The 69,913-nt window shown below is 37.5% G+C and overlaps 1 protein-coding gene across 1 annotated transcript; it reads left to right on the forward strand.

Annotated features, from left to right (window-relative positions):
• Positions 1-31,253: 31,253 nt before the first annotated feature.
• Positions 31,254-59,013, forward strand: RXYLT1 (ribitol xylosyltransferase 1). Its single transcript, XM_082634562.1, has 6 exons — positions 31,254-31,554; positions 33,839-33,982; positions 37,722-37,824; positions 47,128-47,442; positions 49,511-49,681; positions 58,577-59,013. Exons 1-6 carry the CDS (start codon positions 31,386-31,388, stop codon positions 58,998-59,000), a joined length of 1,326 nt encoding a protein of 441 aa, XP_082490688.1. The 5' UTR covers positions 31,254-31,385; the 3' UTR covers positions 59,001-59,013.
• Positions 59,014-69,913: the final 10,900 nt, after the last annotated feature.

A 69,913-nucleotide genomic window follows, 5' to 3' on the forward strand; every position in this document is an offset into this window, starting at 1 on the left:
AAGACACCCCCAGCAATAATCATAAGGAAATTTTGAAAGAGACGTGGTTTATTACCTACAAGTCCTAGAAATTACACAGCACACCTGGGGCCACACAGTGAGGTCGGGGGGAGGGAGGGACGGAGAGAGAGAGAGAAAGAGAGGATGAGAGAGAGAGAGAGAGAGAGAGCAAGGGGGGCTGGGCATGAGCATAAGAGCCTAGGGTTCTGCTTTTATTGGAATCAAGGGTTGGGGAGCCAAGGCGTTTGCAGGATCCTTTTTATTGGTGAATTTAAATATAAGAGTGGGAATTTAATGTGCAGGAAGAGAAAAAACAAGCAGCCCACCGGTCAGTTATCTGGAAACAAGCCAAGATCTTTAAAACATACGAGGGAGGGGCAGGGTCCTGTCTCTTTAACCATAGTCCTGTGGTTGGCGATGCATTTATTCAGTATAGCCATCTTTGTGGAAGATGCCTCTTTGAAGTGGATGCCTCGGCAATCAAAGCTTAAGTCAGCACTTGCAAAAAAAGAAAACCCAACTGTCAGGGCTTACATTACATTCATTCTTCCATTAATCCATTTACTCTTTCTTCCAAGAAACACACAATAAGTGTCATCATATACCTGATCGTAGAGGTTTGAAAATTAATAAACTCTAATACGTGTCCTGGAGAATCTTAGTGAGCTGGAAAGATAAACTAATACTTTTAAGGATGTGTGGTGGCAGCAGAGAGAAGGGAGATATTAGAACAACTTAGCAAAGGAGAGGCAAGGGAGAATAGCAGGGGCAAAGGAATGTGGGAACAAATTCATTACCTTTTCAGGGGTAACAAGGGGTCTACTTTGAATAGTGGCGAGGTCTCTCTTATTCGTGAGGTCGAGCTATGTGAAGTTGGACTTGTCATCTCTAAACTTAGTATCTCTGAACTCCAATTTCTTTACTTGTCAGGTGATGAAAAGATTCAGGATTGAGCTAGCAATGAAAGATAATATGATTATAGTAGCTGTAGCTACTATTTATTGAGTACTTACTATGACAACTGTTGTTCTTTGTATAGATTCTCTCATTCAGTTATCAGACAAAAATATTATACTTTAGATATTATGATTATCCATATTTTATTTGGGATTTTTTTTTTTTTTTTTTTTTTTTTTTTTTGCAGTACACGGGCCTCTCACCATTGTGGCCTCTCCCGTTGCAGAGCACAGGCTCCGGGCACGCAGGCTCAGCGGCCATGGCTCACGGGCCCAGTCGCTCCATGGCATGTGGGATCTTCCCGGACCAGGGCACGAACCCACGTCCCCTGCATCGGCAGACGGACTCTCAACCACTGCACCACCAGGGAAGCCCTATTTGGGAATTTTTTGATAGTAGGACATTCAGTTGGCTCTGGCCAGTGAATAGTAGACCCTGGGCCAACAGGCTCTGAATAAATATAATACACAGTCTTCCTATGGGGGTAAATAAGAGCACCCAGGGAATGTCAGGTGAGGAAAGAAGGGGGCACAGGACCAAACCCTGAGGAGGTTCATCCTTTGTGACCTGTAGAAGAGTTCACAAAGGAGACCAAGGAAGGAAGAGCAGAAAGGTAAACTGCAGAAGGTGAGGACAGATTTTACCCCCTTCCGGGTTTGTAGGAATTGACACTAAACCCATGTGTGCACCAAAATTTCTCTTGCTATTGATGTCTGCTCTCACATACCCCCTTGCAGATTATAATCCCTATATAACTGCCCACAAGTAGAAGCTGAATTTTTACACTTATTTAATTTTTGCTAATGTAAATTTAAATTTAAGTAGCCCCATTTTTCTAGTAGCTGTGATATTGGACAGTGCAGCTTTAGAGTGACCAGTAAAAAAGTAATGCAAAGAGCTATAGCTAAAAAGATAATGGAGAAAATGAAATGGAGTGAGAAAAAAATGTTGATTATTTCAAAACAAGGAGGGAAAAAGAAATAAAAGAATAAAGGACAGGGGCTTCCCTCATGGTGCAGTGGTTAAGAATCCGCCTGCCAATTCAGGGGACATGGGTTCAAGCGATCCGGGAAGAGCCCACACACTGCAGAGCAACTAAGCCCATACACCACAGCTACTTAGCCCGCATGCCACAACTACTGAAGCCCACGCACCTAGAGCCTGTGCTCCACAACAAGAGAAGCCACCACAAGGAGAAGCCCACGCACTACAACAAAGATTAGCCCCTGTTCGCCACAACTAGAGAAAGCCCGCATGCAGCAACAAAGATCCAACACAGCCAAAAATAAATAAATATTTATTTATTTTTTAAAAAAGAATAAAGGACAGATGGGGCAAATATAAACATATAGAAAATTAGGTAACTTAAATCCATATCCAAAAAAACCCAGAAAAACAAAAAAATCCATATCAGTAATTACTTAAAATCTATATAAATAGATTAAATGCTCTAATTAAAAGATGGATATTGTCAGATGGGACTTAAGAAAAGACCCAGTTATTTGCCATTTCAAGAGACATATTTTAAACATAAAGACACAAATAGTTGAAAGTAAAAGATTCAGAAAAACTACATCATGTAAACGCTAACCATAAGAAAACTAGTGTGAATGGTGATTGAAACATTAAAAAAAATTTTTTTTTAAAGAAAGCTGGTATGGAACTATTTATACCAATCAAATGAGATATGAGATCAAATGATTGTATAAGAGACAAAGAGGGGCATTTCATATAGATAAATGGTCCAATTGACCAGAAAGAGATAAAAATCCCATGTATATTTATTTAAATATGAATTTAAATATATGAAACAAAATTAACAGAACCAAAAGGTAAAACAGACAATCTACTATGATAGCTGGAGATTTTAATACAGGTCATTTTGCAATTTATAGAGGAAGCCAACAAAAATCAGAAGGCATATTGACAGTTGAACAACACTCTTTACCAACTTGGCCTAAGTGATGATTATACACCATCATATCCAACAACCACAGAATATATATTATTTTCAAGTGAACATGAGACATTAACAAAAATAGGCTGTATGCTATATATAGAATGCTATATAAAGCTATATAAATCATTTTCAATAAATTTCAAAGGACTAACATCATACAAATATGTTCTCTGATCACAATGAAATTAATTAGAAATTAATAACAAAAAGATAACTAGAAAATGCCAAAATATTTTAAAACTAAGTAATACATTCTAAATAATCCATGAGTCAAATTGAAAACACAATGACAGTGAGAAAATATTTTGAACTAAAGTACAATAAAAATACAGAATATCAAAACTTGTGAGATATAGCTAACACAGTGATTTAGAGGAAATTTTCTATTTCTAAATGCATGTATGAGAGAAGAAGAAATGTGTGTAATCAGTGATAAAATTTGACCTCAAGAAGCTAAAAAAAGAGGAGCAAATTAAACACAAGGAAGGCGGAAGGAAGAAAATAATAAAGATAAGAACAGAAATTAATGAAGTAGAAAAATGTCCATCAAGAGAAGAAGGAATAAGTAAATTGTGGTATATTCATGCAATTGGATACTACACCACATTAAGAAAGAACTGTTGATAACTCTCAGAAATACTGTTTGATTGAAATACATCTAGCACAGAGAGTCCATATATTGTTCTATGTATATGACATTCAAGGCTAGGCTAAAGTATCATAGTAGAAGTGACAGTGGAGGTTATTACCTGTGGCAGTATAGACAAGAAGAGAGGCCTGAAGGAACTTTCTGGGTTGATGACACTGTTCTGCAGCTTGTACAGGAAGGAGGTTACAAAGGTCTATGTGTAGGTAAATATCAAACTATACAATTAATATATGTAAGTTTTACTGTCTATAAAGCATGTCTCAATTTTAAATGAAAATTCAAAGCAGCATCTAAGGAACATGTTTTCCATGGGGCAAATAGAGATGTATATGGATGTGTTAACTTTGAGATACCTGTTGGAGGAACAAGTGGGAATGTTGAACTGGTAGTGGAATGGTAAGGATGAAATCCACATAAGACGGGGTCAAGAAGAAAATAGGAAGTCACCAGAAAGACAACAAATGCAGACCACATTTTGAGAAGTATTGCTGTATAGGAGAGTAGAGATATGGGGAAAGATGAAAATGAGAGAAGGAGAGGGAGAATTTTATGAAGGAAGAGATAGCATTTATTTCATGTAGGTAAGATGAGATGGATCTAAGTGGAGGGTGAGAGCTTAGATAAGAGGGGGGACGACTTTCCACTGTAACAGGAGAGCAGTTACAGTAAGCAACTCCAAGTGCCAGTAGGTTGATATATTTATCATTGGAAACATGATGTAATTTCTCATCTGAATATGTCTTCCTCAGTAAAGCATAAGATGAATTCAGCTGAGAGAGAGAAGAATGTGTGAGATTTGAGGATAGAGGAGAAAATGTAAAATAATCATGTGAGAATATAAAAGTAAATTTATTAGAAGAATATCAGCCTTTTAGACCCATTTGAGATTAGTGCTCATAAATTTTAGTGATGCACATTTGTGTAGTTTTTTCCAACAACGTTTAGCTGCCCTAGATCACATGTTGTTTTAGGTATAAATTGGGCATTCTCACATAGAATAATTTTATCTTAATGGATTACTCAATTACATGGTAAGCCAATTTTACTGTCTACCTTTATATTAAATGGACTAACTTAACTAGTTGTCATCCCCATTCCATTTTTTTTCAATTGCTGTTTCTGTTTTTAATGAAGAAATATTAAACTCAGGTATCCTAAAACTGTGAGTGCCTCTGTGACATCAATGGAAGCTTTACATTTGATTTTAACTTTTGAGTAAAAACAAAGACTAAAAAGGAATTTTAAAGGATAGCTATATTCATAAGTGCTTCTTAATTTTATATATAGTTACCTAGTTTATGTTAAACGTTGATATTTTCAAATCTTCAATCTGTTGGAAGAGTGTGTCTGTAAACTGAATTCAAGCCATGATTATCAGAGGTATAAAATGAAAACAAAATCATCTCAAAGAAAACCCTAAGGTGTTTGTGAAATAAAGCTAATTTTTCAGCCTTAATTTCATACAGGTGCTATGAAGAAAAAATGAATTTTACTGATAATTTAATTTAAATGACTCTTACTTCAAATAAACAACCCTATACCAAAAATATATATGAGATTCCATTCTCCAGAAGCAGGAGGAAATTCTCAAAAAGCAGTATAAAATGAAACAAAGCCACTTGAGAAAAACAACATAAGATGTTCATGAAATAAGGCAAATTTTTCAGCCTCAATTTCATATGGATGCTTTGAACAAAAAAATGAATTTTAGTTATGATTTAACTTAAATGACTGTTACCTCAAACCTTCCTAAACCAAGGGAAAATATGTGATTCAATTCTCAAAAAGCAGGAGAAAAGGGGGAAAGGGAAAGCACTCACATTTAGCAAGCGGCTACTTCGTTCCAGGCACTAGTCAAGCATTTTTAACAGGACTCTCCGAAGGCTATTACTCAAAGTGCATCTCACCAGGTACGAAAACTGGATTTGCTCCTGAAAAGTGTTAACATTTAGACTAAAGTATAGTCTGGTGTGCATTTTTCTTTATTATGGAAATGTGTAAATCAACTCACTCGATTAACTATTGTGAAAAGACTACAGATATTTATACCCAAAGAAGCATATAGAGAGATCAAAAATGTCTAACTATTTGAACCATTATTCCCCACATAAAAATTTTAGCTTAATCTGCTTTGTTATAGAAGGGACTTGAGTTGTTTGGGATAATTCATGCATAAGTTCCTCTACATTGCATGGCATATTACATGTTTCACTTTAATATCTCTGCAGCTATTACAATTTTAAATGGCAACAAAATGGAGAAATGAGGATTCTATGTGTCTTCGTTGCTCTGGATAAAACACTTTGCTCCTTTTACAAGAAATCATAGTGGTAAACATGTCTTTCATAAAGCAGCAGTGTGTATTTATTGTGAGAAATACTTTGCTTCAAAATCATTTAAATGAGGCCAAGAGGAGTTTAGATATAAACTTCATGCTGAGGTCAAAGATTTATAAAACCAGTCAGGAATTTTTAGTCATGGTGTTTTTCTCAGCTGAAGCTTGATTTTATGCGTGTGGATAAAATGGATGAATCAATGGATTTGTGCTATAGAAAACCTCTGTATTTGACATAAAGATTCACTCCATCAATTTCACTAAGGCAAATTAGAGTCAATATGTAAACCCACCTGTTCTTCATAAAAGTTCTAAATTTTGAAAATGATCAGCATCTCTTTCAATCAATTTAACACACATATTAATGACAAGATAACATGATTCATGGATTCAGCAAGGTGAAATGGTTTAACAATGAAATCTCAGAATATATTTCAGGTACCATATTATGATCAGTGGCCTTTGACCACCATATTTTATAAACTAAAAATCATCCCCCCTCTAGCTTGTGGGAATGCCTTTGGTAAGTGTAAATGCTAACAATCCCCAATTTTTGGAAATAGTTAAAGAAAATATCACCTGGCCCATTGTAGTTATTAATTGTAGGAGCTAAATTTAAAAACATTCAGGTCAATTGCTTCCTTTGCAAATATTTTCTCCCATTCTGAGGGTTGTCTTTTCGTCTTGTTTATGGTTTCCTTTGCTGTGCAAAAGCTTTTAAGTTTAATTAGGTCCCATTTGTTTATTTCTGTTTTTATTCTCATTACTCTAGGAGGTGGGTCAAAAAAGATCTTGCTGTGATTTATGTCAAAGGGTGTTCTGCCTATGTTTTCCTCTAAGAGTTTTATAGTGTCTGACCTTACATTTAGGTCTTTAATCCATTTTGAGTTTATTTTTGTGTATGGTGTTAGGGAGTGTTCTAACTTCATTCTTTTACATGCAGCTGTCCAGTTTTCCCAGCATCACTTATTGAAGAGGCTATCTTTGCTCCATTGTATATTCTGGCCTCTTCTGTCATAGATTAGGTGACCATAGGTGCAAAAGATTAATCTCCAAAATATACAAACAGCTCATGCAGCTCAATATCAAAAAAACAAACAACCCAATCAAACAATGGGCAGAAGACCTAAATAGACATTTCTCCAAAGAAGACATACAGATGGCCAACAAACACATGAAAAGATGCTCAACATCACTAATTACTAGACAAATGCAAATCAAAACTACAATGAAGTATCACCTCACACCAGTCAGAGTGGCCATCATCAAAAAATCTACAAACAGTGAATGCTGGAGAGGTTGTGGAGAAAAAGGAACCCCTGTGCATTGTTGGTGGGAATGTAAATTGATACAGCCTCTATGGAGAACAGTATGGAGATTCCTTAAAAAACTAAAAATAGAACTACTATATGGCCAAGCAATCCCACTACTGGGCATATACCCAGAGAAAACCATAATTCAAAAAGACACATGCACCCCAATGTTCATTGCAGCACTATTTACAATGGCCAGGTCATGGAAGCAACCTAAATGCCCATTGACAGACAAATGGATAAGGAAGATATGGCACATATATACAATGGAATATTACTCAGCCATAAAAAGGAACGAAATTGGGTCATTTGTAGAGACATGGATGGACCTAGAGACTGTCATACAGAGTGGAGTAAGTCAGAAGGGAAAAACAAATATATATTATCGCGTATATGTGGAATCAGAAAAAAATGGTATAGACGATCTTATTTACAAAGCAGAAATAGAGACACAGACATAGGGAACCAACATATGGATACCAAGGGGGAAAGGGGACTGGTGGGATGAATTGGGAGATTGGGATTGACATATATACACTATTAACACTATGTATAAAATAGATAACTAACGAGAACGTACTGTATAGCACAGGGAACTGTACTCAGTGCTCTGTGGTGACCTAAAAGAGAAGGAAATCCAAAAAAGAGGGGATATATATATATATGTATAGCTGATTCACTTTGCTGTATGGTATAAACTAACACAATATTGTAAAGCAACTCTACTCCAAGTTTAAAAAAAGAAAAAATAATAAAAAATAAAAACGTTCAGGTCAAAATTGGGATTGACATATATACACTACTATGTATAAAATAGGTAACTAATGAGAACCTACTGTATAGCACAGGGAAGTCTACTCAGTGCTCTGTGGTGATCTAAATGGGGAGGAAGTCTAAAAAAGAGGGTGTATATGCATATGTATAGCTGATTCACTCTGCTGTACAGCAGAAACTAACGCAACATTGTAAAGCAACTATACTACAATAAAAATTAATTTTAACAAATTAAAAATTAAATAAAATAGAAAAAAAAATAAACATTCAGGTCAGCCAGAATGCATGGCAGTGGACATTTCTAGCAGTGGTTACGAACAACTTTAATGTTTGATGCAACATCTTCTACATGTATTTTGTAAAGTATACATAGATACTGACATTATTAATATTTATGTAATGCTGTCCAGTTTACAGTGCATTTTTTCATAATTTATTTGCACCTCACAACAACTCCATGGAATAGAGTTATCATCCCAGTTTTTCAGGTTAATAGCCTAATTAGGAAGATGTAAAATTGGGACTCAAACACAAATCCTCCCTTTTCTGACTCCCCAAGCCAAACTTTTTTCCACTGAATCATTCTGAATCTCTATTGATATGGTATGCTCTGTCTGTACTCATATAAAAATATACCTGCATACAACTTGGATTCCCAGATCATTGGGAAACCTTCAACAGTGAAAACAGAAAACCACAAGGTATTATAACATTGTGTGATATGGAGAACCCACCATAATGTGGTAAGGGGCAAATTTCAGTTGAAGACGTTCTTTGTAGAAAATGAACTTGTGAGTTTTATAAACCACCTAGAGATACTAGCATATAAAGACTTTTAATCTCTACCTTACAGAGATAGTGACAGAAAATAACCTGTCAGAGAACTGCTTAAAATAAGAGATTTTAACCAGATGAACAGCATCAAACATGCTGCAGTAATAATCAGATCTTTAAATTTAAAGATCTGATTATTGTTTGTTTCTTTATTTAACAAATATGTATTGAGTGCCTACTCTTTGGCAAGTATTGTACTTGATGCAGGGGTAGAGTGGCAAATAAAAAGGACATGGTCTCACCTTTGTGAATTACAGTCTAGTGAGGGTGATAAATATTATTTTAAAAATAAAAATCAATCATATAATTACCATATGGACAAGGTATAAAGGAAAAGCACTGTTTTCTATGTGAGAGGATTGAAGAGGCACCTAATATAAATTGAAGGATCAGGGAAGGCCCCTTTGAAGAAGTGATATTTAAGCTGAAATTTAAAGAATGAGTTATCAACCACTTTTCTCCTCTATTATCTTCTAATGTTACATCTTTTATCTTGTTAATGCTTATGCAATATTAATAATAAATTGGAATGGAGTTTAAAATACTGAAAAGAAGCTACTAGATGTTAGGGACATATTATATATGGTAATTAATGGTAATAATAGAATTGGAAGGTAAATTACCATGACTGCTTTATCAGTCTACTATTGCTACATTCAATTTGTATAAAAACAACCCCAGGGCTTCCCTGGTGGTGCAGTGGTTGAGAGTCCGCCTGCCGATGCAGGGGACACGGGTTCGTGCCCCGGTCTGGGAAGATCCCACATGCCGCAGAGCGGCTGGGCCCATGAGCCATGGCCGCTGAGCCTGCGTGTCTGGAGCCTGTGCTCCGCAATGGGAGAGGCCACAACAGTGAGAGGCCTGCATACCGCAAAAAAAAAAGAAAAAAGAAAAAGAAAACCCAAATTCTCAGTAATATATAATGGCAAGGATTTATTTTCACAGATGAGGGTTGGCATTTCTCTCATCCTTGGACCAGTGGGAGCTTTTTCTTCTCATGGCAATGATAAATGTACAAGAGGGAAATAAGAAACATGGGAGGCCTCTTAAGTCCTGGCACAGTTGGTACACTATAACTTCTGCCCCATTCCATTGCCCAAAGCAAGTCATGTGGCCAAACTCAAAGCCAAAGGGCAAGGAAGTATATCACACCCTTTAAGAGGCCATGGCAAGGATGTGGATGCAGAGAGAGGTGAAATATTGGAGCCAGTAATTTATTCTACCTCTATTGCTATGGATTATACTAATAGATATATCCCTGGCAGAGGTATATTGTCAACAATGTATCCAATTTAAATAATTGACTTCGATAAACTAAGACCATCATACTCTAAATATGTGCCCAAATTACATTAAAAAGACCTCTGACTGGTTATAATGAATGAAGTCCAAATGATAGATTCCAAATTATGGTCAACAAACCAGCTATTTTGTATTTGATGTAACAAAACTCCTAAACATGCTATTGTTATTCTACATGCAAAAAGTACTTACTGAGCACAGTAAGAAATACCAAGCAATATGACAGATGAATAGAAAACATACAAGTTTGAGACAATTATCCTTATCTTACATCAGAAGCCTGGACAAAGTTAACACACACGAAAGATGTATTCAGTCCCCACTAGGCCATGTGATAGATGCCATGTGACAGGCATGTGATGGATGCCAGAAATGTGGAAGTCCTGATCTGTCTGCAAAGAAGTTATGAATAAGCTATGCTAAGTAGTGATTTGACTGTCTGAATCATAGTGCTACTGGAGTTCAGAGGAGGGAGAAGTTGCTCTGGAATGTGGGGTGGGCCTTATGGCACAGATAGGATCTACTCAGGCTGAGATGAAAGTGGAGGGAAATCCTAGGAGAGGGAATGGTATCAGAAAATGCTTGCAGTTAGGCATGCACACAGCATGTTTGAGAGACACCGAGACTGCATAATGTAGAGCATTTCTTGGGAATAACAATAATAATGATAGTAAAATAGCTAACCACATATAGTGCGTACTATGAGCCAGGCACTCTTCTAATATTTTATATATACCGCAATGTCAATTAGAAGATAGTGCTCAACTAAAAGATTTTGTTAATTTATTTTACTGAAGTATAGTTGTTTTACGTTGTATTAATTTCTGCTATACAGCAAGTGATTCAGTTTTATATATGTATATTTATATATACATATATATATAAAACTTAGAGTTACTGATTTAATGGCATCCCATTCCATTAAAGAGCAGAGAGGGACTTCCCTGGTGGCACAGTGGTTGAGAATCCACCTGCCAATGTGGAGAACATGGGTTCAATCCCCGGTCCGGGAAGATCCCACATGCTGCGGAGCAACTAAGCCCATGTGCCACAACAACTGAGACTGCGTGCCACAACTACTGAAGCCCACGTGCCTGAGCCCGTGCTCCGCAACAAGAGAAGCCACCGCAATGAAAAGCCCGCGCACCATGACAAAGAGTAGCCCCCTCTTGCCGCAACTAGAGAAAGCCCGCATACAGCAAGGAAGACCCAATGCAGCCGGGGGGAAGAAAAAGAAAAAAAGAAAAACAGAGAAACTCATAGAAAGTGTGAAAGAGTCATAAATTATAAATTATAATTAAAGGAGAACTCCAAGCAAGAATTGCCTTTTGCCCCTTTATCTCTGCTCTGACCACTGAATTTATAGCTACACATTACAAAAATGTATGTATCTGGGAAGAAATAAAAGATCAATTTCATAATCCTAAGTTTAAAGTAGGGACCAGATTGATTTATTCAGGGTATTAGATCTAGTATCTTTTTAGACTGTGTGGAGACAAGAAAGAGATGCAAAAAATATAAATAGCATGGGCAAGAAGGATGCCCTGTATCTACTGACTAATCCTTGTAAACCAGATTATCATGGCCATAATGTTATCTGGTGACCTGAGCCGCCTGTCACAGGGTCATATGAAGTCATATATATATTTACATATGAATGGTAATGGCAATGAAGTTATTGACTGAAAACCATGAGATTTCAGAACTAGAAGTGGCCATAGAAACCACAAGGTCTAGTAGTGCCTGCCCCCCATCTGACAGAAGATAAATTGAAATAAGAAAGATCAAATTCAAAGTCACATTGAAACAGCAGAAACTGGCACCAGAATAGTGATAAACAGGTGTCTGATTCCAAGTCCATTTCAATATTCAGAAAACATCTTCTAAAAAATCTTAAAAAGTGGAAATGTTCTAGACAGAATTGGAATCAGAAGATCTGCAGACTAGTTGTGTGACTTTGGTCAAATTACTTGATTGTGCTCAACCTCATTATCCATAATTATAAAATGACAATAATAAAAGGTACTTCATAGCACTCTTTTTAGGATCCAATGAGATAATAAATGTAAAATTGTCTCTAAACTACTTAAGGCAAGGTCTTCAACTGCTAGTCTTAAGGTGTTTATTTAGCCTGGAGAGTTTTGTAAATTTTTTAGATTAGCTTAAAATGATAAAAATCTGGATATTTCACATAAAAGTTTAGGGTTTTGGTTTCTCTTTAGAAATAAGAAAGTCTAGCAGTACAGAATTTGCATCTCCCTGTAGCCACAATTGGAGAGACATGCATAACAGTCACCACTACACATGCTTATACACTATGTCAGTCATCACTGTACATACCTGGCTCTTGATGGCATTGGGATACCTGCCCTTGACTTAAGGCTTGATTCAAATACCAGGTTTTGTTATGATTCAGACATAATGATCCGTATGTTTAATAGAAACGGATACACACTTTCTATGGAACTAAACAGAATGAAATAAGTGTGAAATAGATATAAAAACATGTGGCTTGGAGTACAGAAGAAGTTGTTATGGAAAACAAACTATTCTTGCAAAATAATTCCTGAACTTAACGGCCAACTATACATTTCTTTTATGTCTATTATAAATTAATCTATTTGGAAGGAGAATGAGACATTGCCATAAACCTCTTTTCTCCTTGCAAGTTTGTAAATTAAATGCTACTTCTAGAATAGTGGGAAGAAGCATTTGCTCAGAAACACCCAGAGAAACTGGGCGCTAGAGTGTCTTAAGCTGCCTGGCTCCATCTCCTGGTTTCAAATTTGCCTTTTAATTTAAAAAATATTTTTATGAGGAAAAATCTGTCAATATTTTACTTTTGGTTTTTCCTTACTTTTAGGCTTGGAAAATCTTTTATATTTTTATATTTAGGGATGCTTAATTTTACTTTGAACTCTTTAAGCCCACAGGAGTTCATTTTAATAAAGGAGGAGAGAAAATTCTTTTTTGTTGTTGTTCAAATAATACATTTCTCATTTTGTTCATTAAAAGATTTTGCTGTTCACATTAGTTCAATATGCCACCTTTATCTTGGTATAAATTCCTATGTATATGAGTCGATTTCTTGCCTTTCTATTCTATGTCTATAACTTATTCATTTGTCACTACTATGATTCATTAATTAGTGATGTTTTGTATGTTTTAATATTTGGTAGTGAAAGTTCCCACACAAAATTTTCTTTCTTAAAATTTCTTGGACATTCTCATCTACTTCTTTATCCAGATGATTTTTTTTTTTTTTTTTTTTTTTTTTTTTTTTTGCGGTACACGGGCCTCTCACTGTTGTGGCCTCTCACATTGCGGAGCACAGGCTCTGGACACACAGGCTCAGTGGCCATGACTCACGGGCCCAGCCGCTCCATGGCATGTGGGATCTTCCTGGACCAGGGCATGAACCCGTGTCCCCTACGTTGGCAGGTGGACTCTCAACCACTGCGCCACCAGGGAAGCCCTGTCATTATTGATAATTATAACATGCAAGCACTGAATATCTGACTCTCATGCACAGAAACTGACATTTTGCTTCTCACTCAAAAGTGACTAAAAATAGTGACAGAGTAAAGCCACACAGAACCATGTGAAAAAAAAATATCAAACTGGATACCAGAGCACTCTACTCTCTGCTGGACACCTGAACTACCCATATCTCCCTCTCTAATTGTTAGTGAAACTCTTGTGTTCAGCTAAACTAAAATGCTATTAGCCGAGGGATGGATTTAATGACTGTTAATTAAGATGAGTCATAATTTTTCAAATGCTAAGTCAATAGCCGAGAATAATGAATTTGGAATAGGCAAAATTTAAAATTTTCTCCTTGAGAAAATTGGAAGCAGTTCACAGGAAACCTGGGAAATGATGGCAATAGCAAAGTGTGAAAAGGAAGAGAACCTAGGTGATCCCTGTCACGCAGAAAATGCTCTTTCAAAGGATGAGTTTCTCAGCAATTCATGTCTCAGTGGAAATTATACTGCAATCTAACTCTGAATTAAATTTGAGTAATCTAAGTTAATGAATAATGACAGCAGAAGTGAAAGTACTATTAAAAAGTTCTTTCTTCTGCATCTTTCTTCCTGTAATCTATAAAAAAATTTATTAACGGATATAAGTGTATACCTGAATGTGGAGCCATAATGAATTTATATTTCTGGATGAGAAGAGTAACTACTGTAAACATCAAGTCTTCTCAAATTTACAGTCAATGCAACCACAATAAAAACTTGATAGGATTTTAAAATGGAATAAAAGCTGGGCTTCCCTGGTGGCGCAGTGGTTGGGAGTCTGCCTGCCGGTGCAGGGGACACGGGCTCGTGCCCCAGTCTGGGAGGATCCCACATGCCGTGGAGTGGCTGGGCCCGTGAGCCATGGCCGCTGAGCCTGCGCGTCTGGAGCCTGTGCTCCACGACGGGAGAGGCCACGGCAGTGAGAGGCCCGCGTACCGCAAAAAAAAATAAAATAAAATAAAAAATAAAATGGAATAAAAGCTAATGTTAACGGTCATCTTTAGGAGTAAGTATCCAAGGGACTTACCTGGTGGCACAGTGGTTAAGAATCTGCCTGCCAATGCAGGGGACACGGGTTCGAGCCCTGGTCCAGGAAGATCCCACATGCCACTGAGCAACTAAGCCCGTGCGCCACAACTACTGAGCCTGCACTCTAGAGCCCACTTGCCACAACTACTGAGCCCATGCACCACAACTACTGAAGCCTGTGAGCCTAGAGCCCATGCTCTGCAACAAGAGAAGCCGCCGCAGTGAGAAGCCCGCACACCACAAGAAAGAGTAAACCCCACTCGCCGCAACTAGAGAAAGCCTGTATGCAGCAACGAAGACCCAACACAGCCAAAATTAAACAAATTAAATAAATAAATTTATTAAAAAAAAATAAAAATTTTTAAAAAGTGCCTAATGGAGCAGGACTTTTAAAGCAAATTTCCTAAGAGTAGCATAATGCAGAATGGAACTGAAATCCAAGTAGATTTCTTCATTTGTAAATAAGTTTAGTGAAATTGGGTATTACTCATCCCCAAATCTTGAACTGCATTGTCTTCTGTTTAAATTGAATTTTTATAGGTTAGAAGAAGACCCAATGAAATGATACATTAAAACTGGGTATCCATTTACCAATGAATGACAAATATATGTGGTGAGATTAAGACAATTAACTTGTCCTTCAGAGCATTTTATAAATAGTATCCACTAAATCAAATATCTATTAAAAGCACATGTATATTAGTATGTGTTGAAGTATTAAGCTGCACATTGTTGGATTTGACTATGGTAGTCCCACTCAAGAGATTGAAAGAGGAATCACTGGAATTTTGTCAAGACATCTGAAAATAGAACCCTTCCTAATCTTATTCTTTTCCTCTAGCTAATGGATCAGTAAAGGTCAGGAAGAAATGGAAAATTATGAAATCCTCACTTTGAATGAAATCAGTTCCACTAAAGAGTGTAAATCTCTCTTTTCCCTTTGATTTTGGGGAAAAGACAGAAATGAACTGACTTTGAAGATATGGAAAAACAGATACCTAAATGCCTACCCAGGAGCACTTCCCTGGTGGCACAGGGGTTAAGAATCCACCTGCCAGCGCAAGGGACAACGGGTTTGAGCCCTGGTCTGGGAAGATCCCAAATGCCGCAGAGCAACTAAGCCTGTGTGCCACAACTACTGAGCCTGCGCTCTAGAGCCTGCGAGCCACAACTACTGAGCCTGTGTGCCACAACTACTGAAGCCCATGTGCCTAGAGCCCATGCTCTGCAACAAAGAGTAGGCCCCGTTCACCGCAACTAGAGAAAGCGCGCACGCAGCAACTAAGACCCAACACAGCCAAAAATAAATAAGTAAATTTATTTATCTTAATAAATAAATAAATAAATAAATAAATAAGTGCCTACCCAGGATTATTTGCTTCCCATCCTGATTTCTGATCTAAAGTGCACCAGAAAGAAGATTACTATACTTTACTGAAAGACTGTAAGACTCTCAGTGCTCCCTTTTCCCTCTGTCACTTACTAATTGTGAGCGCATAAGCCAGCAGTTTAACTAATCTGGGCCTCATTTCCTCCAGAAACAAAATGGCAATAATGACATCTGTATAGAGGCATAGAACTGGATCAAATGAGATTTTAAGAACCCTCTCAAGGTATATGATTTTCAGTTCATAGACTTATCTAATAAAGTTGGAGTTACTCAAACCTATATAAACACCCTTAAAACCATTCCACATCCAAATTACATTGTAATGTGTAATATAGTTTGCTTCAAATTATTTGGAGATTAGTCCATAGAAGTTCATACAAAATGCTCACTATGAAAAAAGACGAATCCAGATGTATTAACCTCAGGCTCTATAAATAATAGTAATATCTGGACAATTTCAGAGTGATAATATGAACGTTAAGTTAGAGACAGTACAGATATAGTGTTATTGGTTTTTACTTGCTCAATGTTACTTCAGAAGAAGAAGTCTATGGGGTTTAGGTTTTTTTGTTTGGTTGGTTTTTCTTTTTTCCATGCATATATAATAACCCAAAGTCAATATAGGATAAATCGACTTTGAACATACACTACAATTTTTTAAAGTGTATTTGGACAGCACATAAATGAATTAATTGCCAAATAACTTGTATTTCAAACTAATATTATCAATTTTGTTCTTAACTGGCAGAAAAGAAATGTTAATATCACCATTATTTTTAGAAGATGTCTTTAATTAAAATTCAAACAAATAAAGGGGAAACAATGGGATGGCAAAAAGTAATAAACTTAGAAGAAGGCAAGAAAGGAGACAAAAAGAAACTAGAAGAGGGTGGTACATAAGCACAAAAATACATGATTTTAAGCCAAAACAGATCAGTAATTACCAAAGGTTGTCATTAAAAGTTACTTCTTTCAGTCCACCCCACTTATCAATGAGCCTTTGGTTCTGATTTATTTATTTATTTATTCTTCTATTTTCTGGCCTTTTTATTCTAGAGATATTTGGCAATGATTCCTTTTCCAAATAATGACCCTTTATTGGATTTCACATCTCATATCAATTTTATCAGCAACATTTTGATGAGCTTCTTATAACTGTTCTCCATCCTTTTTCTTAATCTCTTGAATTCTATTTTCCTCAAAATTAAAATCTAATCTACTCACTTGAAGAATATAGAATTGCAGCTTTTCTACAAAATTGTTTTTGCTGAGACAAAATCTTTGGAGTGTTCATTGTATGTCAGCAATAGAATGCTTAGAACTGGATTTCTGTTCTAAACTTAAAAGCAAAAAGCCATCTTCATTCTAATCTTATTTCTTCCATCTGTTTTGATGTTGTCATTTGCATTTTCCTTCATCTTCATGTCCCTTTATAAAATAAAGTTAATAGGATGGCCTCTGATATACTTACTTCTCTTTACTCTTTTGGTTCCTTTATATTCCTCTCTGTTATATCTTTGAAAATAGCTTTCTATTGTATAGACAGTAGAATAATATCAAAGATATCTTTTTATTATCAAAAATAGTTGCAATTGTTTTAATAGTTGCACGTCGTTTTCAAAAATCAACTACTACCAAAAGGTAGATCCAATAAGAGCAATTCTCCTTTCCACCACATACCACTCCCAGTTAATGCCCCCAGGGGCAACCATTTTCAACTCTTGGGCTGTTTCTTTTTCATTTCCTCTGTATCCCTAAATGTGTGTGTGATGCCACTTATTGATTTGTTGGTTTTGTCATTATTCTTTGACTCTTTAATATTATCTCCTTCACTTTATTACCCTTCCCTCATCATCCCAATGGGATTATAGTTGGTGCTCACATTATCATCAGTTGTATAATGTTGGCATAAGTAGTGTGCTACAACTACTTTTCCTTATTATGGAACTTCAATAGGACAGATATATAAATATAGATATATATTCTATCTTTGCTAGCCTTTTTATTCTACATAATATCCATTAAGTGGAGTTATTCTACAACCACTGTTCATTTGCCAATAACTCAAAAAGATTTCACCTCCAGACCACTCTCCTGAGCTCATTAAATAAATATTTTTGAGCATCTGCTTTTTCTCAGGCTCTTGAGGAAATTACAATGCATTTGTTAACTATCCAACTGATATCTACATCTGGATGTCCTCGTATTTAACTTGTTCAAAAGGAACTTCATGAAAGAATCCTATATCAATTAAGATTAGGTTTGGCTGCAGAAAGAAATTTCTAAACAAGATGCAGGTTTATATTTCTTTCACATTAAACATATCAGGAAGCAAGTAGTCTAGGACTGTGGCTGGCTCCATAGTCATCAGACACTTGGCCTCCTTCCATGTCTCTTATTCACCATCATCAGTGAATGGTTTTCATCCTCATGGTTGCTTTTTTGCCCAAGATGGCCCTAGACCTTTAGTCATCACATCCACATTCCAGGCCAATCAGAAATGAAGGAGAAAGGGAAGAAGGGCAAAAGCTGTCTGATCTCTTTTAAGGATCTTTCCCATAAGTTCAATCCAATAGCTTCTGTTTAATATTATTGATCAGAATTTAGTAACATAGCCACTTCTATTTGCAAGGAATGCTGGAAAATATAATGTTTATTGAGCCCTCCAAATATTGGTAAAAGGCATGCATTTGCTTAGTCACCCATATTAACAGGTCAATAGTATCTTCAACCTTTATTTCAGCCTCAATATTTATATCTCACAAGGCACCAAATTAAGTCAATTTTATCATGGAACTAACTTACACAATCTCTCTCCCCATCTTTATTGCCACTACCTTATTTCAAGTCTTCAGAATGTCTAGCAGGACCATTGCTATGGCCTATTACCTGATCTTCCCCTTATCAATTGTTCCCAATTCCTGGCCACACTCCAAATTGCCCCTAGTTATTATTTGAAATAATAAAACAATTTTAGTGTACACTACTTCTTATAAGGCCTCAACATAGATGCTCAATAAACACTATTTTTTTTGGTTTATTGATTGAAAAAAAAACTGCGAAAAGAAAAATTTTATGAAACAAAATTAGAAACCAAAAGATGCAGATTTCTTTTCAGCTTCTCTGCTGACTAGATGAGCCTGAAGAAAATTTATATTCTTGAATCCAGTTTGCCAGTATAAAAATAAAAATGCCACACTAACTGACAAGATAACTTGCTAATAATTGCAGAGCATATGGAGGCTTTGAATTAAACTTCAAAACATTTATTAAGTCACAGGTTTCAGTTGCACATTTAATTACCATTCTGCAATGAACTGGTCTCCATTTGTTTTGAGAAGTTGTCAAATAACTGGTTGAATTATACTATAATTTGGCCAACTATAATGTGGTGATTTCTACATTAAAATTTTAAGTATATTTGAATATGTATTAAGTCAGGGATTTGACAAAACACTTATGTTTTAGCAGGCTGAGCTGTATTTAAATTCTAGTAATTCAAAGAAGAGAGGGGCAGAAATATATCTGACAATCAGATTTTGTACTTGGTTGGTATTTCGGAAAACACAGAAACCTAGAAATAAAGTCACCACTAAATATGAACTCAAATAATTTTAGAGTAAGAGGCTATAACACTTTGTACACTCAATAGTGAGAAATGCGAAGCAACGAAATGAACAAAACTAGTTTACTGAAAGAGAATAATAAAACTGAAAAATATTTACAATAAAAATGAAAACACACATGCTTTTAAAAGTCAGTGTAATAATGTTTTATTCTCTCTACCACAAAGAGGTTTATGAGTAGACAAAAGTTTCATGTTATCCTCTACTACTATGGAAAAGAAATCACAGACTCAGAGTCTAAAATAAGTCTTTCTAATTTAGTTTAACAGTTGTACTGCATAAAGAAAATGGAGAAGGCACTCACCAACCAGTAGCTAGATAGCTAGCATATCCAATGCCTTAAAAACCTCAAAATTACAGGTTTTCTTTTATGTAGAGGCACAAGCTAAGGCCCCTCAGAAAAAAATTGCCTTGTGATTGGTATTCACTGGAGAAGTGGGTCTTATCACACTTGTTCCTTGGAGAGGGGGTTCATTTACTAAGGTGGAAATACCATGATACTTAGAAGAGGAAAGGATGGTCATAAGTGAGCAAATATCGCAAATCCGTTTCAAGGGGTACTGTTAACATACTGTTGAAAAGGGCCATTGTGTTTGTCCAGTAAAACATAAGGGACCGGTTGTTGAGACTTACTTTATTTCTCCAACTGGAAGGCTATGTCTTGTCTAGTAACTCTTCTGTTTTGAGGGAATTAGAGGTGGTTTTTCACCCACCCTCTGAGACTACCCAAGTCACACCTGTGTGTACATGGGCCCCGCCTGCTTTGCCAGATCTACTAGTGTTCATCATCACAGCAAAAGAAGCTTGGGAGAGAAGAACATGGGAAGTCAGATCCACAAAATTTTCCGAGTCTATTTCATAAGCCATAAATTTATTTGAAAGGATCTCTGTGTAATTCTCCAATATTACCTCTGTGCCTTCTCTGTGTCTGTACAGATGCCAAGAGGAATGCCCTTTCCCTTGAGCTGCCACAGGAGGTGAGAACCTGAAGTTTCCCATTTAAGTTTACCATTTAAGTTTATTAAATGACATGCCAGTCACAGTGACAGAGGGAAAAGAGGATGGCAGAGCACATGCTGGCTCTTAAGTTGCTGCCTTAGAGTGCCACAGGATGCTTCTGCTCAAAATTGTATTAGCCAAAGCAAGTCATATGGCCACACCTGAAATCAATTAACAGGCCAAGAGTGTATAACCCCCTTTGAGGAGGGACTGCAAATATTGCTAAACAGTAATATATTCTACTACCATGTACTGAAAAATAGAATGTAGAACGTCTAATCAGTCATTTAATGGCATGTGTGTCTAAACCCAGGTTATCCTCACAGTGACTTGTGGGGGTGGGGGGAGAGATCAAATATACCATTGTATGTTTTACTTTAATAGCTGGAGAACTATAGACTAAAAGTTCTTTTTGCTAAAAATGAAACTTACCAAAACAATTATAAAATTAATTAAAAGTTACAGAGTTCTTTTCAAATCACTGGAGGAGCTAAAAGCAAATTAAAGAAAATTCATACAGCAAAAGATCAAAAACAAAAGAAAGAGCAATTGCATCAAAAAGAATAAAATACTTAGGAATACACATACCTAAGGAGACAAAAGACCTGTACTCCAAAAACTATAAGACGCTGATGAAAGAAATTGAAGACGACACAAACAGATGGAAGATATACCTTGTTCTTGGATTAAAAGAATCAATATTGTCAAAATGACTACACTACCCAAGGCAATCTACAGGTTCAGTACAATCCCTATCAAATTACCAATGGCATTTTTCAGAGCTAGAACAAAAAATCTTAAAATTTGTATAGAGACAGAAAAGACCCGGAATAGCCAAAGCAATCTTGAGAAGGAAAAACAGAGCTGGAGGAATCATGCTCTCTGGCTTCAGACTATACTACAAAGATACAGTGATCAAAACAGTATGGTACTGGCACAAAAACATAAATATACATAAATGGTACAGGTTAGAAAGCCCAGAAATAAACCCACACACCTATGGTCAATTAATCTATGACAAAGGAGGCAAGAATATACAATGGAGAAATAAATGGTCTCTTCAATAAATGGTGCTGGGAAATCTGGACAGCTACATGTAAAAAAAATGAAATTAGAACATTCTTTAACACCATACAGAAAAATAAACTGAAAATGGATTAAAGACTTAAAAGTAAGACCAGATACTATAAAACGCTTAGAGGAAAACATAGGCAGAACACTCTTTGACATAAATTGCAGCAATATCTTTTTTGAGCCATCTCTTAGGGTAATGGAAATAAAAACAAAAATAAACAATTAAACTCAAAAGCTTTTGCACAGCAAAGGAAACCATAGACAAAACGAAAAGACAACCCTCAGAATGGGAGAAAATATTTGCAAACAAAGCAACTGACAGGGGATTAATCTTCAAAATATACAAACAGCTCATGCGGCTCAATATCAAAAAAACAACACAATCAAAAAATGGGCAGAAGACCTAAACAGACATTTCTCCAAAGAAGACATACAGATGGCCAAAAAGCACATGAAAAGATGCTCAAAATCACTAATTATTAGAGAAATGCAAATCAAAACTACAATGAGATATCACCTCACACCAGTCAGAATAGCCATCATCAAAAAAATCTACAAACAATAAATGCTGGAGAGGGTGTGGAGAAAAGGGAACCCTCTTGCACTGTTGGTGGGAATGTAAATTGATACAGCCACTATGGAGAACAGTATGGAGGTTCCTTAAAAAACTAAAAATAGAACTACCATATGACCCAGGAATCCCACTCCTGGGCATATACCCAGAGAAGAACATGGTTTGAAAGGATATATGTACCCCAATGTTCATTGCAGCACTGTTTACAATAGCCAAGACATGGAAGCAACCTAAATGTCCATCGACAGATGAATGGATAAACAAGATGTGGTACATATATACAATGGAATATTACTCAGCCATAAAAAAGAATGAAATAATGCCATTTGCAGCAACATAGGTGGACCTGGAGATTATCATACTAAGTGAAGTAAGTCAGACAAATAAAGACAAATATCATATGATATCACTTATATGAAGAATATTTTTTTTAAATGATACAAATGAACTTATTTACAAAACAGAAACAGACTCACAGACTTAGAGAAGGAACTTATGGTTACCGGGGGAAAGGGTTGGGGGGAGGGATAGATTGGGAATTTGGGATTGACATGTACACACTTCTATATTTAAAATAGACAACCAACAAGGATCTACTGTATAGCACAGGGAACTCTGCTCAATATTCTGTAATAACCTAAATGGGAAAAGAATTTGAAAAAGAATAGATACATGTATATGTATAACTGAATCACTTTCCTGTACACCTGAAACTTAACAAATTAAAAAGAAAGAGCAAACATGCACAAGAGATAAAAAACTTAACAAAATTTAGCAAAAGACTGCATATAGCAATTATCACTGCATACACAAAGGTTTAGAGTCCCATGAGGCAAATACTAATTAAAAGGTAAAAACCAACTATATGCTGCTTGAGAGACAAACCTAAAGTAAAATAAAACAGAAAAGTAAAAAAAAAAATTAAAAAAGCAGACAATTTAAATTGTAGCCACAAGCAAAAAAAAAAAATGCTGATAGGGAAATATCAATTTAAGGTAGAGTTCAAATCAAAAAAGAATTAAATGTAATAAAGAAGACATTTAAGAGTGATAAAAATAACAATTCACAATGGAGAGAGAGTAGTTATTAACTAACAGATATGTCCCCACAAAACAGGAGGTACAATTTCAGGCCTGTGTGAAGCAAGGGAGTAGAACTGAACCCCTTACATAAAGTCTAGAGTTTCGGTCTGTCCCATCCATAGAGGAATGGGAAATTCTGCCCATAGCACTAGAAGCTATGAATTAACTTATTGGCTGCTCAGACACTTGGAAGTAAAACAAAGTCACCCAGGAAAATAAAAATCCCAAGCCTGCTACATTCACGTGTGTGGGATCTGAATGTTCAAAATCTGCTTAGACAAGAACAAAAGGCTAAGATAATATTCAAATTAGTCAAGGTAAATCAATCGCAGTATCTTCCCACATTGTAGTGCTGTACAGCAATGAAAAGGATCAACACTACCACACACAAATATGCGTGAACCTTACAAGTACAGTGTTGAATGAAAGAATCTGTTCAGAAAACTACATAAAGTTTAAATACAAACAGACCCAAGTGACAGTGATAAAATGGAGATTACCTTGTGCAGGATGGAAGTGATATTGACTGACAGGCAGGCTTCTGAGCTGCCTGTAATGTTGGTTCTCAATCTGGGTGTGAGTTTCAGAAAGGTGTTCTATTTGTGAAAATGTATTAAGCTGTACACTTATGATATTGCTCTTTTCTATATGAATATTACATGTATATTTCATTATCTCCATTATACATTAGACTTCAATAAAAAGAAAGGAAAATATGTCCTGAGCTGTTGAAACTCAATTAAAACCAGATCCCATTCGCTAGAGACATTTTCACAACCCAGCCCAGGGTTGTGCAACTTTCATTTGTCCGTTAGCCAGGACAAATGAAACTCCTTCAGGAAACAAACAACAACGTTTACCTGATAAACTCACAAGGAAAAAAATTACAAACATTCAAATATGACCAATACCAATAATGGTATTGGTAACAGTATTTTGTAAACTAAGTTTTCATTTCCCAAAAAGAATGCCAGAAAAACCCATTGATCAATGAAAACTAAGTTTATTGGAGTTAGTGTGGTAAGGAAAGACACAAACCGGACAGAGTCTGAGTGATGACTCGGAAGAATAAAATCAAGACAGGATACGTGTCGGGTTTTAGGGCCTGAGCTAGATGATTTTAAGATGAGTCTTGGAGGGCAGGGAACTGGTTGGGATTGGGTAAAATTTATGACATAATAGTTTTGGGTAGATAAACAGTGAAACTAAGGTCTTGAAGCAAGTTCTTGATAAGTAAGATATTTTCATTGGTTTACAACCAGGAGCAAGTATTTCCTAGAGGAATTATCTAAGCTAGATTTGCCTGGTCCCAGTGCTGGTTAGTCAAAAACAGGAAAGAATGATTTAGTCCAGAATTGATCAGCACATGGACAGGACAGTATGGTGTTTTCAGTGGTTTGCATTTATATCTTCAAACACAAAAATGATCTTTTCAAATTTGAAATGATATACACAAATACAAAATTATATTTTTTAATACAAAAATAATATTTTCAAATACAAAAAATATATATACTTTTTCAAATACAAAACTTTGATAAACATAGTAAATAAAAATATAAATTAACAATAAATGTTAAAACTGTTGTTATTCAAATTATTGACATAATATTAATGAAAATGAAAAAAAATTTAAATCCAAACATTAAATAAAAATAAAACAAAAACTAAATTAAATTAAATTTTTAAAAGATTCAATGAGTGCACCTTTTTATAGGTAATGAGCTATAATTTGTTTCAAAGAAAGCCTTTCTGGCTTACCTTTGTCTTCCTTAGTTTTATTATAAAACGATTAAGGTTCCAAGTCAGGGACTTCCCTGGTCATCCAGTGGCTAAGACTCCATGCTCCCAGTGCAGGGGGCCCAGGTTCGACCCCTGGTCAGGGAACTAGATCCCTCATGCCGCAACTAAGAGTTTACATGCTGCAACTAGAAGATCCTGCGTGCCCCAACTAAAGACCTGGTGCAGCCAAATAAATAAATAAACTTTTTTTTTTAAAAAGGTTCCAATTCAGTTGCTAGGATCACTTTCAATTCCGTCATGTTACTATTCTTGTTCAGAATGTTTTGATTAAAATACAGATTACTCTTGCAAAAGAAACTTTTATCAGTTATTGTTTCTTCCTCCTCTTCTGGATTATGGAGATAAGTGAAGACGTTGCCTCATTCAAAACTTCAGTTCAGCGTAAAATAAATTTCTCTCTTAAGTCACTGTTATTTTGAGTCTCGGCTACATGTAGCCAAACCTAACTATTACAGAAAATCTAATAAAAGATTTGCAAACATTATGGATAAAATTATAAAGCTTTATTGAAAGACTTTAAGTTAGACCTGAATGGTATCTTACTATCCATTTTCTTCTGTGCTTTGTTTTTGTCACTCAATGTTATGTTTTTTTCATTTTTCCATTGACACGAGTGTATCAGGGCCTGTGCCCTGGAGGGTATCACACATGGCCACAGGAGATAAACATAAGCATGTTCCTTGCTTGTATAGAATTATATTGGGCACAATTTGAATGCCCATAAATAGATTAAAATATTCGATATTTTAAAAGTCAATTATCGGGCTTCCCTGGTGGAGCAGTGGTTGGGAGTCCGCCTGCCGATGCAGGGGACACGGGTTCGTGCCCCGGTCTGGGAGGATCCCACATGCCGCAGAGCGGCTGGGCCCGTGGGCCATGGCCGCTGGGCCTGCTCGTCCGGAGTCTGTGCTCCGCAGCGGGAGAGGCCACAGCAGTGAGGGGCCTGCGTACCGCAATTAAAAAAAAAAAAAGAAGTCAATTATCCCCAAATTATTCTATAAATACAATAAAATTCTGATTCCAAATTCCAATTCAAGAGGGGTTTTTAGTGAAATTAACAAATTAATTCTAATGTACAGGGAAAAGCAAAGGGCCAAGAATAGCCAAGGCGGTATTTTTTTTAAAAAAAGAAAAGAACAAGTTAGGGAGACTTGCCTTTCTAAATATAAAGACTTATTATAAAGCTTTAGTAACTGAAACAGTTAGTTAATAGTAACTAAGAGAGTTACAGTTATAGTAACTGACACAGGAAAGGCAGAGAAATAAGACTAGATCCACACATACAAGAAATCCTGATGTTGGCAGAGGGAGTATTGCAGATTAGTCATTAAACAATGATCTAACAATAATTGTTAATGGCATGATTTGTAACACATACAGGTGGGAAGTCTCAATACTGTAACATGTCGTTTCTATTTATTCTATAAATTCAATACACTTTTAATTGACTCCAAGTAAATTTTTCTTTTTTTAAAATTTTTATTGGAGTATAGTTGATTTACAATGTTGTGTTAGTTTCTACTGTACAGCAAAGTGAATCAGGTATATGTATACATATATCCCCTCTTTTTTAAGATTTCCTTCCCATTTAGGTCACCACAGAGCACTGAGTAGAGTTCCCTGTGCTATACAGTAGGTTCCCATTAGTTATCTATTTTATACATAGTACTGTATATATGTCAATCCCAATCTCCCAATTCATCCCACCCCCCTTTCCCCCTTGGTATCCATAAGTTTGTCCTCTACATCTGTGTCGCTATTTCTACTTTGCAAATAAGTCCATCTGTACCATTTTTCTAGATTCCACATATAAGTGATATTATACAATATTTGTTTTTCTTTTTCTGACTTACTTCAATCTGTATGACAGTCTCTAGGTCCATCCACATCTCTGCAAATGGCACTATTTCATTTCTTTTTGTGGCTGAGTAATATTCCATTGTATATATATATACCACATCTTTATCCATTCCTCTGTTGATGGACATTTAGGTTGCTTCCATGTCCTGGCTATTGTAAATAGTGCTGCAATGAACATTGGGGTGCATGTGTCTATTTGAATTATAGTTTTCTCAGAGTATATGCCCAGGACTGTGATTGCTGGATCATATGGTAGATCTATTTTTAGTTTTTTAAGGAACCTCCATACTGTTCTTCATAGTGGCTGTATCAGTTTTCATTCCCACCAACAGTGTAGGAGGGTTCCCTTTTCTCCACATCCTCTCCAGCATTTATTGCTTGTAGATTTTTTGATGATGGCCATTCTGACTGGTGTGAGGTGATATCTCATTGTAGTTTTGATTTGCATTTCTCTAATAATTAGTGATGTTGAGCATCCTTTCATGTGCTTTTTTGACCATCTGTATGTCTTCTTTGGAGAAATAGCTATTTAGGTCTTCTGCCCATTTTTTGATTGGGTTGTTTGTTTTTTTGATATTGAGCCGCATGAGCTGTTTGTATATTTTGGAGATTAATCCCTTGTCAGTCACTTTGTTTACAAATATTTTCTCCCATTCTGAGGGTTGACTTTATGGTTTTGTTTATGGTTTCCTTTGCTGTGTAAAAGTTTTAAGTTTAATTAGGTCCCATTTGTTTTTTGTTTGTTTGTTTGTTTTCATTTTCATTATTCTAGGAGGTGGGTCAAAAAAGATATTGCTGCAATTTATGTCAAAAAGTATTCTGCTTATGTTTTCCTCTAAGAGTTTTTAGTGTCTGGCCTTACATTTAGGTCTTTAATCCATTTTGAGTTTATTTTCGTGTATGGTGTTAGGGAGTGTTCTAATTTCATTCTTTTACATGTAGCCATCCAGTTTTCCCAGCACCACTTATCAAAGAGACTGTCTTTTCTCCATTGTATATCCTTGCCTCCTTTGTCATAGATTAGTTGACCACAGGGCGTAGGTTTATCTCTGGGCTTTCCATCCTGTGTGTTGATCTATATTTCTGTTTTTGAGCCAGTACCATACTGTCTTGATTACTGTAGCTTTGTAGTATAGTCTGAAGTCAGGGAGACTGATTCCTCCAGCTCCATTTTTCTTTCTCAAGATTTCTTTGGCTATTCGAGGCCTTTTGTGTTTCTATACAAATTGTAAAATTTTTTGTTCAAATTGTGTGAAAAATGCCATTGGTAACTTGATAGGGATTACATTCAATCTGTAGATTGCTTTGGGTAGTATAGTTATTTTCACAATATTGATTCTTCCAATCCAAGAACATGGTATATCTCTCCATCTGTTTGTGTAGTGTTTGATTTCTTACATCAGTGTCTTACAGTTTTCTGAGTATAGGTATTGCATCCTTAGGTAGTCTTATTCCTAGGTAATTTATTCTTTTTGTTGCGATGGTAAGTGGAATTGTTCCTTAATTTCTATTTCTGACGTTTTGTTGTTAGTGCCAAGTAAATTTTTCTTAAAGAATACACACATGCACACACACACACACCAAACTATAAAAATGATTGATAAATTTAGCTATATTGAAATTTAGAATGTCTTTACAATAGAAGATAATGTAAATAAATTTAGTAGACCAGCCAAAATTGGAAAAATAGATTTGCAATAAACAACAAATGATTACTATAGAAAGTAAATTTAGAAGTCATATAATCAAAAGTAAAAGATAAACAATGAATAGAAAATGGTATAAAAATATGGACAATTTACAGAAGAGGTAAACAAAAAAACAGTAAATATAATTAAAAAGTACTAACCCTCACTATTATCCAGGGAAATGATAATTAAAACAACAGAATGTCATTTCAACCATCACATAGGTAAAATTTTAAAAGCCAAATCAAATCTTTACCACTTAAAATTCCACACACCCCCTCTCTTATAATCACTACTAGATTAAATAAGAAGCCCAAATTCTAATTCACAGTGTGGATAGACCATAATTTATTTACTAATTTCCCTATTAATAAGCATTTACCTAGTTTCTAGTTTTTTGGGCCCTACAGACAATGCTGCAAATAAATATCTTTATACATAAAAAAAAAAAAACAGAGAGAGAGAAGCCGGGACTATCCCTCGTGGTCCAGTGGTAAAGAATCCACCTTCCAATGCAGGGGACACGTATTCGATCCCTGGTCGGGGAACTAAGATCCCACGTGCCGCAGGACAACTAAGCCCGCAAGCCGCAACTACTGAGCCTGCGCACCACAACTACTGAGCCCACGTGCCGCAACTACTGAAGGCCGCGTGCTGCAACTACAGAAGCCCGTGCACCTAGAGCCTATGCTCCACAACAAGAGGAGCCACTGCAATAAGCCCACACACCACAATGAAGAGTAGCCCCCACTCGCTGCAACTAGAGAAAGCCCGCATGCAACAACAAAGACCCAGTGCAGCCAAAAAAAAAAAAAAAAAAAAAGGAATGTTTTCATCACATTTAAGTAGAGAATCGTATGTGGAAATACTGTCAAGAAGGTTTTATCGCTTAACTTATGTGGAACCCAAACATAGCAATTAACATGGCCAAGCTGGTGGAAATGATTTTCAATGCTTGATCTGGATATTTTGAGTATGTGAGCTATCTCCCACATGGTATAATGTTGATTGTTCTCAATTAATGTCTTGATTTGATCGCTGTCAACTTCAGCTAGTCTACCCGACCGTGGAGCATCGTCCAGCGAGAAATCTCCAGCACGAAACTTCTCAAACCAGTTTTGATATGTTTGATCAGTCACAGCACCTTCTCCATATACTGCACAGATCTTTTTTTGTTGTTGTTTCAGTTGCATTTTTACCTTTCTTGAAATAATAAATCATAATATGCCGAAAATGTTGCTTTTTTCTTCCATCTTCAATATTAAAATGGCTACACAAAAACTCACCAATTCTGATAATTCTTTTTTTTTTTAATGTACGCTGATATGACAGCTGTCACATACAATCTAGCAAAATTGTTTCAAATGAAGTTCAGTCCAGTGGTTAAGACTTCCCCTTCCAATGAAGGGCGTGCAGGTTCGATCCCTGATTGAGGAGCTAAGATCCCACATGACTTTCAGGCAAAAAACCAAACATAAAACAAGCAATATTGTAACAAATTCAATAAAGAATTTAAAAATGGTCCACAGGGAAAAAAATCGTTAAAAAACACCAATTCGTTAAAGATAAGCTTTTACCAACAAAGAGGTTGGAAACTTTATCCAGAAATGTTAAGACTGCATCGGGATAGAGTTGAATCTGTCAGAACACAACAGCTTAAAGCTCTAACTGTCTACTCCACACTCATGTCCTACAAGCTTTCCAGCTAAGAAGACTGCCAGACAAGTTGAACAGCAAAACCAGATACAACTGACCAAAAAAAAAAAAAAAAAAAAGCTCAACTTAGCAAGGCTTGACATAGAAAAGGAATAGACAGCATTCAATTTTACAGCCTCTATTTGACAAAAGACTGCATGCCTATGTGCATTCAAGTCACATCATAGTAATTAAACTCAATTTTTTTCATATTTTTATTGTAGCAAGGTATATATAATATGATGTTTGCCATTCTAACCATTTCTAAGTGTACCGTTGAGTGGGAATTACATTCACAATGTTGTGCCACTACCACCACTTAAACTTTTTAACGGACATTTATATTCATTCGTCTGTCAATACCGCAGGCTGGGATGGAGATCACATGTTGAACAAAAACTGCCATGGTCCATGCCTTCCTGTGGCCTTAATGGACTAAGGTGCTGTTTTGGGTTTTTTTCTTTGAGGTCAGATGATGGTGAAGTCTTTCTGTACATCGGAAGATGGGCAGGGTTGAAAGTGGCCGTGGATACACTGCAGAGGTCATGGATTGGCGCGGGCGAAGGGGCGGTCTTCCAACGCCCGATTCCAGAGTCCGAGGCAAGAAGGATCTTAGCGCTCCCCGAAAGGGCGGAGCCGATGGCAGGGCGGGAGGGAGGAGCCGCAGAGAGGCTTAGGCGGGGCTGAGGGCGGGGCCGAGGGCGAGTCCTGGGTGGGGCGGGGTCGAGGGGCGGGGTCGAGGGGCGGGGTCGGGGAGCGTCTGGGCGGAAGCGGCGGGCGGGTCCGTTTCGGGTGACTCCTCCCTCCGGCAGGGCCTGAGTCCGCCCCCGGCGACGCTAGGGCCGCGGCGCAGAGTGGCGGCTTCGCCTCCGGCCCATGTCCACAGTGGTGGTGGCCTGAGGGGAAGGCTGAGTGGGATGCGGCTGACTCGGAAGCGTCTCTGCTCGATTCTTATCGCCCTGTACTGCCTCTTCTCCATCTACGCCGCCTACCACGTCTTCTTCGGGCGCCGCCGCCGGACGCAGGACGCGTCTTTGCGGGGCCTCAGGAAGGGGGCTGCCCCGGCGCGGGAGAAGCGAGGCCGAGGTAGGACACCGGCCCGCGGCCTCCCTCCTCGGCGGCGCGCCGGGACTCGGGGCTGCGGGCTGGTGGGGGCTGGGCTAGGGGAGCCGCGCGGCCACCGGTCCCGCTGTCGGGTCCGGGATTGCCCCCGGGCCCCGGTGTGCGCTCTTCCTCCTTCAGCTCTCGGTAGCCAGCCCAGGCCTCGGGATTGGAGGATGTATGTATGAATGCCCCCGTCCTCGCCCAAGTCTCACACGCCGTCCCCACTCCCTACCCCTGGGGCTGACAGGTGCGCACACCTTTAAAATACATCTTAAATATCCAAGATATTTAGGTCTTCTGCCCATTTTTGGATTGGGTTGTTTGTTTTTTTGTTATTGAGCTGCATGAGCTACTTGTAAATTTTGGAGATTAATCCTTTGTCAGTTGCTTCATTTGCAAATATTTTCTCCCATTCTGAGGGTTGTCTTTTGGTCTTGTTTATGGTTTCCTTTGCTGTGCAAAAACTTTGAAGTTTCATTAGGTCCCATTTGTTTATTTTTGTCTTTATTTCCATTTCTCTAGGAGGTGGGTCAAAAAGGATCTTGCTGTGATTTGTGTCATAGAGTGTTCTGCCTATGTTTTCCTCTAAGAGTTTGATAGTGTCTGGCCTTACATTTAGGTCTTTAATCCATTTTGAGTTTATTTTTCTGTATGGTGTTAGGGAGTGTTCTAATTTCATACTTTTGCATGTAGCTGTCCAGTTTTCCCAGCACCACTTATTGAAGAGGCTGTCTTTTCTCCACATAATTCAAAAAGAGTCATGTACCACAATGTTCATTGCAGCTCTATTTACAATAGCCAGGATATGGAGGCAACCTAAGTGTCCCTCAACAGATGAATGGATAAAGAAGATGTGACACATGTATGCAGTGGAATATTACTCACTAAAAAGAAACGAAATTGAGTTATTTGTAGTGAGGTGGATGGATCTAGAGTCTGTCATACAGAGTGAAGTATGTCAGAAAGAGAAAAACAAATACCATATGCTAACACATATATATAGAATCTAAGAAGAAAAAAAAAGTCATGAAGAACCTAGGGGTAAGACGGGAATAAAGACACAGACCTACTAGAGAATGGACTTGAGGATATGGGAGGGGGAAAGGTAAGCTGTGACAAAGTGAGAGAGTGGCATGGACATATATACACTACCAAATGTGAAATAGATAGCTAGTGGGAAACAGCCGCATAGCACAGGGAGATCAGCTCGGTGGTTTGTGACCACCTAGAGGGGTGGGATAGGGAGGGTGGGAGGGAGGGAGACACAAGAGGAAAGAGATATGGGAACATATGTATATGTATAACTGATTCACTTTGTTATAAAGCAGAAACTAACACACCATTGTAAAGCAATTATACTCCAATAAAGATGTTAAAAAAAAATCCAAGATATTGTCACGAAATGCCAGAGATTCGCTGGAATGCTGCTGGCTTAAGGACATCTATTCCCATATTGAAACAAAGAGCCTGCTCTAATCCTGCCGTGACTTCGGAAGGCCAGAGCGCTTCATCTCCAAGTGTTGATCCCCTCTCTTGTGTGTGTGTGTGTGTGTGTGTGTGTGTGTGTATTTTTTTTTTTTTCGGTATGTGGGCCTCTCACTGTTGTGGCCTCTCCCATTGCGGAGCACAGGCTCCGGACGCGCAGGCTCAGCGGCCATGGCTCACGGGCCCAGCCGCTCCGCGGTATGTGGGATCTTCCCAGACCGGGGCACGAACCCGTGTGCCCTCCATCGGCAGGCGGACTCTGAACCACTGCGCCACCAGGGAAGCCCCCTCTCTTGTATTTTGACCTATGTCAGGATCGGACTCAGGCTTATTTCTCTCTTCTTTCAGAATTTTGCACAATAGTATCTGAAACTGTGGGACACTTTTCATGTTGAAGTCAAGTTTTTAAGTATAGGTTGTGTTACATATATACGATCTGTAAAGAACTGGCAAAAGTTAAACTTGTAACTTGATGCGTATTACTGTACCCAGTCATTTTAGAAGGCTTTGTTTGGGAGAGAGAATTTCCTGCCTCGTGTTAACATTTTATTATTTTATATCAAGCTCTTTTAGGGTAACAGTTCAATCAAAATTAAGTTATGATTTCCTTTTTTTATTTTTACAGTGTTTAACCAGTTCAAATTCTGTTGCTTTATCTCTTTGAAAAATTGAAGTTAGGATGCAATTAAAACTCCCTAACATCTAATTTAAATGGCTTGAATTTATCTACAACTGCAGCTCTACTTTATTGATAACACTTGTTACTCTTTTTATAACATAGAACAATCTACTTTGAGAAGTGAAGAATGGAATCCTTGGGAAGAAGATGAAAAAAATGAGCAAAAACACCGACTGCAGATATTAAATAAGTCCACAAAAGAGAAAAAAGACTTCCATGTACAAATCTGGGGCAAAGCTGCCATTGGTAAGTTAATGTTTAAAGCTAAGACATGTAAAAAGCACTTTGTTAGTATAGTTACAATTTATTTCATCATTTGTTAAGACATCCTAATGCATTTTTTCACTTTTTCTCAATATTCCATTTCTGTTTTCTGTTAGACAACATCTGTGTAAATGCACACACACACACACACATGCACACATATATTCTATTGTTGGTCTTTAGCAGAGCACAGCTTTATTTGTCAATACAAAGAGTAGGTTGTGTATGCATAATTATAGTGAAATGCCTATGTCAACTGAATTTTCATGGAATTATGTGTTTATTGGACGCTTGATGCACAAGTATAAGATGTGGCCCCTGCCCTTAATGGCCAAACAAGTTTGGGAAACATTGAACTAAACAAAGTTAAACAAGGTTCTTTATAGCAGGGCTTTGTCAGAGCCAGTGTTCATTGTGAATGTCTAAGAAGGGGATATAGTATGTAGTTGATTAAACTTGTTTGCCCACAAAAGCATTTTTGCTCTGAGTTTCATGAGAGTGTAGTGTTCCAAGTTATATGATATGCTCAATTAGAGAATGGGGGACCCTCAATGACAGAAGAGTCAGAAAGAATTTAGTGAGTTAGAAGGGGCTTTCTTTGGCCATAAAACATTAGTTAGATTTAAGTACAGTAAGGGATATGGATAGAAGGTACCAGGTGAAAGGAAAGTAAACAGAATAGTAGTGCCTGACCCATGATGTTTCATAAATTCATAGACACTTGCATACATACATATATACATCCTTGAAAAATTCTACTGACCTCTGAAGTTCTAGTACCCAGACCCAGGCATCCAATCATCAAGTTCTAGCAACTTTTTTCTCTATAAAATCTCTAATATTAATTTCTTCCTTTAAACTTCCACTTCTCCATTCTAGTTTTTAATTATATCAACTTCTTAAAAAGTTTCATGTTTCCAGAATTTTCTCATTTCAATCCAATAGGCACAAAGTGTCCAGATGAGCTTTATCAAGCACTGCATTCATTCATCAGCCTATTCTCTAGGCACAGTCATAGGATACCAGTTATAGAAATTCCCATTCCAAAAGGGAGAAAATGGAAGGAAAATGGAGTCACAGGTTTAAGCAATTTTGATATCCAGCCAGGCAAACTCCATTAGGTTTCAATGCCTGGGAGTACTCTGTGGCTCAGAACTTTACTTCTGGACTTTCAGCTCCATGCTTGGGAAGTCATCCTTCCATTTTCAAGAAGGTTAGCATGTGTTTGCAGCTCAGTAGTTTTATCATCCTGTTCCTGCTGTTAGGATTTTGGGAGTCCAATAAGTTTGTTTCATTTCAAGCTGTCTCTGTCCCTTTTAGTCCAAGCTGTCAGTGTTTCTGCTAATATAACATTCTCAAGAACCTTGTGGGTCTCCCATTTATGTCACAAAGATTTGCTTTTTTAGACAAGAGTTCCTTCACAGGTCTTACCTGGAAAATCCCATCTCTATTTCTAGCTTCTGCTGAGATGGCTAAGGAGATCCATAAATTAACACCTAATATTTTCAAAAAACCCTATTTGTGATTGAGTATTCTGACCAGGCATTAGCAAAAGGATGTCACCTACATCCTTAGCCTTCTCTCCAGAGCATGCTTTCTTGACAGTGAATCTCCTAATTTTTCACCTCTTTTGCAATCTGAATAGGCTAAGAATTTCCGAAATCATCAAGTCATTGTTCCTTTTTGCTTACCGTTTTTTTCCTCAGTCTCTCTTTTCAACTCATATTTTACTGTAATCAGCAAGATGAAACCAGGCCACAACTTCAACACTTTACTTAGAAATCTCTTCAGCTAACTATCCAAGTTTATCGTTTACAAGTTCTGCTTTGCATATAACTGCAGGACACAATTCAGATAAACTTTCTGCTGCTGTATAACAAAGATCCCCTTTTCTCCAGTCTCTAATGATATGTTCCTCATTTCCTTCTGAGCCCCTACCAAGAGCAATTTTAATGTGCATATTTTTACCAACAGTCAGTTTATGGTGATTTCGGTATTCTCTAACATGATACAGGTTTTTTCCTACTGTTCTCCTCACTTTCTTCTGAGTTCTCAGAACTGAGTCACTAACATCCATATTTCTACCTACAGTCTGTTCAAGTCAATCTAATCTAGGTGTTTTTTAATCATGCTTCTCAAAATTCTTCCAGCCTTTCCCCATTACCCAATTCCAAAGACACTTCCAGATTTTTAAGTATTTGTTACAGCAGCACCCCATTTCCAAGTCCCATAATCTATTGCTACATAATCTATAGGTTCCTTTAGCTGCCATAACCAATTACCAAAAATTTAGTGGCTTAAAACAACACATTTTTTAAATTGATCTGTGAGTGACATATATAACATTATATATATATGTTTCAGGTGTACTACATATGATTTGATATATTGTATGTATTGTGAAAGGATCAACATAGTAAGTCTAGTGAACATCCATCACCTCACATAGTTACAATTTTTTTTCTTGTGATGAGAACTTTTAAGATCTACTTTCTTAGCAACTCTCAAATATGCAATACAGTATTATTAACTGCGGTCACCATAAGTTTATTAGCTTAAGTTTCTGGAGGCAGAAATCTAAAATGTGTCCACAGGGCTATATTCCCTTTGGAGGCTCTAGAGGAGCATCTGCTTCCTTGCCTTTTACAGTTTCTAGTGACTGCCTGCATTCCTTGACTCAAGGCCCCACCTCACTCTGACTTCTGCTTCCTCCTCACATCTCTTTCCCTCATTTTCAGTCTCCTGCCTCCCTTTCCTGAGGACCCTTGTGATTACATAGGACCCACCCAGGTAATCCAGCATAATATCTCCACCTCAGCATCCTTATCTTAATCACATTTAGAAGATCTCTTTTGCTTTGTAAAGTTAACATTCATAGGCGCTAGAGATTTCATCTTTGGACCTCTTGGGTTGGAGGAAAGCATTACTCAGCCTACCATATTTGGAAAGCTTTATCTGATTAGCCAAGTCTTTAAACATGGGTTTTGTGTGTGTCTTTTAGTACTGTGGTGTAATGAGAATGGAACAAAACACACCTCTCAATGTAACTTTTTAGTTACATTTACATAATTGGGCTCCCTGATTACCTCCTCATCTCCAGATTACCTCACTGTATGACAATACAGAGCTCTGAGACCTCTACTCTAAGAGCTTTCATTCAGGTGAAATCATGATAAAACGTAGGGGCCAGCCTAAGGAGAAAAGACACAGTGGCATTTGTTTGCAGAGGGCATCATGCAGTGAAGGGTGTGTGTTCAGGTGGGGAGGAGGTAATATCTCCTTGACATATTGAATGTATATGTACATACATGAGCTTCTCTGGTTCTGTTTGGCACAAGACAGTGACTCCACCCCCAGTCTGTTATAATATAGAAACAGTCCTAATCATACAGTAACTTACACTGTAATCATATAGTAACTTACACTGTAATATAACACATTTCAGGATAAGGTAGGTAGTAAAGGTCCAGTGATGATTAGGGGTTTCTCAAATTTAGAGTAAGAGAGTTATTTGTCTTTAATATAACCCACATTTTATACTGACAACCTCTGAGTGTAGTCTCTTGTACATTAGCTGCCATATTGATGATTTTGAGCCCAAAGAGGAATAGAATCTGGTTTCCTAATCAAATGATATGAAAGAGCAGAACATAAATTCATCTCACACACTAGAGTACACCAGAAGGTAAATGCTTTCATTTTTTGTTTTTTTAATTACCAGGTTTGTATCTCTGGGAGCATATTTTTGAAGGTTTACTTGAGCCCACTGATGTGACTGCTCAGCGGAGAGAAGGAAATTTAGTTGTTGGAAGAACACATTACAGGTATTAATTGTGCAACTTTAACCTGTGATATGTTGCTGTACAATTTTTTATGTAAATACTAGAAGAAAAATCAGAGGAAAATATATCAATATTTATAGAAAATATTTTCACTTCAACTTGTGAAGGATGGAGAGATAAATCTCATGTATATATATTTGTAGTTAAAGCTTACCTTAAACATTTTCTTATAAAATTGGATGTTACAAAATATGGGGTTTTTTTGGAATGATGTGTCTGTTTCATTTTAATCAAAACATTTCTGATTATATGGAAAAGTTCATGCTCTAAATTTTGTAACATTTGGTTGTTGATAAACATGTAACATTCTGTATGTTGGAATAATATGCAGACTTAAAGTATTTTTATTTTTCTCCTTCATGTAATAGATTCACATATTTTTATATATTCACGTGGTAGCAAAGCTACTGCTATTAGTTTTGAAATTTTTATCAAAACATTTCATATATGAGTTCTATCATGATTTGATAGTATAGATTACCATTTTACTGCAATATTCAGAAATCTTTTTTTAATTCAATAAAACCAATGTATTGACATTTTTACACTCTTATAAAACTTTTTATCTGTGATTGCATATTTTCTGAAGATTTTTAAATAGAATTAAGATCATCTTATTTAGAAATATTGTGACAATGAAAGAATGCTATTTTCTATTAGATTTTGCTTTCTTATTGAAATAAAAACCAAAAATAATTATTTTTAAATGCTTATTTCATTTAACAATTATATTATTAAGGGAAAAAAATGTGAACCAAAGATTATGGTTTCCTTTAGGTTTCCGTTTATTTCTCACAGAAATCAAGAGGAAGAGCTATAGTTAATATCAGTTTCATTTGAATTTTTGCTGCTCTTTTAATTCTTTATTTACTGTATACACACTTGGAAAGCAATTTCATTGCATGTATCTTTTCAAAGTAATCATTCTTGAAAAGTAAACAGGCTTTTAAATCATCATTGGTAATGATTATTTTTCCTTTTATCTCCAGGCTTCTATTGATCTAATCCCATTGAAGAGTTTATACATAATCCTAAACTTAAAATAATTGGATTTGGGTGTTTGAAAGTAAATGTGTATTATGCTTATAAATGTAACATTTTGCTGTTTTAAAAGTAAACACGTGTTATGAGTATTAGTCTATTAGGTCTACCTACAATATATATTAGCATTTTCAAAAGAATTATTTGAAATTCATAGAGAAGTTAATATACAGTGTTACTACAGCAAAGGTTTTGAGCAAATGGCATTAACTCCCAAAAGAAAAACTAACTTCCTGTTTCCTTCTGAAATTTTTACCTGAGATTTTATATTATGATTAAATAACAATGCTACTTCCTTTTAGAATTTAAGAGAACTGTGTATTCAAGGAAGTTCACTATTGTAGCAGATTTTTTTAAACAGCTTATTAAAGTTTTAGGCTCATGGAAAGTAGCATACATAATTTATCCAAAATTAATAAACTTTTATGAAATTACAAGTTTTGAGTTGAATCAGGCTACATGGGTACTAACTTAAATGTTTCGACACATTCTTTTTTTTTTAAGTTATTTATTTTATTATTTATTTTTGGCTGCATTGGATCTTTGTTGCTGCGTGCCGGCTTTTTGTAGTTGTGGCGAGTGGGGGCTACTCTTCATCGCAGTGTGCAGGCTTCTCATTGCGGTGGCTTCTCTTGTTGCAGAGCATGGGCTCTAGGCGCATGGGCTTCAGTAGTTGTGGCTCGCGGGCTCTAGAGCACAGGCTCAGTAGTTGTGGTGTATGGGCTTTGTTGCTCCATAGCACGTGGGATCTTCCCAGACCAGGGCTCGAACGTGTCCCCTGCATTGGCAAGCGGATTCTTAACCACTGCGCCACCAGGGAGGTCCCAACACATTCATTTTTATTTGACCAAAAGTGAATTGGCAGTAATTGGTCATCTTGAAGATATAGAAAGAGTTTCTAAATATTATCAAAATCCTTTAAATAAGCATAAATACATTCTATTTAAATAAACCTTTAAGTTTACAAAGAGCTTATATAATTTAATGTTAATTTCAAAGCACTTCCGAGGCAGAAAATAGAAAGGGTATCCTCAGTGTTCCAGGTTCAGTCAGGCTCCTGAATGCTGATTCTTACCTATACATAGGCCTAAATAATGTAATCCAGAATATCAAGTAAATAACTCAGAATGGAAATAGAACTATCAGTCAGTCCACATGTTTGTATTGGCTTGACCAGCACATTCTTTCCATATAGGCAGACTACAAGTGATACCTAAATATTTGAGAGTTGTTTGATTAAATATGGAATCAAAATGTGGGCTATAACTATATATAGCACCTCCAAATCTGTGTGTTTCAGAAGGGAAGAAATGAATGACTCCATGTTCACCACTGAGTCAGTACCATACATCGTCTGTGCTCAGGATGGGAATAGATGAATACATGCAGGGCAAACTGAACTTGTGAGGCAGCCTGGTGAAGTCCAGTCACCTGTGGGCAGTGTAGCAGTGTGACTGAGTTGTTAAGGGCACAGACTCTGAAGCCAGAATATCTCAGTTCCAATTCCAGCTTTACCTCTTATTAGTGTCTGACCCTGGCAAGTTTCTTAACCTCTCAGTGCCTGGATTTCCTTGTGTTTAAAATAATTATAATATAATGTAATATATATATAATATATATAATTATAATATAATATAATAATTTAAAATAATTATTAAGGTAAATATTAGTTTCTATTTCACAGGATTGTTTTGAAGATTAAATGCATTCATAGATATACAGTGCTTAGACCAGTATCTGGCACATGGTGATCACTATAGAAGTCTTGTTATTAGTTTTATTATTTTTACTGTTACTTAAATAGGTACTGCAACATCTCCCTACCTTTCAGTTCTCCTTTTTTCTGTGTTTACATTATTGTCTATTATCTCTCCATTCACATACCTCCCAATAAACACCTTTTTGATACACGTTTTATGTTAATGGGTTCAATTAGGTTACAAGCTAGTATGGCACCCATTCCGTCTCTTGAAGGAACTTTGCCTGTCTCTGCTCATATCTGTCATATGTTCATTTATAGTTTAATTTCAAAGGGCAACTTTATGTTTAATTTCTTAGGAAGAGTCTTCTGCTTATCATGACCTTTGATTATCCCCAAAAGACTGCCTTCAGAATTCTGTAATGTGCATGTGCAGGCATTATCATAAGATATATAAATGTCTACTCATTTGATAAAACAAAAGTTAGATGCTAAATTACTTATTCGTTGTTATCTAAATTCAATTTATACTTTCTTTTATTTTAATAAGTGTATTTATTTTTGGCTGAGTTGGGTGTTTTGTCACTGCGCGCACGCTTTCTCTAGTTGCGGCGACTGGGGGCTCCTCTTCATTGTGGTACACGGACTTCTCATTGCGGTGGCTTCTCTCATTGCTGAGCATGGGCTCTAGGCACGCAGGCTTCAGTAGTTGTGGCATGCAGGCTCTAGAGCGCAGGCTCAGTAGTTGTGGCTCATGGGCTGTAGAGCGCAGGCTCAGTAGTTGTGGTGCACGGGCTTAGTTGCTCCGCGGCATGTGGGATCTTCCCCGACCAGGGCATGAACCTGTGTCCCCTGCATTGGTGGGCAGATTCTTAACCGCTGCGCCACCAAGGAAGTCCTAAAGTCAATTATATTTTCAGTGAGCATCTGCTCCTTATGAAAAAGTTGAACTTTTCTCTGAAGATCACAATAAAATGTGTCTGATTCCTATTTTTAGAATTTCCAGATATTACTATTATAAGAATTTAGTGAGCTCACTACTCATTACAGTGAGTGAAAGCTTTTATAGATAATATTAATGGTTACACTATGTTTCAGTCATATACTGGACCATAGATCAATACAGATCTCAAATAAAATTTTCATTGGTAAAGAAAGACAATATAGTTAATTTTTCATAATGCCCATTCTCCCACTCCAGCCAAGCTAGTATGAGGGTGGGAGTGTTCCATCATAAACACTGAATTCAGAAGGCGTGGAGTCATGGCAATGATGCTGGCCACAAAAGTAAGGTGAATTGCAACAGCTATTCAAAAGTAAGGGCCATTCATGGGTTCGGTATACCTATTTTCTAAAACTATTTATTAAGCAAAAATGATGTAGAATTCGATGGCTGAGAGCTGTGTGGATGGTTTAGCTTGTGCGCTTATTCTTTATCAAGGCATTTGCCAGACTTTTAGCTGGCAATTATTAATCTTATCTGTAACTCACTTAATGTAATAGCATATAGCATTTGTTCAGTAGCACTCAATGAATTTTAGAAAAAATTAAACAATAATTATATTGGATTCTAAAAAAATATATTTTGCTCACATTCAGCTTAGAACTCAATATTCAAATGATTTCTCTGGACTTTGTAAGTATTGAAAGTACTTATTGGGAAGAAAGTTTTCAACCGAACCTAGCAGAAAAATAATAAATATTGAAAATTAGAAGTTCTGACTATTAAATATATGCTAAGAAATCTAGAAGAGCAAGTCACTGTTTTAAAATTCTGTGTATGAGCTCCTTAAATATGTTCATTTTCCAGCTAATGGATATTTGTGACTGATGCATGATTAATAACTTTAGGAAACTAAAATACATCTTTTATCATGCATAAATATACTATAATGTCTCATACATATGCCCTACTTTATGTAATAAATGTATAGCTAGAAATTTATTAATAAATTGAATTTTTGTAACTTGATTCATATTTTAAATGCAGTAGGAGAACTTAAATAAATTGGTAGAGCAGATAACTCCCTTAAAGAGAATTACGGCTTAACTCATTCAACATTTACTGAGTGCCTGCTAGTTAGTTCCTACTAGGCTCTGAGGATTTCAAAGTGAATAAAATACTTTTCCCTAGCCTCAGGGAGTTCACACACTAGTGGCTGAGATAAACACATAAATAATTTTCATACCTTATACAAAGCATAATGGTAAGGACGTGCATACTCCTTAGTTGTTAGGGAAATATAGAGGCAAGGCCACTCAGTATGAGTAGAGTTGGGGATATGGGGCCTATCAAGAAAGACTTCCTAGAGGAGGTGATAGCTGAGCTAAGTCTTAAAAGATTAGTAGGATTTAGGAAGGCAGTAAGAGGAGTGATTATATTCCCAGCAGAGGCAATATCAGGGCCTAAGAATTGATAAACAGCTTGGGTTGTGCATAGAATCGCAAACCATTCGGAATCCCTAGAGCATGAAGATGGGGTAGGGTAGCTCATATTGGGAGTGGAGGGCAAGGGCCAGATCATCATGGGCCTTGTATTTGCCACATTAAAACTCTTGGACTTTATTCTTGTTCAGTGAAAAGCAGTTGAAGATGATTAAACTAGATAGTGGTATTGTCATGTATGTTTTTTGTGTAGATGTCTCTAGTAGCCATGTGGAAAAATGATTTGAAGGAGACAGCTGAATGCAGGCAGACCAGGACGTTGCATTAGGAAACTATAAGTATCCAGCAGAGATATAAATAAGGGATGAAATTGGGAAGTGGTATTCCAGCAGAGCCAGGAATTTTAGAAATTTGGGGACAAAACTATCAGAATTTAAGGATTATTAAGTGAGAGCAAGAATCGAATGTGACAGTTCCCTGGTTTCTAGCTTGCATGACTGGATAGCTAGTATGCGTTCAAGATAGAAAATAGAGAAAGAATAAAAGCAGATTTTTCTACTCTTCTCTAGGCCACTACCCAACACCTGCCTAACCCCCTCTTTCTCAGCAGACAACCCTGCCTCTATTTCCTCAAGATATCCACAATTATCTCCCTTAACTAGCTGCTCCTCTAACATTTACCTACATGATCTCTGCGTGATCCCTCACCTAACCTTCTCTCTTTCCTCAGCTCTCAGACAATGAGGTGATCTCCCTCACCTGTGCTCAGTATTAACTCCCTCCACCTGTGCATGCCCTCTGCATCTCCCAAGACCTTGCTCCATCGGTTACTTCCTTGCTCTCCTTTGTCTCCCACCTTTCACTCATTATTGCGTTCTCACCTTCTCATCCACACTTTCAGAAGAGTTGTCTACACTTACTGTCCCCACTTACTTCTTTTTTGTAATTTATTTTATTCAAGTATAGTTGATTTACAACGTTGTGTTCATTTCTGCTGTACAGCAAGGTGATTCAGTTATATATACATTCTTTTTCATGTTCATTTTCATTATCGTTTATCACAGGATGTTGAATATAGTTCCCTGTGCTCTACAGTAGGACCTTGTTGTTTATCCATTCTATATATAATACTTTGCAACTGCTAATCCCAGACTCCCAATCCATCCCTCCCATACTCCCCATGCCCCTTGGCAACCACAAGTCTGTTCTCTCTGTCTGTGAGTCTGTTTCGTAGATAAGTTCATTCGTGTCATACTTTAGATTCCACATATAAGTGATATCATATGGTATTTGCCTTTTTCTTTCCGACTTACTTCATTTAGTATGAAAACCTCTAGGTCCATCCATGTTGCTGCAAATGGCATTATTTCATTATTTCTTATGGCTGAATCATATTCATTGTGTATGTGTTCCACATCTTCTTTATCCATTCATCTGTCAATGGACATTTAGGTTGTTTCCGTGTCTTGGCTATTGTGAATAGTGCTGCTATGAACATAGGGGTGTATGTATCTTTTTGAATTAGAGTTTTATCTGGATATATGCCCAGCAGTGGGATTGCTGGATCATATGGTAACTCTATTTTTAGTTTTTTGAGGAACCTCCAAACTGTTTTCTATAGTGGCTGCACCAATTTACATTCCCACCAACAATGTAGGAGGGTTCCCTTTTTTGCACACCCTTCCCAGCATTTGTTAATTGTAGACTTTTTAATCATGGCCATTCTGACTGGTATGAGGTGGTACCTCATTGTAGTTTTGATTTGCATTTCTCCCCACTTACTTCTTACTGTCCCCTTCTCATTCACTTCTCAACCCACTGCAGTCTGACTAACACACCTTCCAACACACACACAACTATCTGAATCTTATGGGATTTTTTTTTTTACCCCTAAAGTTTCTTTACCTAAATCTGTGCTTCCCAAACTGTATACTAAGGCACCCTGGGGCACCACAAATATTTGTAGGAATCACAATTATACTTCATATCTGTCAAACACCATGCAAACTAGTTTGAGGTAGTTCACAGTTTCAACATTAGATCACCCTACATCCATTTCAGAGATGTCATACATTTGTGGAGCTGGATTTCCTATGGTTGCTGTGATCAAATCCAAGTACTGTGCAAAAATCAAAGTGGAACAGGCAGCGACCGTGGCAGTGTCCTCTCTGATTCCAAGGTTTGAGAAGTTGGGTAGTGCTCAACGGGTGCACACATCCCATTATTAAGTATGTGTGGTTAGTTAAGAATGAAATGGAATATTATTTTTTCCTTCAGTGTATGTGTATTATTTTTAAAGTGGCTTCTAAGCTCTTAGGACATAAATACTAAGTTATTTGGATCTAAGAACTTAAAAAACTGAACCATTACTCATTTCTTCTGGCTTGAAAAAATTACTAAAACACTGAAAGTCTTGGGAACCAATAAAATTTGGGAACCTCCGATCTGTACCTTAGCTCCAGAGCATTGACCCCAGGGCTTTCACTATTACTTGAACATGGCCTTGAGGTCTAGAAAACCAGTTAGTCAGAGCATAAGAGCTGACATGCCTGCTTGCTGGAATGTGAGAGCATTCTACAAAAAGAAAGCTGTGGAGATTCCAAGATGGGTCAAATGTGCCCTGAATGAATCATGCTTTTGTTAATCTGTGTGGATCATTAAAATTAGAACTATTCCCACCTATAATTTTAAAGGAGAGAAAAAGTGTTCATGTACTACCAATAATAAGTATTTTAAACCTATCATAATTATCATCATTCTCTTTAAAGCGTTTTCTAACCCCGCAGATTCTGCCCATTCTCTTAAATTACTAAATGATCGCTGAATTATTTGGCGTCTTCCTGTCCAAAGCAGACTCAAAATGCAGTTCTCATCCGTGTAGCTTATTATCACTGTAGAATCATGTCATAGCATTCATACAGTACATATACAGACAAAATACATATTCATATTTTGTGTTTTCACTAATACCTACTGATTCAAGTACTTGTTAACCATAGTGTCATGGGACTGACTCAAGCTCTGGAGTTCGATCTTGATTCAAAACGTGATGCTGCCATCACAGGTTGTGCAACTAAAGCCTGATGTCCCAAATGCAAAATGGGGGACTAATCTCTGCAGAGTTGCTGTGGAGCTTAAAGGATAACCTGTGCAGAGTGCCTATGTATCATGTATATAAAAGGCATTTAATAATGTTTTTATCCCCAACAATAAGCAAAAAAAGCAGGATTTCAGCATATTTGTACTAAATATTAAAAGATTCTAGCAAGTTATAAAGAAATGTTTGAGCAGGTTGCAAAGAATCTAGAACCGTTGTAACTAAGTTTACGATAGGTTAAATGGTATTTTTTGTATTTAATACACATTCGTGTAAAATATTTCAATGGTATTGGTTGTTCGAAGCAGCACATAATATGAAATGTGAGTTATGACATGTATCTATTCCTTTTATGATATTTTTAAAATACCTTAAAGAATAGAGAGTGGGCTTCCCTGGTGGCGCAGTGGTTAAGAGTCCGCCTGCGGATGCAGGGGACACGGGTTCGTGCCCCGGTCCGGGAAGATCCCACATGCCGCGGAGCGGCTGGGCCCGTGAACCATGGCCGCTGAGCCTGCGCATAAAAAAAAAAAAAAAAAAAAAAGAATAGAGAGTAATACAATAGATTCCCACTTACCCACCACCTAGAACTAACAAATTCTGTCTCTCTGTCATATTTGCTTCAGATATTTAACTTTCCTCATAAAGGAATTAGATATTTCCAGTAAAGGCAATAAATGCTCTCTTTGTATTGTTTCCTCAGGCCCTTTCCTCTTCCTTCCTCCTAAGAGACAACCACTATTGTGAATTTGTTATATATATCTTCCCATTCAAATTTTTATATTTATACTTTTATTAGATATATAAGGTAAATATTTTTTCCTGTGGGTACTTTCAAATTTGCATATAATTAATCTGTCTACAACCAAAGTTTCCCATTAATCTATATCTATGTCCCGTCATCCAAAGTTGTTCAAAAAAACATGTGTTATAGAAATTATTTCTAGAAAGAATATGGATTAAGTTTCATTATATACTTTATATAAAATGATTTAAAACTTCTGATACCAAATACTTTTGTTCTCTTTTTGTTTGTCTCTTGTTTTCATTTTGTTTTTAACAGCTTCATCACTGGTCCAGCTGTGGTCCCAGGGTACTTCTCTGTTGATGAGAATAATGTGGTACTCGTTCTAAATGGAAGAGAAAAAGCAAAGGTCTTTTATGCCACCCAGTGGTTACTTTATGCACAAAATTTAGTGCAAACTCAAAAACTCAAGCATCTTGCTGTTGTTTTGCTTGGAAATGAACACTGTAATAACGAGTGGATAAACCAGTTTCTCAAAAGAAATGGAGGCTCTGTGGAACTACTTTTCATAATATATGACAGCCCCTGGATTAATAACATGGATGTATTTCAGTGGCCTTTAGGAGTAGCAACGTAAGTACCAAATATCATTACATGTTTTTAGACTCTAAGACCTGAATTTCTGTATCAGCAAGATTGTATTTTAAATTTGTAATAAATGTAGTACTTCTGAGCTCATTGAGGCCGTGTACAACCTTTTCTATGGGCAAAAATATGGTTTGGTCTCATGCTTTGGTAATAATAATGATGTTTTTAGAGTATCTTAGACTTTTATGAGGAGAGCAGATGAGTTACATTTTTGTATTTTAGAACCCCAAGTCATAGGAGAAATTTTCAGGTTTATCACTAGTACCTTAAAGAAATGTTTAGCAGTGGATGGTAGACAGATGGACCTTCTTAAAACAATTATAGAATCTATATATCTATATAACTATATAGATATAGAGTTTTCTTAAATCCTTACTTTATTTCTTCTTTTTTTGGTGGGAGGGGGTGCCATGCCACATGGCATGTGGGATCTTAGTTCCCTGACCAGGAATCGAACCCATGCCCCCTGCAGTGGAAGCATGGAGTCTTAACCACTGGACCGCCAGTGAACTCCCCTTAAATCCTTACTTTAGATCCAATATTAAATGAAGAGCACACTGACCCTGGGGTTTGGGAGGATTATAATATACTCAGGTCTGCGACTAAGACTGATAGAATTTGCACAAATCTGTTGTGTATAAAGAAAGGGTAATTAAATAGTATGTAATATATGTGAAGTCTTTCTATAGAACTGGAAACTTATTTTGTATCATTCTGTTAATAGAGAGCCTTTGAATAACAGTAGGTTGACTTTAAGTTGCCACTAGTACATAAACTTCCTGATGGCGGGGATTTTTGTCTCTTTTGTTCACTACTTTATCTGTAGAGCCTAAAACAGTGCCTACAGAGTAAGCATTCAACAAATATTTGTTGAATGGATGAATTATGAAATAGCTCAGTAATATAATGTATTTGAATCAGATGTTCATTATGCATTATTTTATCACTGGTTACAAAATGTGACCTTAGACTGCTGCCCAGTTGGCTACACAAATATCACCAGGGAAGCACATTAATAAGACATATTCCCTGGCCTTCCACAACAAAATTCTGACTCAGCAGGCTTAGGGTAGGGCAGACAAAAAGGTTTGTTAGGTATAGCCAAGTTTAAGGTGCTCTGAAAAATCTATTCCTTGTGTAGAGCCCATATTTGTAAAATGTTTTGAAACAAAAGAATTACTTCTTCACAGTAACTCTGGTAATATTGGACAAAGCCAGTATCTTTCCTATAGATCAGTGGTTCTCAACCAGGTGCAATTTCACACCACCCCCACCCCCAGGAGATATTTAGCAATGTCTGGAGATATATTTGGTTGTTACAAGTGGAGAGAGGAGGTTGTACTGGCATCTGGTGGATAGAGGCCAGGGCTGCTGGTAAACATCTTACAATGTAGAGGACAGCCTCCACAATGGAGAATTATCTGGCCCAAATGGCAGTAATGCCGAGATTGAGAAAACCTGTTATAGACTAACTGTTACGTTAAGCTTTCTCCTATGTGAAGGTTGTAGTTCAGGCATATAATTTGATGCCTGGAATTACCAAATGCCCATTAGAATGGGCCAGTTGCAACAGACCTCTCCTGTGTGGGATGTAAGGGTTTTTTTTTTTAATCTACTTGATAAGCCTTTGGAGTTGGAGTTCTTTGCTATAGCAGTATGTATTCTGTAATCTTTCCATCACCTGCCTAAAACATTAATTAAATCATGATTATTATGAATGTAGAAGATTCTTTATACCTTTAAGGTCTTAAATTCAACCTGTCTTATAACTTCAGGTAAGTGATGGAAGTTGAAGAATATAAAAAACAAGGCACTTTAGGCACATAGTCTCTATAGCAATTTTGTAAAAGATGTCAAAGTGAGAATTTTTTTTAAGTCAGTAGATTTAGGAACTTTTCCAAAGTAAGCATGGAAAATTATAATTTGGGGGTTAGAAAATCATATTTTAAATCTCTTTTCTCTACATCATCATGCTACCTAAGATGTTGGATTATGGAAATTTTGCTAGCCCTATTGTCATATATTATTAACTCACATGTACTTATTTTTATAGATACAGGAATTTTCCTGTGGTGGAGGCGAATTGGTCAATGCTACATAATGAAAGGCCATACTTGTGTAATTTCGTAGGAACCATTTATGAAAATTCATCCAGACAAGCACTAATGAACATTTTGAAACAAGATGGGAATGATAAGCTTTGCTGGGTTTCAGCAAGAGAACAGTAAGTTCTATGCCTACTTGATTCATCCATTTTGTCTCCAATCTGAGAGTTGCTTTGTGTGATGGCACAGGTTTTCACAGACATTTTTAACTCCATTAATACCAGTCTTTCTCCAGAAGATACATGAGTAATTAAAGTTGTGAAGAAACTATGTTATATACATTAAAAATAGAGAGACTCTCCTATAGTCCATCTTGAAGGGGAATGCTGGTAACTATCATATGCAAATGTCAATTGTTCAGGTTTCCTCAATAATATTTGTTAGTCAGATTTGAACACAGGAGATTGTAAATGACAGTAATGGTCTCAGGTTCATCTCTGAGATGTTTGGCAAACCAGTTCAGTGTTCCAAGACTGGCATGCCATACTCCTCACACCTTCAGGAACCTGACACCACCCTGAGGACAGAGGCCATGTACCATTCTTCTTTGAATCCCCAGATGTAACATAGGACCTTGAATTAAGTAGGCCAGGATAAGCGGGGAGTGGATGGATGGATGGATGGATGGATGGATTTAACTGGGTTAACTTTCTTCCATCTTTTACATGGTAATCATGAAACAGGTGTTCATGGACTGAAGGAAGAAATTTGGGGATCATTCATTTTATTTTTAGATAAACAAATGGAGTTTCATGTGTAAAGCAGAGTCATCAGAGAAGCAATGCCTAAAAAAAATGTCCTTTTAGATCTAGAAATATATTAATTGGAGCAGATACTCTCTTTTAGAAAGCCTGACTCTACTACAACCAAGAATACTCTACCCAGCAAGACTCTCATTCAAATTTGATGGAGTTATCAAAAGCTTTACAGACAAACAGAAGCTAAAAGAGTACAGCACCAGCCTTACAACACACGTTAAAGGAACTTCTCTAAGTGAAAAAAGAAAATGCCGCAACTAGAAAGAAGAAGATTACAAAATGAAAGAAGTAAAGGCAAACATACGGTGAAAGTAGGAAATCACCACACACAAAGCTGGTAGGGAGGTTAAAATACAAAAGTAGTAAAAATCATCCGTATCCACGTTAAGCAGTTAAGGCAGCAGTCCCCAACCTTTTTGGCACAAGGGACCAGTTTCGTGGAAGACAGTTTTTCTACAGACTTGGGGTGGTGGTGGTGTTGATGGTTTGGGGGTGATTCAAGCGCATTTGTTACATTTACTGTGTGTACTTTATTTCTATTATTATTACATTATAATATATAATGAAATAATTATACAACTCACCATAATACAGAATCAGTGGGAGCCCTGAGCTTGTTTTCCTGCAGCTAGATGGTCCCATCTGGGGGTGATGGGAGACACTGACACCCGAAATGTGTTGCTTATGTCCAGTCTACTCCATAAGATGCAGCTTGTCGCTTGCCACTCACTGATAGGGTTTTTTTTTTTTAATTAATTTACTTATTTGGTTGTGCCGGGTCTTAGTTGCAGCACGTGGGCTCCTTGGTTGAGGTAGTCAGGCTCCTTAGTTGCGGCTCCAGGGCTCCTTAGTTGTGGCACACAGGCTCCTTAGTTGTGGCATGTGAACTCTTAGTTGCAGCGTGCATGTGGCATCTGGCTCCCTGACCAGGGATTAAACCCAGACCCCCTGCACTGGGAGCATGGAGTCTTATCCACTGCGCCACCAGGGAAGTCCCACTGATAGGGTTTTGATATGAGTCTGCAAGCAGTTGATTTATTATGGTCTCTGTACAGTCAAACCTCTCTGCTAATGATAATCTGTATTTGTAGCCACTCCCCAGTGCTAGCATCGCTGCCTCAGCTCCACCTCAGATCATCAGGCTTTAGATTCTCATAAGAAGCGAGCAACCTAGATCCCTCACGTGCGCAGTTCACAGTAGGGTTCACCCTCCTATGAGAATCTAATGCCGCCACTGATCTGACAGGAGGTGGAGCTCAGGTGGTAATGCCAGCAGTGGGGAGGGCTGTAAATACAGATGAAGCTTTGTTCACTCGCCCGCTGCTCACCTCCTGCTGTGCGGCCTGGTTCCTAACAGGCCACAGACCACTACCGGTCTGTGGCCCGGGGGTTGGGACCCCTGAGTTAAGGGATACACAAAACAATTAGATGTAAAATATTATATCAGAAACAGTAATTGGGAGGATTTCCCTGGTGGTCCAGTGGTTTAGAATGCACCTTTCAATGCAGGGTACACGGGTTTGATCCCTGGTTGGGGAACTGAGATCCTACGTGCCGCGGGGCAACTAAGCCCACACGCCATAGCTATTGAGCTCACGTGCCTCAACGACAGAGCCCGTGTACCGCAAACTACAGAGTCCACGTGTTCTGGAGCCTACGTGCCACAACAAGAGAGAGAAAATCCACACACCACAACTAGAGAGAAGCCCGCACGCTGCAATGAAGAGACTGTGTGCTGTAACAAAAGATTCCCACATGCCTCAACAGAGATCCCATGTGCCACAACTAAGACCCGACACAGCCAAAAATAAAGAAAATAAATAAAGAAAATAAATAAATATTTTAAAAGTGAAGAATAAAAACCATATAATCATCTCAATAGAAAAAACTTTGGATAAAGTTGAACATCCATTTATGATAAAAACTCTCCAGAAAGTGGGCATAGAGAGAGCATACCTCAACATAATAAAGGCCATATATGACAAATCCACAGCTAACATAATACTCAATGGTGAAAAGCTGAAAGCATTTCCTCTGAGATCAGGAACAAGACAAGGATGCCCACTCTCACTGCTTTTATTTAACATAGTTTTGTAAATCCTAGCCACAGCAATCAGAGAAGAAAAAGAAACAAAAGGAATCCAAATTGGAAAGGAAGAAGTAAAACTGTCACGTTTGCAGATGACATGATACTATACATAGAAAATCCTAAAGACGCCACCAGAAAACTACTAGAGCTCATCAGTGAATTCAGTAGAGTCGCAGGATTCAAAATTAATATACAGAAGTTGGTTGCATTTCTGTACACTAACAATGAACTATGAGAAAGAGAAATTAAGGAAACAATCTCATATACCATCTCATCAAAAAGAATAAAATACCTAGGAATAAACCTACCTAGGGAGGTAAAAGATCTATACTCAGAAAACTATAAGACACTGATGAAAGAAATTGAAGATAACACAAACAGATGGAAAGATATACCTTGTTCTTGGATTGAAAAAATTAATATTGTTAAAATGACCATACTATCCAATGCAATCTACAGATTCAGTGCAATCCCTATCAAAATATCAATGGCATTCTTCACAGATTAGAACAAATCATTTTAAAATTTGTATGGAAACACAAAAGACCCCAAATAGCCAAAACAATCTTGAGAAAGAGGAACAGAGCTGGAGGAATCACGCTTCCTGACTTCAGACTATACTACAAAGCTACAGTCATCAAATCAGTGTGGTACCAGCATAGAAACAGACACATAGATCAATGGAACAGACTAGAGAGCACAGAAATAAACCCACACACTTACAGTCAAGTCAGTTTAGCTATGACAAAGGAGGAAAGAATATACAATGGAGAAAAGACATTCTTTTCAATAAGTGGTGCTGGGAGAACTGGACAGCTACACGTAAAAGAAAGAAATTAGAACATTCGCTAACACCTTAAAAAAATCAGCTCAAAATGGATTAAAGACCTAAATATAAGACCAGATACTATAAAATTCCTAGAAGAAAACATAGGCAGAATACTCTTTGACATAAATCACAGCAATATTTTTTGGATCTGTCTCCTAAAGCAAAGGAAGCAAAAGCAAAAATAAACAAATGGGACCTAATTAAACCTAAAAGCTTTTGCGCAGTAAAGGAAACCATCAACAGAATGAAAAAACAACCTACTCAATGGGAGAAGATATTTGCAAATGATATGACTGATAAGGGGCTGATATCCAACCTATATAAACAGCTCATCCAACTCAACATCAAGAAAGCAAACAACCTGATTAAATAATGGGCAGAAGAACTGAAAAGACATTTTTCCAAAGGGGAAATGCAGATGGCAAACACACACATGAAAAGATGCTCAACATTGGTAATCATCAGGGAAATGCAAAGCAAAACCACAATGAGATATCACCTCATACCTGTCAGAATGGCTATCATCAAAAAGAACACAAATAACAAATATTGGCGAGGATGTGGAGACAAGGGCACTGTTGGTAGGAATGTAAATTGGTGCAGCCACTGTGGAAAACAGTATGGAGATTTCTTAAAAAACTAAAGATGGAACCACCACATGACACAACAGTTCCACTCCTGGGTATATACAAAAACAAAAAAACTGGAAAAAAACCAAAAACACTAATTTGAAAAGATACCAATACATGCACCCCAATGTTCATAGCAGCATTATTTACAACTGCCAAAATATGAAAGCAAACTAAGCATCCATCAACAGATGAATGGATAAAGAAGATGTGGTATATATATACAATGGAATACTAACCAGCCATAAAAAAGAACGAAATTTTGCTATTTGCAGCAACATGGATGGACTTGGAGGGTGTTACGCTAAGTGAAATAAGTCAGACAGAGAAAGACAAATACTGTTTAATATTACTTAATGTGGAATCTTAAAAATGCAGCTAACTAGTGAATAAGACAAAAAAGAAGCAGACTCACAGATACAGAGAACAAGCTAGTGGTTACCAGTGAGGAGAGGGAAGCAGGAGAGGCAATTTAGAGGTAGAGGGGGAAGAAGGGTTATTATGTGATTATATGAAATTATGTGTGTGAAACTTTTGAAGATTGTAAAGCATTATACAATTTAAGAAATCTTTCATTCACAGAAAAGAAGGGGTTGGAAATTGTAAAAAATCAACCAATAAATCAGGCATAGAAATACAAAAAAAAAAAGAAAAGAAATCCTGACTCTATTGCTAGTGTAATCATATCCATTCAGTATTGCTAGCGTAATCATATATATTTTTTAACATCTTTATTGGAGTATAATTGCTGTACACTGTTGTGTTAGTTTCTGCTGTATAACAAAGTGAATCAGCTATACGTATACATATATCCCCATATCCCCTCCCTCTTGCATCTCCCTCTCACCCTCTCTATTCCACCCTTCTAGGTGGTCACAAAGCACTGAGCTGATCTCCCTGTGCTATGCGGCTGCTTCCCACTAGCTATTTGTTTTACATTTGGTAGTATATATATGTCCATGCCACTCTCTCACTTCGTCCCAGCTTACCCTTCCCCCTCCCTGTGTCCTCAAGTCCATTCTCTATGTCTGCGTCTTTATTCCTGTCCTGCCCCTAGGTTCTTCAGAACTTTTTTTTTTTTTTAGATTCCATATATATGTGTTAGCATACGGTATTTGATTTTCTCTTTCTGACATACTTCACTCTGTATGACATACTCTAGGTCCATCCACATCACTACAAATAACTTAATTTTGTTTCTTTTTATGGTGGAGTAATATTCCATTTTACATATGTGCCACATCTTCTTTATCCATTCATCTGTTGATGGACACTTAGGTTGCTTCCATGTCCTGGCTATTGTAAATAGAGCTGCAATGAACATTGTGGTACATGACTCTTGTTGAATTATGCTTTTCTCAGGGTATATGCCCAGTAGTGGGATTACTGGGTCATATGGTAGTTCTATTTTTAGTTTTTTTAAGGAACCTCCATACTGTTCTCCATAGTGGCTGTATCAATTTACATTCCCACCAACAGTGCAGGAGGGTTCCCTTTTCTCCACACCCTCTCCAGCATTTATTGCTGGTAGATTTTTTGATGACGACTGGTGTGAGGTGATACCTCATTGTAGTTTTGATTTACATTTCTCTAATGGCTAGTGTAATCATATTATATCCATTCAGTCAACAAATATTTATCAAGCAACTGCTATATGCCAAAAACTATTTTAGCCATAAAGGGAGACAGTGGTGAGCAAAACAGTCAAAAGGGTCCATGCCCTCTTAGAACTTAAATGCTTATTGGAGGAGACAAACCAATAAAATATATTGTGTCATATATATATAGTGTCAGACGATGATAAATACCATGTAAAAAAATTGAGCAGAGGAGGGGGATGTAGAGAGGACTTGGGGTCAGGAGTGGAGCATTTGATATTTTAGAATAGCCAAGGAAAGTGCTAGTTAGAAGTTTGCATTTAAGCACAGGACTGAAAAAGGCAGAGGGGTGAGCCTCATGTCTATTTGGGAGAAGAGTTGCTCAGGCAGAGGGAAGAGCAGATATAAAGGCCTAAGGTGGAAGCATGCTTACCATGTGTGAGGAACGAGGGACAGTGTGCCTAGAATGGAATGAGTGAGGGCAAAATAACAAAGCTTACTGTGGGAACAGAATTATTCTTAAAATCCCTCTCCTACCATTGAGCCAGGAGGTGGAGTAGGTGTCCTCCTTGCTTCTCATTGCTGCTTCCAGACCACTCTCCCTTTTCCCTCCCTAAAACCTCCAATTTTGAATCTCATACCAGCAGACAAAACTATCCATTATTCTTTCTCTTTGAAATCATAAGGGGAAGGGATAAATTGGGAGATTGGGATTGACATATACACACTACTATATATAAAGTAGATAACTAATAAGAACCTATTTATAGCACAGGGAACTCTACTCAGTATTCTGTAATGGCCTACATGGAAAAAGAATCTTAAAAAAAGAGTGGAGAGGGCTTCCCTGGTGGCGCCGTGGTTGACAGTCCGCCTGCCGATGCAGGGGACACAGGTTTGTGCCCCGGTCTGGGAAGATCCCACATGCCGTGGAGCGGCTGGACCCGTGAGCCATGGCCGCTAAGCCTGCGCATCCAGAGCCTGTGCTCCGCAACGGGAAGGGCCACAACAGTGAGAGGCCCGCGTACCGCAAAAAAAAAAAAAAAAAGAGTGGAGATATATATATGTATAACTGATTCACTTTGCTGTACACCTGAAACTAACACAACATTGTAAATCAATTATACTCTAATATAAAATTAATTTTTAAAAAACTCCTAAAAGAAAAGAGAAATCATATACTGGCCCTTGGGTTTATCCCCTTAATTCTTTGAAGAGTCTAGTTCCTGGCATACTCTCAGTGTCTCCGACATTTTTTCCAGCCTCATTCTTAGTGATTCCCAAATCCACAAAGATGGTCTTTCCATCACGTTGGTCTTGCAGTTCCTTTACTTCCTCTCCCCCAGCGATCTGGGTCTCCACTTGACCTCAGCCATTCACTGCCATGGTCATTTCCTGGACCTTATGATTACACATACTGCATGATCTCAAATTCCAGCATCTCTCTCTCTGTAAACATCATTTTCTATCATTCCAGCTCATTCCCTGTAATAGTCTGACTTCAGCAATTTAACTGGGACTTACAGTTCATTGTTCCTTATACCTTTTCATTGTCCTTTACCCACCTCATCTTTACTTTATTCTTTACCCACTTAAATTTCATAATCAATCATGACCACATATACATTCAGCTCCCTAGTTCCTTAATCTAGCAAACCCTAACTCTGGTTAAATCCAGCTCTCTTACCTGCTCCATACCTTCACCCATGCAGCCAAACACACTTGGAGAAAGGTGCCAATTGTTCTCACTTTAAATATATGACCTTGGGCTTCTCTGGTGGCGCAGTGTTAAGAATCTGCCTGCCAACGCAGGGGACACAGGTTCGAGCCCTGGTCTGGGAAGATCCCACATGCCGCGGAGCAACTTAGCCCGTGCACCACAACTACTGAGCCTGCGCTCTAGAGCCCACGAGCCACAACCACTGAGACCACGTGCCACAACTACTGAAGCCCACGTGCCTAGAGCCCATGCTCCACAACAAGAGAAGCCACCCAGTGAGAAGCCCACGCACCGCAACAAAGAGTAGCCCCTGCTCGCCACAACTGGAGAAAAGCCCGCGTGCAGCAACAAAGACCCAACGCAGCCAAAAATAAAAATAAATTTATTTAAAAAAAAAATATATATATATATATATATGACCCTGACCCTTGAGTGTCCAGCAGTCATCCATCTCCCTTGTCCATGTATTCTTCCTCTCTCCTGGAAGACTGTTTCATACCTTCTTCTCTCTTCCCAACTGCTCTTACCTTATGACCCTATTGCTTATTTCACTGAGAAAATAGGAACAGTCAGGAGGGAACATCTAGTTTTCTAACTAGCCTCTCAGCTCCTACCCTTGCCCCATACAATCTACTCTCAACACAACAGCCAGATAGATTCTGATAAAACATAGATCAGGTCAGTTACCCCTCTGATCAAAACTCTGTGATGGGTGCTCTGACTTCATCTTCTACACCTCTCCCCTTCAGTTACCCTGCTTTAGCCACCCTGGCTTCCTTGCTGTCCCTTGAACATGCGTAGCACATGCCATATCATGGCCTTTATGCTTGCTCTGTGCTCTCTTCTTCCCCCAGATATCTGTGTGGTTTGCTCCCTCACCTCTGGCTCCCCGCTCAGATGCCCATGCAGTGCGACACTCCCTGATCACCTCTTTACAGTTGCAATACCATCCTACCAAAAACTCCCTCCTCACTTCTCTGCTTTATTTTTCCACACAACACTTAACACCTTCTAAATAATTTACTGACTTGACCTGGTTACTATCTGTCTCCACCACTAGAACTGTGATAATAAGCTCCATAAGGGCAGGAATTTGGATGAAGGGTGAGGTAGAGAAAGAAGACAAAGCACTCACAAAATTTTGGCTGATATAATTTCATTCAGAAATTGTATGGCCACAAGATTTTTTTAAATGTGTAGCTGTAAACTTCTCAAATTCTTAAATATTTTCAAGAAATCTATTTGGGCAAGATTTTATGCATCTCTTCTGCCTGCCACCACTATAATGTGTTTACCATTTCTTGTAACCAACATTAAAAGATAAAATATTTTCTTCCACAAAAGATATGCTTAGTAAAGTGAAAACTTCAGGTTTTTTTCTGATTTTCTAGGTGGCAGCCTCAAGAAACAAATGAAAGCCTTAAGAATTATCAAGATGCTCTGCGTCAGAGTGATCTCACGTTGTGCCCAGCAGGAGTAAACACGGAGTGTTACAGAATATATGAGGCTTGCTCCTATGGCTCCGTTCCCGTGGTAGAAGACGTAATGACAGCTGGCAGCTGTGGAAATTCATCTGTTTACCATAATGCTCCTCTGCAGTTACTCAAGTCCATGAATGCTCCCTTTATCTTTATTAAGAACTGGAAGGAACTTCCTGCTATTTTAGAAAAAGAGAAAACTATAATTTTACAAGAAAAGATTCAAAGAAGAAAAAGGTTACTTCACTGGTATCAATACTTCAAAGCAGAGCTAAAAATGAGATTTATTAATATTGTGGAAAGTTCATTTCTAAAGAACAATAAAGGTTCACTGTAGTTCATCTTTTTGAGCTAAGATCTGATTTTTTAAATTTCTAATACTGGGTATGTGTGTGTGTGCTTGTGTATTTATTAATGTTCTTTAAGTTACCCCTAGACCCTAGATTATGTCTGTAGTATTGACCAAGTACAGCCTTATTGGGCCACTCCTGAAAATAAAGTTAGAATGTTACTCAAACTCATTTGTACAAAGTTGAGTGATTCAGCATAATCAACTCTTCTCATTCATTTAAACCCGCTCTAGAGAAGCAGCATTGTGTAGTGGAAAGACTGGGCTTTGGAGTCAGACAAAACCTGGGTTAAAACTTTACCGCTGCACCTACTATCTGGGGACCTTGAGCAAGCCACCTCATTGTTCTGAGTCATGGTTCCTTTCCATGTAGAACGGAGATAATGGTACCTCATAGGGTTGGTTGTAAATATGAAGTGAAATAATATATAAAGTACTCAATAATTGTAATAACTTCCAATTCATTTTTCATTCCTTACTAGTTAATAATAGGGTTAAGTTTAAATATTTTAACACATCATTTCCACAATTGTGGAGTAATCATGTCATGATAGGAATGTATGTGGACAAATCTTACGGAGTTAGACTTTTAGATTACTCAAGTTTTGTTGGATCACATATGTTGAGGTAGGTGCCTAGATACAGAATTTGGTCATAATCCGTACAAAACATGGACTGGGGGCAGTCAAGAGCCAGAAAATTAGTATCTAAACTCAACAGAAGTTGTCATTGAAGTATGGAGTAAGACTAGCCAACTCAAAGGAGAGTGCTTTGTGCAGAGGCTGTCTCATGCCCTCGGGGAGCAGCGGCTTTGATTAAGGCTGAGAGAGTGGTCTTGTATCTTCAGGACCTTGGGCTCCTGAAAGGATACAGGTGACTTTGGGCTCAATCAGTTGCTTTGCCTGGCTTCTTATTTTGTCAGGAATCCTATGGCTTAACTCCTGTGAAATCAGGGAATTAACATCATTATTCCTTCCAGGAGCTTTTTGTCTCCTTATTATGTGAATGGCCATAGATACTGAACAAGTGTAAACTACCCACACTTTCTTATACCTGGAGCTCCCACAGGGGTGTCCACATCACCAGAAGGTCTGGCAGCCTTGATATAAAGAACCTCATCTTTGCACCATATTGGAGAATCATCGTGGTGCCTGCCACAACCCTATCCAGTTCTGAGGAAACTGCCCCTCCTATAGCCCCTGCTAAAGGTACTGCACACGGGGAGCCATTTTATACCATGTGTCTCTCCTCTTTGTCCCATACTTCAGGTGACAGCTATGGGCACTTTATTCAAGGGCACCCTTTTAATAGGCTTCCTGATGACCCTGGACGTTGGTACCAAAAAATAAGAATAATAACTGAAGCAAACAGCTAGTTCAAGACCTTTCTGAACTAGGAAATACTGAGAAACTGGGAGTCAGCTACAGGAGCAGAAATGGAAAGGATGCAATGGAATACAAGCTATGTAAACTAGTGTTGGGGCTATGAGGGAAGCAGAGATGCTGAGAACAAGCTCAAGGAGAGAGAAATCTGACCCCAGAGCTGTTGCGATGTTTCCTGATGGGTTCTCAGCTCCCGCTCCCATAAATTTCGAGATTGCTTTTTTATTTCCCCATTGTATATCCTCAGAATTATCTCCTTTCTTCCACTTTCATCCCTCCTTGCCCCTGGCTACTTGAGCTGACTTCCAAACCAAAAGAGCCTACCCAGAACAATGACAAGATGCTTCATCTTTCAGAGCCCCCATTTTGCCTTTCCCTTGAACAGAAGTGCATGCCAGGTCCAAGGTTGTAACAGAATTCTCCTTTGACTAAGTTAAAGGAGCCTCTGTACTAAATTTTACGAACCAAGACTAGACCATCTTCCTCTTAATGTGGTACTTGCTATTATTGCCCATAATCCTTTCAAAGAGTGCTTTCTGCATTGGTGTATTTGTTGCCAACAAAGCCTTTGGAATGTCAAGACCATGGAGCAAGACACAAGTGAATCATATCAAAAGAAATTTTCCAGTATCCACCAACATCCCTTCTTACCACATGGAGTTTGTTGGTAACTTACCTAGAGGCCAACTCTAAGCTATCTGTTGCCTCTAGAGTTAGATGGAAGCCTCCCTACATAGTTCTGGAGGTTTGCATGACAAAGTTGAGTCTGTAAAGTCTCAAGCTCCAGAACCTATCAAGATCTGAATTCAAAGCTTCACTAACCCAGAAATACAGTCTAAGGCCAATGTTGGAATGGGACTCCACTATTTCTGGTTGCTTGTCTGTCAGTACCAGATAATTTTCCATCTCAGAAAGTAGCCAGGCAGTAGAATGCATTCATACATTAGATATTTTGTAACATATAATATGTATACTATAGGTATACATAGTGTACCTGGGTATGCCTACAGTGAAGCCTTGTTTTTTTGTTTTGTTTTTAATTTTTTTATTGAAATATAGTTGATTTACAATGTGTTAATTTATGCTATACATCAAAGTGATTCATATTTTTTTTTCTTTTTTTATATATATTCTTTTCCATTATGGTTTATCATAGAATATTGAGTATAGTTTCCTGTCCTATATAGTCAGACCTTGTTGTTTATCCATTCTGCACATAATAGTTTGCATCTGCTCACCCCAAATTCCCACTCCATCCCTCTCCCACTGCCACCCCTTGGCAACGACAAGTCTGTTCTCTACATCTGTGAGTCTGTTTCTGTTTTGTAGATATGTTAATTTGTGTCGTGTTTTAGATTCCACATATAAGTGATATCATATGGTATTTCTCTTTCTCTTGGACTTCACTTAGTATGATAATCTCTAGTTCCATTCATGTTGCTGCAGATGGCATTATTTCGTTCTTTTTTATGGCTGAGGAGTATTCCATTGTATATATGTACCACATCTTTATCCATTCATCTGTCGATGGACATTTAGGTTGCTTCACCATCTCAGCTATTGTGAATAGTGCTGCTACAAACATAGGGGTGCATGTATCTTTTTGAATTATATTTTTGTCCAGAAGCCTTGTTTTTGAAAACCATATAGCATAAAAGGAATTCCCCCTGCCAGGCTGGAGGGGGCGTCCCTATACCACCCTTCCCCTCCATATTGGCTCCTAATCCTTTCCAGGAAGGTAGAGTTTGAGCCTAGATTCCTAATGTGTCCCTTGTTTGTTTTTTCTCTTTTTGATTTGCTCTTCTTTTGCAATCTGTTGTTTAAAAGGTTTGATTTGTTTAAAGCTTTTAAAAACTCACTAAAAACAAAGCAGGACATGTGATAATGGATCATTAACTCAGAAACATGTTTCTAACTGATGTTGACATTTTGTTTATTATGTCTTACCAGTTTTCTGTCCATTACCATTTGCTGAAACTCCACCTGGGTTTTCATTGCATCAAAACTCTTTCCTTTAGTGAGCTTTGGCCAGGTTGCACTGTTGATCTTGTCTTTATTCAAACTTTTGATATTTTGTTCGTCATGGATTCTTTTTGCATTAATTGTGACCTTTTTGAAAACATTGCATAAAAATATCACTCATCTTGATTACTGAGTTGTTTGAAACCCTGTGAATTTTGCACTCAAAAAGAGTGTCTCACTCCCATCACCCTAGATAACAACCAACCTCAAATATTAGTGGCTTACAAGAACAAAAATATTTATTTCTTCTTCACATTTCTTTGGGGTTACAGGTCAGCTTCAACTTTGATGGACTCAGATGGGCTGTGCTCAGCTTGGTTCTACATGTCTTCCCTTTCCAGAATCCATGAAAGATAAAGGAGTGATCTTTCTTTGGGGTATTCTCATGGTAGAGGGTGAGAAGAGGAAGGGTATTTTAATCAGCTTGGGCTGCCATAACAAAATACCATAAAATGGGTGGCTTAAACAATAGAAATTTATGTCTCACAGTTCTGGAGGCTAGATGTCCAAGATCAGGTTGCCAGCATGGTCAAGTTCTGGTGAGAGCTCTCTTCCTGGCTTACAGATGGCCACTATCTCACTGTGTCCCTACATGGCAGTGAGAGAGTAAGCTCCAGTCTCCTCCTCTTCTTATAAGGACACTAATCCTATCATGAGAGCCCTGCCTTCATGACTTCATCTAAACTTAATTATTCCCAAAGGTCTCACCTCCAAATACCATCACATTGAGGGTTAGGGCTTCAGCATATAAATTTGGGGTGGAAGTGGGGGACACAAACATTCAGTCCATAGCAAAGGGGCGATTACTTCCACACACTGGGAAGAATTGTGCCCGAGATTTTATTTTGTTTTAGTTTGAAGGTTGATTTTTTTTGTTTTTTTTTATTTCTTTATTTTATTTGGCTGCTTCGGGTCTTAGTTGCGGCCCACGGGATCTTCGTTGCAGAATGTGGGATCTTTCGTTGTGACACATGGGCTCTTCATTGTGGTGCGCAGGCTCCAGAGCATGCGGGCTCAGTAGTTGTGGCACATGGGCTCTCTAGTTGTGATGCACGTGGTCTAGAGCATGCAGGCTCAGTAGTTGTGGTGCACAGGCTTACTTGCTCCACAGCACGTGGGATCTTAGTTCCCCCACCAGGAATCGAACCCGTGTCCCCTGCATTGGAAGGTGGATTCTTTTTTTTTTTTTTAATTTATTTATTTTTGGCTATGTTGGGTCTTTGTTGCTGTGTGCGGGCTTTCTCTAGTTGTGGTGAGCGGGGGCTACTCCTCATTGAAGTGCGCTGGCTTCTCATTACAGTGGCTTCTCTTGTTGCAGAGCACGGGCTCTAAGCGCGTGGGCTTCAGTAGTTGTGGCATGTGGGCTCAGTAGTTTTGCCTTGTGCGCTTTAGAGTGCAGGCTCAGTAGTCGTGGCACACGGGCTTAGTTGTTCCACAGCATGTGGGATCTTCCCGGACCAGGGCTTGAACCCGTGTCCCCTGCATTAGCAGGAGGATTCTTAACCATTGTGCCACCAGGGAAGACCCTGGAAGGTGGATTCTCAATCACTGGGGCACCAGGGAAGTCCCCTGCCCTAGATTTTGAAGCTTCTGCCCAGAGCTGAAATCCTGTCACTCTGTTCATGTTCCATTGGTCAAAGCAGTCACAGGGCCAAGCCTGAAATCAAGGAGGGTGAGGAGGAGGGAGGAGTATATCAACACATTTTGCCTTCCAAAAGAGAGAAAAAATGGGGAAGAACTGTTCAGTTTACTGCAATCTATTTAGCTAAAACCTGAACTCTGGGATATATAGTGTTGAGTCCTGGGGCCTGTTCAACCATTCCAGTTCTACTCTCCTGAGCACATTATAGGATTGTACTCACTGCCCCCACTTGAAGGTTTACTTTGGTCAGTGACGTGTAGTAGAGGTGATGTTTCACTTCCAGGTAGAAGCTTTAAAAGACAATGCACAATTGACCTTGTTCCCTTTTTCTACCTCAGCAGTTATGAAAGCCTTTGTCAAGATGAACCTCAGTCAGACTGTGTCCCCGAGTGAGCAGAAACCCCCTGACAACCAAAGGAACATGGAGAACAAAATAGATCAACTTTTGTCATGTTAAGCTGTTGAGATTTGAGGGTTGTTTGTTGTAGAAGCATAACCTAGCCCATCCTGACTAGTACATTTGGCTTTCACTGATGGTTCCCCTTCTTATAGTCTGACATATGCATTGCTGTGAAACAAAAGATAATCACTCTTCCCTCATAGGTTAGACCAGTCGTTCTAAATCTAGTGGGTGAAAGTCTGGTAAGAAACAGGAGACTTACATAGTCTCAAAGTAATTACAAGGGATAAAAATAGTAGTTTATAGTTGAGAAACCTGATAAACAGCAACTTAACCAAGTAATCATATTTACATTATCAGTAACAGGAGAAATAAATATCATGTGCTTCCTGAAAGGATGCATTGAGGACATATCATTTCTGCAGTAGTCCTGGTAAAAATGTATCCCCAGAATCTAATCCTGAGGAAACATTAAAAAGAACCAAATTGAGAGACATTCTTCAAAACAGTGAAAGATCAAGAGTAGCCAAGGCAAGAATGAATAAGAAGTGAAAGGTGTGCAAACTTATGTGACATAGGGACATTGTAGATCATTGGAAACAATGTACTTTTCAATAAGTAGTTTTGGGATGACTATCCCCATGGGAAGAAATGAAATTAAACTATGTCTCACAGCATATGCAAAAATAAATTCCAGGTGGATTAAAGATGAAAGTATGAAAAAGCAAAATTATTAACCAATACGTACTCTTTAGAAATATAGGAAAAATAACTTTCTAAATTCAGGAAAGGGAAGGATTCATCTAAAATGATACAATAAACAGAAGCCATTTCTTTTAAAGTTGATAAATTTTACAGTTATCAAAAGGCACCATAAGGAGAGGGCAAAAGAAAATCTACAAATTAGAAGTTATATGTAGTGAATAATATAACCGACAAAAGATTGGGATTTAGAATATATGAATAACTGTGATTCAAAAGAAAAAGAAAAAAAATCTAATAGAAAAATGGGCAAAGGAAAGAAATGGTATTAGCCCCAAAGAAAAAGATAAATGGCCCATAAATCTCATTAGTAATCACGTCTTGCAATGCTTGACAGACCTACATGTCCTGCCCAAAAGTTCACCATGATTACCTGGAAGAGCTGGACTCAGACACAGAAAGTTGGGCTCCAGAGCTTACGCTCAACCACGATACCCTAACTGGGCCCTACAAATCCACAATCTTGAAATCTATTTTTTACTTAAGTGAACTAAGTGATGCAAATTCAAAAAAGGAGCAACTTTTGGATTAGACTAGAAAGAAAACTCTAAGCTGAATGTTTGCTATATTTATGGAGTAAAAGGGTAAGTTTTTCATGTTTAGAGGAGTCTTCTCCTCCATCCCAAAGTCATGCCTTTGATGCGAATAAAAACAGGACCAATTGTTCTCTTTTATAGGTAAAAAAAAAAAAAATGGAAGCAATTGGCAGGAAGACCCAGTATGGACACAGCCAATTAAAATTGACAGCACCTACAGGTAATTATTAGAAGTCTCTTAGAAACACCCTAGTGTTAGAGATTCAAATCCATTCAAAAAAGTGTGAAATGCCAGATGTTGTAAATATACATCAAATCCATTAACCCCATCTTTTCTGAATACTTGGTAGCTTTGGTTTTCCATTGTTTAGTTGCTCGGTGATTGAATTACAGCATGATCAGCATGTCTGTGATAAATGGTTGAATTCTTACCCACTTGAAGCAGCAGAGGGCCTGTATTCATTCACTCATTCACCCTACATTTAGATGTCATCTCCTAACTGACGTTTATAAGTCACTTAAATGCTTACAGCCTCTTAGAAAACATGTACAAATTAACTAGAGGTGGCAGCATGACAAACAGAAAATGCACTGACAAGGGATTCCAAGGACATTGATTTTGAGACCTAGCTCTACCAATATCTAGTTACTTTTCTGGAATAAGTAACTCAATCTCCTTGACCCTCAGCTTTCTTATCTGTAAAATAGGAATGAAGACTGGGCACCCAAGGCAGATGATAACAGGATGAAAAGGTAAAGAATCAGAAAAGCTTGAGGTGAGGTGAAACTCCGGATGTCTTCAGTTAAGCAAGCCCAAGTTCTTAATACTAGCTGTACATTAGGATTAACTGAGGAAAATTTAAACTACCCACCTTTGTGATTCTGTTCACTAGTCTGGGGTGGGGCTCAGGCATTGATATTCTAATGCCATTGTTCTCAAACTTTAGCAAACATCAGAATCACCTGAAGAGTTTGGGAAAACACCCCCAGAGTTTCTGATTCAGTAGGTCTGGGAGAGGGCTGAGAATTTGCATTTCTAACAGTTTCCCAGGCGATGAGGTTGCTGGGTTCCTACCCACCTGAAGAACCACTCAAAGTGTATGTAGGAAGGATTAGTAGAAAATGCCAGAAGGGCATTTGAGGGCATATGCTTTTTTCTCTTATTAAATGAGGAACGTAATATGTCATCACCCTGAAATTCCTCTTTATTTTGTTAAGCATGTGCAGAGGGTTTCTCTTATAAAATACATGTATTGAGGAATTGACATTAGAGGTTGCTCCCCCAGCAGGGAAGCTGACAAGTGAAAGACTTTTCTCACTGTATACATTTTGGTATTGCATAAATTTTGCATCATATGCAATTATTTCCAAATGAATAAACAAACTAATGAATTAATTCAAAGTAAATCCAATAAAACCTTGACTCAACTTAATGAGTAACAAAAATAATAGAGGAATCATGCTCCCTGACCTCAGACTATACTACAAAGCTACAGTAATCAAAACAGTGTGGTACTAGCACAAAATCAGACATATAGATCAATGGAATAGGATAAACAGCCCAGAAATAAACTCATGCACTTATGGTCAATTAATCTATGACAAAGGAGCCAAAAATATACAATGGAGAAAAGACAGCCTCTTCAATAAGCGATGCTGGGAAAACTGGACAGCTACAGGTAAAAGAATGAAATTAGAACTCTCTAACACCACATACAAAAATAAACTCAAAATGGATTAAAGACCTAAATATAAGACAAGATACTATAAAATTCCAAGAGGAAAACATGGGCAGAACACTCTTTGACATAAATCACAGCAATATTTTTTTGTATCCACCTCCTAAAGCAAAGGAAACAAAAGCAAAAATAAACAAATGGGAACTTATTAAACTTAAATGCTTTTGCACAGCAAGGGAAACCATAAACATAATGAAATTACAACCTACGGACTGGGAGAAAATATTTGCAAACGATGCTACCAACAAGAGCTTAATTTCCAAAATATACAAACAGCTCATACAGCTTAATATCAAAAAAAATCAAAAAAAATCAAAAAATGGGCAGGAGATCTAAATAGACATTTCTCCGAAGAAGGCATACAGATGGCCAACAGGCACATGAAAAGATGCTCAATATCACTGATTATGAGAGAAATGCAAATCAAAACTACAATGAGGTATCACCTCACACCAGTCAGAATGGCCATCATTAAAGTCTACAAATAACAAATGCTGGAGAGGGTGTGGAGAAAAGGGAACCCTCCTACACTGTTAGTGAGAATGTAAATTGGTGCAGCCACTATGGAGAACAGTATGAAGGTTCCTTAAGAAACTAAAAATAGAGTTACCTATGATCCTGCAATTCCACTCCTGGGCATATATCCAGAGAAAACTCTAATTTGAAAAGATACATGCACCCTAATGTTCATAGCAGCACTATTTACAATAACCAGGACATGGAAGCAACTTAAATATCTATCGACAAATGAATAGATAAAGATGTGGTATATATATATATATATACATACATACATACATACGTACACACAATGGAATATTACTCAGCCATAAAAAGGAAATGAAATAATGTTATTTGCAGCAACATGGATGGACCTAGAGATTATCATATTGAGTGAAGTAAGACAGAGAAAGACAAATATCATATGTGATATCATATCACAAAAAATTGATACAAATGAATTTATTTACAAAAGAAGTAGACTCAGTCATAGAAAACAGATTTATGGTTACCAAAGGGGAAAGAGGGGAGGGAGGGATAAATTAGGTTGGGATTAACATATACACACTACTATATATAAAATAGGTAAACAACAAGGATGTACTATATAGCACAGAGAATTCAATATCTTCTAATAACCTATAATGAAAAAGAATACACACACACATATCTGAATCACTTCTCTATATACCTGAAACTAACCCAACATTGTAAATTAACTATATTTCAATTATAAAAAATAGAGAAACCCTCTGAGTATATTATGGATGACTATCATCTTCCCCATATTGGGGTTCCCCAATATTCCTTGCATTGCACTAAAATTCATTTAAGCAATTATAAAAGATTTTTTTTAAGGAGGGAAAAAAAGAGGAATGGTAGGAAGGAGTGGAGGGATAAATGGAAAGGAAAGGAAAGAAACATGGGCTGATATAATAAATTTTGTGATTTGGGCTTAGTCAACTTCACTTTCAGGAGGAAAAAATCACTTCAGAGAACTAGATAAATATCAGGATTAAAAGGTACAGAATAAATGGAATGTAAGGAAAGACATCAAGGTCAAGGGTAAATTATCAATTGATGACACTTTAAAGTACCTTATTGAGGGGATTTCCATGTCTAAAGACTTAGCTTGGTTTGTTTTCCTTTTCTCTTTTCTATCACCTACTATCTGTATCTATCTGCCTATGACAGTTGGATTAGATGGTAGACAGGAAAATAGATAATAGATAGATAAAATATGTTCATTATGAATCTTTACATGTTATATATATTTGGGGAAGTTTAGGTTACAAAAGTAGAAAGAGAGAAACATTTTATCAATAATTGTAGTATGCAGTGGAAAGTGAATTACTTTCACGGTGCAAGTTTAGGCTTTAGCCAGAAGAGGGCGATCTAAAACCACAAATAGCATCATGGTTTTTCTGACTTTGCTTCGGATATTTCTAAGCTAAGGAGCCTTAGGAGACTCTGGGACTGGATAAAGGAGGGCTGTTGGTATTTGGACAGATAAGTCTTTGGAGTGAGCGACCGTATCCCACACTGAAGCTTCGGAACCACTGAGCAGAACACCCAGCCACCAGTGCCCAGGCATGATTATCTGTCAAGTCCCTTTCCTTTACAACCTAAAAATTAAGATTATATCCTTATTGTTAGAAGCATTCCATTCTTTTTACGTGAAATGATTAGAATCTAGAATGTGTTCATTTAATGAAAAATGGGTTTGTGTTATTGAAGTCTGTACAATCAGAAATCTAAAGAGTAGGAAATTTTTGTCAAAAATCAGTGTTCAAGTTTCTCAGAACTTTAGTAGTTTTTCATTCTTTTTAATGTGAAAAGACAAATATGATTACTTATAGTTTATTCAGTGTAATAAATTTATTAGTTCCTCATGTAAATTTCACTTAAGTTTACTTA

This window comes from Mesoplodon mirus (assembly GCF_964341445.2).
Source record: "Mesoplodon mirus genome assembly, chromosome: 11".
NCBI classification, from domain to species: Eukaryota; Metazoa; Chordata; class Mammalia; order Artiodactyla; family Ziphiidae; genus Mesoplodon; species Mesoplodon mirus.

Excerpts from the sequence above, each read along its gene's own strand:
- RXYLT1 (XM_082634562.1), top strand. The coding sequence starts at position 31,386 with ATGCGGCTGACTCGGAAGCGTCTCTGCTCGATTCTTATCGCCCTGTAC. Across the intron at positions 47,443-49,510 it reads TGGCCTTTAGGAGTAGCAAC|ATACAGGAATTTTCCTGTGG; the intron begins GTAAGTACCAAA and ends TTATTTTTATAG. Across the intron at positions 49,682-58,576 it reads TGGGTTTCAGCAAGAGAACA|GTGGCAGCCTCAAGAAACAA; the intron begins GTAAGTTCTATG and ends CTGATTTTCTAG.